The sequence below is a fragment of the Phalangium opilio genome, unplaced genomic scaffold (genome assembly GCF_054372755.1).
Source record: "Phalangium opilio isolate 3A_F unplaced genomic scaffold, DU_Popi_V2 ptg000054l_1, whole genome shotgun sequence".
Classification (NCBI taxonomy): Eukaryota; Metazoa; Arthropoda; class Arachnida; order Opiliones; family Phalangiidae; genus Phalangium; species Phalangium opilio.
Window position 1 is genome coordinate 2,636,141 of NW_028324173.1, and position 70,951 is coordinate 2,707,091.

Sequence of the window (70,951 nt, forward strand, 5' to 3'; positions counted from 1 at the left end):
ACTGTTTGTCGTAGCCCTAATTCTTAGTATGGCTAGATGGGGGACAAATTGGTCTATAACATACTCAAAGGACATCCCCGTATCTCCAGTAGAAACAGAGTTACGAGCCTGCAAAGTTTTTTTTCAAAAATCAAAAGTAACCTTCTAACAATAAGTGAGACAAAAATATGTTGGCGACGATATTGAGGTAGCCTCAAGTTTAAAGTATCCTTGTATGGGGAGCAAAGAGTACTATAACATATCCAAAGGAGATCCCAGTATCTCTTGTAGAACAAGAGTTATGAGCCTTCAAAGTTTTGTGCAAAAATCATAAGTAACATAATAAAATAAGTGAGACGATACCAAATTTGACGAACACTTTGCTTAATATCTCGGCCCCTGTTTGTCGTAGCTCAATGTTTTTAGAATGGTTAGATGGGGGACAATTTGGACTTTAACATATCCTAAGGACATCTCCGTATCTCTAGTAGACACAGAGTTATGGGCCTGCAAATTATAGTCTAATGCATTTCCTATGGACGGGTTGTTTGTTTACTTTTAGCTTAATTACTCGGCCCCTGTTTGTCGTAGCTCAATGTTTTAGTATGGTTTGATGGGGGACAAATTGGACTATAAAATATCCTAAGGACATACAGACAAATTGGACTAAAACATACTCAAAGGACATCCCCGTATCTCCAGTAGAAACAGAGTTACGAGCCTGCAAAGTATAGTCTAATGCATTTCCTATGGAGGGGTTGTTTCTTTACGTATAACTTAATTACTCGGCCCCTGTTTGTCGTAGCCCAAAGTTTTTAGTATGGTTAGATGGGGGACAATTTGGGCTATAACATATCCGAAGGACATCCTCGTATCTCCAGTAGAAACAGAGTAACGAGCCTGCAAAGTATAGTCTAACTCATTTCCTATGGAGGGGGCTTGTTTCTTTACGTTTTGCTTAAGTACTCGGCTCCTGTTTGTCGTAACCCAAATATTTTAATATGGTTTGATGGGGGACAAGTTGGACAATACCATACTCAAAGGACATCCCCGTATCTCGAGTAGAAACAGAGTTACGAGCCTGCAAAAAATAGTCTAATGCATTTCCTATGGAGGGGTTGTTTGTTTACGTTTAGCTTAATTACTCGGCCCCTGTTTGTCGTAGCTCAATGTTTTTAGTATGGTTTGATGGGGGACAAATTGGACTATAACATACTCAAAGGACATCCCCGTATCTCCAGTAGAAACAGAGTTACGAGCCTGCAAATTATAGTCTAACTCATTTCCTATGGAGGGGGTTTGTTTCTTTACGTTTTGCTTAAGTACTCGGCCCCTGTTTGTCGTAGCCCAAAGTTTTTAGTATGGTTAGATGAAGGACAAGTTGGACTATAACATATCCTAAGAACCTCCCGGTATCTCTAGTAGACACAGAGTTATGGGCCTGCAAAATATAGTCTAATGCATTTTCTATGGAGGGGTTTGTTTGTTCACGTATTGCTTAATTACTTGACCCTGTTCTTTCGATTAAAAATAATAACATATCTTTAGTGTAGCGGTTATCGCATCCGCCTCACTCCCGGAAGGCCACAGGTTCGAAACCGCGAAGTTTTTTTTTTTTTTTGCTTGGAACCAGCAAAGATCTTTATAATTATCCGAACATTTGTGTCAAGGTCACATTATTTACATCCCCGTATGTCTGGTAGAACCAGAGTTACGAGCCTCCAGAATTTAGTCTAATGTATTTCCTATGGAGGGGTTTGTTTGTTTACGATTAACTTAATTACTCGACTACTGTTTGTCGTAGCCCTAATTCTTAGTATGGCTAGATGGGGGACAAATTGGTCTATAACATACTCAAAGGACATCCCCGTATCTCCAGTAGAAACAGAGTTAGGAGCCTGCAAAGTTTTTTTTCAAAAATCAAAAGTAACCTTCTAACAATAAGTGAGACAAAAAATAAGTTGACGACGATATTGAGGTAGCCTCAAGTTTAAAGTATCCTTGTATGGGGAGCAAAGAGTACTATAACATATCCAAAGGAGATCCCAGTATCTCTTGTAGAACAAGAGTTATGAGCCTTCAAAGTTTTGTGCAAAAATCATAAGTAACATAATAAAATAAGTGAGACGATACCAAAGTTGACGAACACTTTGCTTAATATCTCGGCCCCTGTTTGTCGTAGCTCAATGTTTTTAGAATGGTTAGATGGGGGACAATTTGGACTATAACATATCCTAAGGACATACAGACAAATTGGACTAAAACATACTCAAAGGACATCCCCGTATCTCCAGTAGAAACAGAGTTACGAGCCTGCAAAGTATAGTCTAATGCATTTCCTATGGAGGGGTTGTTTCTTTACGTTTAACTTAATTACTCGGCCCCTGTTTGTCGTAGCCCAAAGTTTTTAGTATGGTTAGATGGGGGACAATTTGGACTATAACATATCCGAAGGACATCCTCGTATCTCCAGTAGAAACAGAGTAACGAGCCTGCAAAGTATAGTCTAACTCATTTCCTATGGAGGGGGTTTGTTTCTTTACGTTTTGCTTAAGTACTCGGCCCCTGTTTGTCGTAGCCCAAAGTTTTTAGTATGGTTAGATGAAGGACAAGTTGGACTATAACATATCCTAAGAACCTCCCGGTATCTCTAGTAGACACAGAGTTATGGGCCTGCAAAATATAGTCTAATGCATTTTCTATGGAGGGGTTTGTTTGTTCACGTATTGCTTAATTACTTGACCCTGTTCTTTCGATTAAAAATAATAACATATCTTTAGTGTAGCGGTTATCGCATCCGCCTCACTCCCGGAAGGCCACAGGTTCGAAACCGCGAAGTTTTTTTTTTTTTGCTTGGAACCAGCAAAGATCTTTATAATTATCCGAACATTTGTGTCAAGGTCACATTATTTACATCCCCGTATGTCTGGTAGAACCAGAGTTACGAGCCTCCAGAATTTAGTCTAATGTATTTCCTATGGAGGGGTTTGTTTGTTTACGATTAACTTAATTACTCGACTACTGTTTGTCGTAGCCCTAATTCTTAGTATGGCTAGATGGGGGACAAATTGGTCTATAACATACTCAAAGGACATCCCCGTATCTCCAGTAGAAACAGAGTTAGGAGCCTGCAAAGTTTTTTTTCAAAAATCAAAAGTAACCTTCTAACAATAAGTGAGACAAAAAATAAGTTGACGACGATATTGAGGTAGCCTCAAGTTTAAAGTATCCTTGTATGGGGAGCAAAGAGTACTATAACATATCCAAAGGAGATCCCAGTATCTCTTGTAGAACAAGAGTTATGAGCCTTCAAAGTTTTGTGCAAAAATCATAAGTAACATAATAAAATAAGTGAGACGATACCAAAGTTGACGAACACTTTGCTTAATATCTCGGCCCCTGTTTGTCGTAGCTCAATGTTTTTAGAATGGTTAGATGGGGGACAATTTGGACTATAACATATCCTAAGGACATACAGACAAATTGGACTAAAACATACTCAAAGGACATCCCCGTATCTCGAGTAGAAACAGAGTTACGAGCCTGCAAATTATAGTCTAACTCATTTCCTATGGAGGGGGTTTGTTTCTTTACGTTTTGCTTAAGTACTCGGCCCCTGTTTGTCGTAGCCCAAAGTTTTTAGTATGGTTAGATGAAGGACAAGTTGGACTATAACATATCCTAAGAACCTCCCGGTATCTCTAGTAGACACAGAGTTATGGGCCTGCAAAATATAGTCTAATGCATTTTCTATGGAGGGGTTTGTTTGTTCACGTATTGCTTAATTACTTGACCCTGTTCTTTCAATTAAAAATAATAACATATCTTTAGTGTAGCGGTTATCGCATCCGCCTCACTCCCGGAAGGCCACAGATTCGAAACCGCGAAGTTTTTTTTTTTGCTTGGAACCAGCAAAGATCTTTATAATTATCCGAACATTTGTGTCAAGGTCACATTATTTACATCCCCGTATCTCTGGTAGAACCAGAGTTACGAGCCTCCAGAATTTAGTCTAATGTATTTCCTATGGAGGGGTTTGTTTGTTTACGATTAACTTAATTACTCGACTACTGTTTGTCGTAGCCCTAATTCTTAGTATGGCTAGATGGGGGACAAATTGGTCTATAACATACTCAAAGGACATCCCCGTATCTCCAGTAGAAACAGAGTTACGAGCCTGCAAAGTTTTTTTTCAAAAATCAAAAGTAACCTTCTAACAATAAGTGAGACAAAAATATGTTGGCGACGATATTGAGGTAGCCTCAAGTTTAAAGTATCCTTGTATGGGGAGCAAAGAGTACTATAACATATCCAAAGGAGATCCCAGTATCTCTTGTAGAACAAGAGTTATGAGCCTTCAAAGTTTTGTGCAAAAATCATAAGTAACATAATAAAATAAGTGAGACGATACCAAATTTGACGAACACTTTGCTTAATATCTCGGCCCCTGTTTGTCGTAGCTCAATGTTTTTAGAATGGTTAGATGGGGGACAATTTGGACTTTAACATATCCTAAGGACATCTCCGTATCTCTAGTAGACACAGAGTTATGGGCCTGCAAATTATAGTCTAATGCATTTCCTATGGACGGGTTGTTTGTTTACTTTTAGCTTAATTACTCGGCCCCTGTTTGTCGTAGCTCAATGTTTTAGTATGGTTTGATGGGGGACAAATTGGACTATAAAATATCCTAAGGACATACAGACAAATTGGACTAAAACATACTCAAAGGACATCCCCGTATCTCCAGTAGAAACAGAGTTACGAGCCTGCAAAGTATAGTCTAATGCATTTCCTATGGAGGGGTTGTTTCTTTACGTATAACTTAATTACTCGGCCCCTGTTTGTCGTAGCCCAAAGTTTTTAGTATGGTTAGATGGGGGACAATTTGGGCTATAACATATCCGAAGGACATCCTCGTATCTCCAGTAGAAACAGAGTAACGAGCCTGCAAAGTATAGTCTAACTCATTTCCTATGGAGGGGGCTTGTTTCTTTACGTTTTGCTTAAGTACTCGGCTCCTGTTTGTCGTAACCCAAATATTTTAATATGGTTTGATGGGGGACAAGTTGGACAATACCATACTCAAAGGACATCCCCGTATCTCGAGTAGAAACAGAGTTACGAGCCTGCAAATTATAGTCTAACTCATTTCCTATGGAGGGGGTTTGTTTCTTTACGTTTTGCTTAAGTACTCGGCCCCTGTTTGTCGTAGCCCAAAGTTTTTAGTATGGTTAGATGAAGGACAAGTTGGACTATAACATATCCTAAGAACCTCCCGGTATCTCTAGTAGACACAGAGTTATGGGCCTGCAAAATATAGTCTAATGCATTTTCTATGGAGGGGTTTGTTTGTTCACGTATTGCTTAATTACTTGACCCTGTTCTTTCGATTAAAAATAATAACATATCTTTAGTGTAGCGGTTATCGCATCCGCCTCACTCCCGGAAGGCCACAGATTCGAAACCGCGAAGTTTTTTTTTTTTGCTTGGAACCAGCAAAGATCTTTATAATTATCCGAACATTTGTGTCAAGGTCACATTATTTACATCCCCGTATCTCTGGTAGAACCAGAGTTACGAGCCTCCAGAATTTAGTCTAATGTATTTCCTATGGAGGGGTTTGTTTGTTTACGATTAACTTAATTACTCGACTACTGTTTGTCGTAGCCCTAATTCTTAGTATGGCTAGATGGGGGACAAATTGGTCTATAACATACTCAAAGGACATCCCCGTATCTCCAGTAGAAACAGAGTTACGAGCCTGCAAAGTTTTTTTTCAAAAATCAAAAGTAACCTTCTAACAATAAGTGAGACAAAAATATGTTGGCGACGATATTGAGGTAGCCTCAAGTTTAAAGTATCCTTGTATGGGGAGCAAAGAGTAATATAACATATCCAAAGGAGATCCCAGTATCTCTTGTAGAACAAGAGTTATGAGCCTTCAAAGTTTTGTGCAAAAATCATAAGTAACATAATAAAATAAGTGAGACGATACCAAATTTGACGAACACTTTGCTTAATATCTCGGCCCCTGTTTGTCGTAGCTCAATGTTTTTAGAATGGTTAGATGGGGGACAATTTGGACTTTAACATATCCTAAGGACATCTCCGTATCTCTAGTAGACACAGAGTTATGGGCCTGCAAATTATAGTCTAATGCATTTCCTATGGACGGGTTGTTTGTTTACTTTTAGCTTAATTACTCGGCCCCTGTTTGTCGTAGCTCAATGTTTTAGTATGGTTTGATGGGGGACAAATTGGACTATAAAATATCCTAAGGACATACAGACAAATTGGACTAAAACATACTCAAAGGACATCCCCGTATCTCCAGTAGAAACAGAGTTACGAGCCTGCAAAGTATAGTCTAATGCATTTCCTATGGAGGGGTTGTTTCTTTACGTATAACTTAATTACTCGGCCCCTGTTTGTCGTAGCCCAAAGTTTTTAGTATGGTTAGATGGGGGACAATTTGGGCTATAACATATCCGAAGGACATCCTCGTATCTCCAGTAGAAACAGAGTAACGAGCCTGCAAAGTATAGTCTAACTCATTTCCTATGGAGGGGGCTTGTTTCTTTACGTTTTGCTTAAGTACTCGGCTCCTGTTTGTCGTAACCCAAATATTTTAATATGGTTAGATGGGGGACAAGTTGGACAATACCATACTCAAAGGACATCCCCGTATCTCGAGTAGAAACAGAGTTACGAGCCTGCAAAAAATAGTCTAATGCATTTCCTAAGGAGGGGTTGTTTGTTTACGTTTAGCTTAATTACTCGGCCCCTGTTTGTCGTAGCTCAATGTTTTTAGTATGGTTTGATGGGGGACAAATTGGACTATAACATACTCAAAGGACATCCCCGTATCTCCAGTAGAAACAGAGTTACGAGCCTGCAAATTATAGTCTAACTCATTTCCTATGGAGGGGGTTTGTTTCTTTACGTTTTGCTTAAGTACTCGGCCCCTGTTTGTCGTAGCCCAAAGTTTTTAGTATGGTTAGATGAAGGACAAGTTGGACTATAACATATCCTAAGAACCTCCCGGTATCTCTAGTAGACACAGAGTTATGGGCCTGCAAAATATAGTCTAATGCATTTTCTATGGAGGGGTTTGTTTGTTCACGTATTGCTTAATTACTTGACCCTGTTCTTTCGATTAAAAATAATAACATATCTTTAGTGTAGCGGTTATCGCATCCGCCTCACTCCCGGAAGGCCACAGGTTCGAAACCGCGAAGTTTTTTTTTTTTTGCTTGGAACCAGCAAAGATCTTTATAATTATCCGAACATTTGTGTCAAGGTCACATTATTTACATCCCCGTATGTCTGGTAGAACCAGAGTTACGAGCCTCCAGAATTTAGTCTAATGTATTTCCTATGGAGGGGTTTGTTTGTTTACGATTAACTTAATTACTCGACTACTGTTTGTCGTAGCCCTAATTCTTAGTATGGCTAGATGGGGGACAAATTGGTCTATAACATACTCAAAGGACATCCCCGTATCTCCAGTAGAAACAGAGTTAGGAGCCTGCAAAGTTTTTTTTCAAAAATCAAAAGTAACCTTCTAACAATAAGTGAGACAAAAAATAAGTTGACGACGATATTGAGGTAGCCTCAAGTTTAAAGTATCCTTGTATGGGGAGCAAAGAGTACTATAACATATCCAAAGGAGATCCCAGTATATCTTGTAGAACAAGAGTTATGAGCCTTCAAAGTTTTGTGCAAAAATCATAAGTAACATAATAAAATAAGTGAGACGATACCAAAGTTGACGAACACTTTGCTTAATATCTCGGCCCCTGTTTGTCGTAGCTCAATGTTTTTAGAATGGTTAGATGGGGGACAATTTGGACTATAACATATCCTAAGGACATACAGACAAATTGGACTAAAACATACTCAAAGGACATCCCCGTATCTCCAGTAGAAACAGAGTTACGAGCCTGCAAAGTATAGTCTAATGCATTTCCTATGGAGGGGTTGTTTCTTTACGTTTAACTTAATTACTCGGCCCCTGTTTGTCGTAGCCCAAAGTTTTTAGTATGGTTAGATGGGGGACAATTTGGACTATAACATATCCGAAGGACATCCTCGTATCTCCAGTAGAAACAGAGTAACGAGCCTGCAAAGTATAGTCTAACTCATTTCCTATGGAGGGGGCTTGTTTCTTTACGTTTTGCTTAAGTACTCGGCTCCTGTTTGTCGTAACCCAAATATTTTAATATGGTTAGATGGGGGACAAGTTGGACAATACCATACTCAAAGGACATCCCCGTATCTCGAGTAGAAACAGAGTTACGAGCCTGCAAAAAATAGTCTAATGCATTTCCTATGGAGGGGTTGTTTGTTTACGTTTAGCTTAATTACTCGGCCCCTGTTTGTCGTAGCTCAATGTTTTTAGTATGGTTTGATGGGGGACAAATTGGACTATAACATACTCAAAGGACATCCCCGTATCTCCAGTAGAAACAGAGTTACGAGCCTGCAAATTATAGTCTAACTCATTTCCTATGGAGGGGGTTTGTTTCTTTACGTTTTGCTTAAGTACTCGGCCCCTGTTTGTCGTAGCCCAAAGTTTTTAGTATGGTTAGATGAAGGACAAGTTGGACTATAACATATCCTAAGAACCTCCCGGTATCTCTAGTAGACACAGAGTTATGGGCCTGCAAAATATAGTCTAATGCATTTTCTATGGAGGGGTTTGTTTGTTCACGTATTGCTTAATTACTTGACCCTGTTCTTTCGATTAAAAATAATAACATATCTTTAGTGTAGCGGTTATCGCATCCGCCTCACTCCCGGAAGGCCACAGGTTCGAAACCGCGAAGTTTTTTTTTTTTTTTGCTTGGAACCAGCAAAGATCTTTATAATTATCCGAACATTTGTGTCAAGGTCACATTATTTACATCCCCGTATGTCTGGTAGAACCAGAGTTACGAGCCTCCAGAATTTAGTCTAATGTATTTCCTATGGAGGGGTTTGTTTGTTTACGATTAACTTAATTACTCGACTACTGTTTGTCGTAGCCCTAATTCTTAGTATGGCTAGATGGGGGACAAATTGGTCTATAACATACTCAAAGGACATCCCCGTATCTCCAGTAGAAACAGAGTTAGGAGCCTGCAAAGTTTTTTTTCAAAAATCAAAAGTAACCTTCTAACAATAAGTGAGACAAAAAATAAGTTGACGACGATATTGAGGTAGCCTCAAGTTTAAAGTATCCTTGTATGGGGAGCAAAGAGTACTATAACATATCCAAAGGAGATCCCAGTATCTCTTGTAGAACAAGAGTTATGAGCCTTCAAAGTTTTGTGCAAAAATCATAAGTAACATAATAAAATAAGTGAGACGATACCAAAGTTGACGAACACTTTGCTTAATATCTCGGCCCCTGTTTGTCGTAGCTCAATGTTTTTAGAATGGTTAGATGGGGGACAATTTGGACTATAACATATCCTAAGGACATACAGACAAATTGGACTAAAACATACTCAAAGGACATCCCCGTATCTCCAGTAGAAACAGAGTTACGAGCCTGCAAAGTATAGTCTAATGCATTTCCTATGGAGGGGTTGTTTCTTTACGTTTAACTTAATTACTCGGCCCCTGTTTGTCGTAGCCCAAAGTTTTTAGTATGGTTAGATGGGGGACAATTTGGACTATAACATATCCGAAGGACATCCTCGTATCTCCAGTAGAAACAGAGTAACGAGCCTGCAAAGTATAGTCTAACTCATTTCCTATGGAGGGGGTTTGTTTCTTTACGTTTTGCTTAAGTACTCGGCCCCTGTTTGTCGTAGCCCAAAGTTTTTAGTATGGTTAGATGAAGGACAAGTTGGACTATAACATATCCTAAGAACCTCCCGGTATCTCTAGTAGACACAGAGTTATGGGCCTGCAAAATATAGTCTAATGCATTTTCTATGGAGGGGTTTGTTTGTTCACGTATTGCTTAATTACTTGACCCTGTTCTTTCGATTAAAAATAATAACATATCTTTAGTGTAGCGGTTATCGCATCCGCCTCACTCCCGGAAGGCCACAGGTTCGAAACCGCGAAGTTTTTTTTTTTTTGCTTGGAACCAGCAAAGATCTTTATAATTATCCGAACATTTGTGTCAAGGTCACATTATTTACATCCCCGTATGTCTGGTAGAACCAGAGTTACGAGCCTCCAGAATTTAGTCTAATGTATTTCCTATGGAGGGGTTTGTTTGTTTACGATTAACTTAATTACTCGACTACTGTTTGTCGTAGCCCTAATTCTTAGTATGGCTAGATGGGGGACAAATTGGTCTATAACATACTCAAAGGACATCCCCGTATCTCCAGTAGAAACAGAGTTAGGAGCCTGCAAAGTTTTTTTTCAAAAATCAAAAGTAACCTTCTAACAATAAGTGAGACAAAAAATAAGTTGACGACGATATTGAGGTAGCCTCAAGTTTAAAGTATCCTTGTATGGGGAGCAAAGAGTACTATAACATATCCAAAGGAGATCCCAGTATCTCTTGTAGAACAAGAGTTATGAGCCTTCAAAGTTTTGTGCAAAAATCATAAGTAACATAATAAAATAAGTGAGACGATACCAAAGTTGACGAACACTTTGCTTAATATCTCGGCCCCTGTTTGTCGTAGCTCAATGTTTTTAGAATGGTTAGATGGGGGACAATTTGGACTATAACATATCCTAAGGACATACAGACAAATTGGACTAAAACATACTCAAAGGACATCCCCGTATCTCCAGTAGAAACAGAGTTACGAGCCTGCAAAGTATAGTCTAATGCATTTCCTATGGAGGGGCTGTTTCTTTACGTTTAACTTAATTACTCGGCCCCTGTTTGTCGTAGCCCAAAGTTTTTAGTATGGTTAGATGGGGGACAATTTGGACTATAACATATCCGAAGGACATCCTCGTATCTCCAGTAGAAACAGAGTAACGAGCCTGCAAAGTATAGTCTAACTCATTTCCTATGGAGGGGGTTTGTTTCTTTACGTTTTGCTTAAGTACTCGGCCCCTGTTTGTCGTAGCCCAAAGTTTTTAGTATGGTTAGATGAAGGACAAGTTGGACTATAACATATCCTAAGAACCTCCCGGTATCTCTAGTAGACACAGAGTTATGGGCCTGCAAAATATAGTCTAATGCATTTTCTATGGAGGGGTTTGTTTGTTCACGTATTGCTTAATTACTTGACCCTGTTCTTTCGATTAAAAATAATAACATATCTTTAGTGTAGCGGTTATCGCATCCGCCTCACTCCCGGAAGGCCACAGGTTCGAAACCGCGAAGTTTTTTTTTTTTTGCTTGGAACCAGCAAAGATCTTTATAATTATCCGAACATTTGTGTCAAGGTCACATTATTTACATCCCCGTATGTCTGGTAGAACCAGAGTTACGAGCCTCCAGAATTTAGTCTAATGTATTTCCTATGGAGGGGTTTGTTTGTTTACGATTAACTTAATTACTCGACTACTGTTTGTCGTAGCCCTAATTCTTAGTATGGCTAGATGGGGGACAAATTGGTCTATAACATACTCAAAGGACATCCCCGTATCTCCAGTAGAAACAGAGTTAGGAGCCTGCAAAGTTTTTTTTCAAAAATCAAAAGTAACCTTCTAACAATAAGTGAGACAAAAAATAAGTTGACGACGATATTGAGGTAGCCTCAAGTTTAAAGTATCCTTGTATGGGGAGCAAAGAGTACTATAACATATCCAAAGGAGATCCCAGTATCTCTTGTAGAACAAGAGTTATGAGCCTTCAAAGTTTTGTGCAAAAATCATAAGTAACATAATAAAATAAGTGAGACGATACCAAAGTTGACGAACACTTTGCTTAATATCTCGGCCCCTGTTTGTCGTAGCTCAATGTTTTTAGAATGGTTAGATGGGGGACAATTTGGACTATAACATATCCTAAGGACATACAGACAAATTGGACTAAAACATACTCAAAGGACATCCCCGTATCTCCAGTAGAAACAGAGTTACGAGCCTGCAAAGTATAGTCTAATGCATTTCCTATGGAGGGGTTGTTTCTTTACGTTTAACTTAATTACTCGGCCCCTGTTTGTCGTAGCCCAAAGTTTTTAGTATGGTTAGATGGGGGACAATTTGGACTATAACATATCCGAAGGACATCCTCGTATCTCCAGTAGAAACAGAGTAACGAGCCTGCAAAGTATAGTCTAACTCATTTCCTATGGAGGGGGTTTGTTTCTTTACGTTTTGCTTAAGTACTCGGCCCCTGTTTGTCGTAGCCCAAAGTTTTTAGTATGGTTAGATGAAGGACAAGTTGGACTATAACATATCCTAAGAACCTCCCGGTATCTCTAGTAGACACAGAGTTATGGGCCTGCAAAATATAGTCTAATGCATTTTCTATGGAGGGGTTTGTTTGTTCACGTATTGCTTAATTACTTGACCCTGTTCTTTCGATTAAAAATAATAACATATCTTTAGTGTAGCGGTTATCGCATCCGCCTCACTCCCGGAAGGCCACAGGTTCGAAACCGCGAAGTTTTTTTTTTTTTGCTTGGAACCAGCAAAGATCTTTATAATTATCCGAACATTTGTGTCAAGGTCACATTATTTACATCCCCGTATGTCTGGTAGAACCAGAGTTACGAGCCTCCAGAATTTAGTCTAATGTATTTCCTATGGAGGGGTTTGTTTGTTTACGATTAACTTAATTACTCGACTACTGTTTGTCGTAGCCCTAATTCTTAGTATGGCTAGATGGGGGACAAATTGGTCTATAACATACTCAAAGGACATCCCCGTATCTCCAGTAGAAACAGAGTTAGGAGCCTGCAAAGTTTTTTTTCAAAAATCAAAAGTAACCTTCTAACAATAAGTGAGACAAAAAATAAGTTGACGACGATATTGAGGTAGCCTCAAGTTTAAAGTATCCTTGTATGGGGAGCAAAGAGTACTATAACATATCCAAAGGAGATCCCAGTATCTCTTGTAGAACAAGAGTTATGAGCCTTCAAAGTTTTGTGCAAAAATCATAAGTAACATAATAAAATAAGTGAGACGATACCAAAGTTGACGAACACTTTGCTTAATATCTCGGCCCCTGTTTGTCGTAGCTCAATGTTTTTAGAATGGTTAGATGGGGGACAATTTGGACTATAACATATCCTAAGGACATACAGACAAATTGGACTAAAACATACTCAAAGGACATCCCCGTATCTCCAGTAGAAACAGAGTTACGAGCCTGCAAAGTATAGTCTAATGCATTTCCTATGGAGGGGTTGTTTCTTTACGTTTAACTTAATTACTCGGCCCCTGTTTGTCGTAGCCCAAAGTTTTTAGTATGGTTAGATGGGGGACAATTTGGACTATAACATATCCGAAGGACATCCTCGTATCTCCAGTAGAAACAGAGTAACGAGCCTGCAAAGTATAGTCTAACTAATTTCCTATGGAGGGGGCTTGTTTCTTTACGTTTTGCTTAAGTACTCGGCTCCTGTTTGTCGTAACCCAAATATTTTAATATGGTTAGATGGAGGACAAGTTGGACAATACCATACTCAAAGGACATCCCCGTATCTCGAGTAGAAACAGAGTTACGAGCCTGCAAAAAATAGTCTAATGCATTTCCTATGGAGGGGTTGTTTGTTTACGTTTAGCTTAATTACTCGGCCCCTGTTTGTCGTAGCTCAATGTTTTTAGTATGGTTTGATGGCGGACAAATTGGACTATAACATACTCAAAGGACATCCCCGTATCTCCAGTAGAAACAGAGTTACGAGCCTGCAAATTATAGTCTAACTCATTTCCTATGGAGGGGGTTTGTTTCTTTACGTTTTGCTTAAGTACTCGGCCCCTGTTTGTCGTAGCCCAAAGTTTTTAGTATGGTTAGATGAAGGACAAGTTGGACTATAACATATCCTAAGAACCTCCCGGTATCTCTAGTAGACACAGAGTTATGGGCCTGCAAAATATAGTCTAATGCATTTTCTATGGAGGGGTTTGTTTGTTCACGTATTGCTTAATTACTTGACCCTGTTCTTTCGATTAAAAATAATAACATATCTTTAGTGTAGCGGTTATCGCATCCGCCTCACTCCCGGAAGGCCACAGGTTCGAAACCGCGAAGTTTTTTTTTTTTTTTGCTTGGAACCAGCAAAGATCTTTATAATTATCCGAACATTTGTGTCAAGGTCACATTATTTACATCCCCGTATGTCTGGTAGAACCAGAGTTACGAGCCTCCAGAATTTAGTCTAATGTATTTCCTATGGAGGGGTTTGTTTGTTTACGATTAACTTAATTACTCGACTACTGTTTGTCGTAGCCCTAATTCTTAGTATGGCTAGATGGGGGACAAATTGGTCTATAACATACTCAAAGGACATCCCCGTATCTCCAGTAGAAACAGAGTTAGGAGCCTGCAAAGTTTTTTTTCAAAAATCAAAAGTAACCTTCTAACAATAAGTGAGACAAAAAATAAGTTGACGACGATATTGAGGTAGCCTCAAGTTTAAAGTATCCTTGTATGGGGAGCAAAGAGTACTATAACATATCCAAAGGAGATCCCAGTATCTCTTGTAGAACAAGAGTTATGAGCCTTCAAAGTTTTGTGCAAAAATCATAAGTAACATAATAAAATAAGTGAGACGATACCAAAGTTGACGAACACTTTGCTTAATATCTCGGCCCCTGTTTGTCGTAGCTCAATGTTTTTAGAATGGTTAGATGGGGGACAATTTGGACTATAACATATCCTAAGGACATACAGACAAATTGGACTAAAACATACTCAAAGGACATCCCCGTATCTCCAGTAGAAACAGAGTTACGAGCCTGCAAAGTATAGTCTAATGCATTTCCTATGGAGGGGTTGTTTCTTTACGTTTAACTTAATTACTCGGCCCCTGTTTGTCGTAGCCCAAAGTTTTTAGTATGGTTAGATGGGGGACAATTTGGACTATAACATATCCGAAGGACATCCTCGTATCTCCAGTAGAAACAGAGTAACGAGCCTGCAAAGTATAGTCTAACTCATTTCCTATGGAGGGGGCTTGTTTCTTTACGTTTTGCTTAAGTACTCGGCTCCTGTTTGTCGTAACCCAAATATTTTAATATGGTTAGATGGGGGACAAGTTGGACAATACCATACTCAAAGGACATCCTCGTATCTCGAGTAGAAACAGAGTTACGAGCCTGCAAAAAATAGTCTAATGCATTTCCTATGGAGGGGTTGTTTGTTTACGTTTAGCTTAATTACTCGGCCCCTGTTTGTCGTAGCTCAATGTTTTTAGTATGGTTTGATGGGGGACAAATTGTACTATAACATACTCAAAGGACATCCTCGTATCTCCAGTAGAAACAGAGTAACGAGCCTGCAAATTATAGTCTAACTCATGTCCTATGGAGGGGGCTTGTTTCTTTACGTTTTGCTTAAGTACTCGGCTCCTGTTTGTCGTAACCCAAATATTTTAATATGGTTAGATGGGGGACAAGTTGGACAATACCATACTCAAAGGACATCCTCGTATATCGAGTAGAAACAGAGTTACGAGCCTGCAAAAAATAGTCTAATGCATTTCCTATGGAGGGGGTTTGTTTCTTTACGTTTTGCTTAAGTACTCGGCCCCTGTTTGTCGTAGCCCAAAGTTTTTAGTATGGTTAGATGAAGGACAAGTTGGACTATAACATTTCCTAAGAACCTCCCGGTATCTCTAGTAGACACAGAGTTATGGGCCTGCAAAATATAGTCTAATGCATTTTCTATGGAGGGGTTTGTTTGTTCACGTATTGCTTAATTACTTGACCCTGTGAGAACATTAAGATCGGTGGGATCCGATGAAAGCGGAGTTAACGGTCTTGAATTTAGGCAACCCTCTATCTGTGTGACTACGGTTGAGAACTCTTCGTAGGTCAGTCTGGTGTTACCAATGACTCGATGTAGGTGGTATTTTACCGACTTGACGCCGGCCTCCCATAGTCCGTCAAAATGTGGGGCTCCGGCAGGGTTAAAATGCCATGTTATGCCCTGTGCGGAAAGATGATCTGCGACAGCTGCATTGTGTGGATTTGACTGAATCAGTTTCATAAATTCCTTTAGTTCCTTGGCGGCCCCAACGAAGGTCGTTCCACAGTCGCTATATATATCGCTAGGCTTCCCACGTCTTGAAGTGAATCGGCGCAATGCTGCCAGAAAGGCTTCGGTGGTTTGTGATGAGACAATTTCAAGATGTAGTGCCTTCGTCACGAAGCATACAAAAAGGGATAAGTAAGCCTTGTAGGATGTCTTGCTTCTCGGAGTGATTGGACGAAGATAAAAGGGTCCTGCGTAGTCAACGCCAGTTCTCGCAAATGCTCGGCAGTATTGAACTCGAGCCCTTGGTAGATCACCCATCATCTGGTTAGCGGTGGCGGCACGATATCTGGTGCAGACTGCACATTTCCGAATTTGGTGTCTTACTGCATCTTTTCCTCGAATGATCCAATACTTTAATGATAGGATGCTCTGAACCATCTGAGTACCAGCATGCAGATTTTGGGTATGGGCCTCTTGAATGACCATCTCCGTAAATTTGTGATGTCTCGGTAGCAGAATTGGACGCTTTGTGGCTGTATCGAGATCTGCGTGTTTAAGTCTTCCTCCTACACGGAGGACCCCGATGGAATCCAAGACAGGATGTAGACATAGTAGTTTGCTTCGCTTCGGCAACGGATTACTCTGGCGTAAGGACTCTATCTCTTCCGGAAACATTTAGGCTTGGACTATCTTTGCTAATGTGAGCAACGCGTTCTCTAATTCCATGCTTGTCAAGGGACCAGAAAGTATTACGGCTTTGAAGTTGGGGTCTTGTCTCTTCCGGTAACTGTTCAGGCCATTATGTTTGAAACGAAGTATCCATGCTGTTATGCGTCGTAGTCGCAGAAGCGTAGAGAACCGTGTAAAGATGTCGTTATCAACAATTATTCTTGTGGTCATAATGACGATTTTTTCTTCTTCTTCGATGGCTGTGGCATTCGTCTTGGAATCCGAAATGGATGGAGTTGGCCACGGCTCCCGACTGGATAGCCATAGAGGTCCCTTCCACCAGAGTTTATGGTTTAGTAGCTCGGGCACTGATACTCCTCTGGAGGCTGCATCAGCTGGATTCTCAAGTCCGGGAACATGATGCCAGTGTGATACCGGAATTATCTCTTGAATTCTTGAAACCCGGTTTGCGACAAACGTCTTCCATCGACGTGGACAAGAGGACAGCCAACATAATACGATGGTCGAATCTGTCCAAGCTTTAACTTGATTGAAGTTCAGATTTAAGGACTCTTGAACTGTTTCCATGAGATCCGCAAGGAGCAATGCACCACAGAGCTCCATCCTCGGGATTGATATCGCTTTATTTGCCGGAGCCACTCTTGTCTTTGCTGTGAGTAATGAAATGTGGACATTTCCAGCTTGATCGACCGATCTCAGATATACCACTCCAGCGTATGCTTTCTCGGATGCATCCGAAAATCCGTGAAGTTCGAGAACGGATATCTCAGGTAAAGAATGCATCCATCGGTCTATTCGAAGATCTTGAATGTTTATAATGGAATTCTTGAAATCCGCCCATAATGTTTGAACTCCTACGGAAGTTTCGGCATCCCAATCGATTTTCTCCTTCCATACATCCTGCATCAAGATTTTCGTGCGAATAATGATGGGGGCAAGCCAACCCATGGGATCGAAGATCTTCGATATTTCGGAAAGTAGAGTCCTCTTCGTAAGAGGTAACTGACAGGGCGCAGGTTGTACTTTGAACAGGAACTGATCTTTCCTCGTATCCCAGTAAAGTCCGAGTGTCTTGACAAGAGCATCGTCATCCATCGCTAGTATGTTCTTGGAATCTTGTAACTCAGGCGGTACTTCTGTTAAACAATCAGGGTCGTTTGAGGCAAATTTACTGAGTCGGAAACCGGCACCATCGCACAGTGAGCGAATCTGGTATATAGCGATCTTGGTTTGTGTTGCGGTTTGTCCTCCGCTCATTACATCGTCCATGTAAAAATCCCTTTTGATAATCGCAGCTCCCAACGGATGTTCATGTAACCCCGTGTCGCCCAGCTCCTGCAATACTCGAGTTGCCAAGAAGGGTGCCGAGGCTGTTCCATAGGTTACAGTGTTCAATTGGAATTCTTGAACAGGAGCCTTGGGTGTCGACCGCCACAGTATGCATTGCAGATTTCGTTGTTCTGGGACTACTAGTATCTGGCGGTACATTTTCATGATGTCAGCGACAAAGGCAATACGATGTATTCTGAACCGCATGACAATGGCATATAGCGAATCTTGGACCACTGGACCCACGAGTTGCGCGTCGTTGAAGGAGAATCCAGAGGTGGTCTTAGAAGATGCATCAAAGACCACTCGGAATTTACAGGTTTGGTTCCAATCTTTCATTACATAGTGATGAGGAATATAGACTCTTGCAGACTTCTTTTGGTTCTCTGGCAAGATCTTCGACATATGTCCCAACTCTTCGTACTGTTCCATGAATCCTTCGTATAAGGCTTTCAACTCCGGGCGTGCGTCGATCTTCCTTTCAATTTGGTAGAATCTTCTCAGGGCTATCTCGCGCGAAGATCCAAGAGGAATCGTTGGCTCTTTCATTGGTATGCGTACCACGAATCTTCCGGCTGGATCTCGGCAATGGAACTTTAGAAAATCCTCCTCGCAAGCTTTTTCTTCCGGCGTCATGACTTGTGTCTTTGGCACTTGTTCAATCGCCCAAAATTGATTCAGGGTTTCTTCGAGTGTGAGAGTATGATGAAGGTGTACTCTAGGTTGGTCAATGCTCGTCGGCCCGGAAACCAGCCATCCTAGCTTGGAATTGATCGCATCCGGAGAAAAGGCATCCTTGGTTCGTTTCCCATTTAAAAGGAGTTTGAAAAATACGTCAGCACCCAACAGTACATCAATGTCGCCAGGGATGTTAAACTCGGGATCCGCCAGTCGCAGCTTCCTGAGATGAGGCCAATTGCTTGTATCATATTTTCGTAAAGGTAGCTGACATGTGATTTTCTTCAATACATAAGCGTTGACACAAAACCTTTCTGACGTTGTGTCCTCGAAGAATGGTTTGAAATGAACCTGAGTAAGTCCTCTAGCTCGACCGAGTTGCGTCGCACCTAGGCCTACTACTTCCGTCTGGACTTTCTTTCGTGCGAGGCCCAGTCTCGCCATGCACGCTTCGGAGATGCACGATACAGTCGATCCGCCATCCAATAGAGCTCGAACTTGAAGGGCTGTCTCTTGCGCAGTTTTTACTTTGATTACAGCGGTAGCTAGTATGGAATCATCCCTTGCACAGGCGGCGTCCTGGACATGAAAATTCTGCGCCTGGCTTGGTTGTTGTCTATCGGACTCTTTTGTATTGGATGGTTGACTACTTGACTCTTTGTCTGGTTTCTCAACTTCCACGTGAAGAAGGGAGTGATGCTTTTTATCGCAGGTCTTGCAGTATTTTTCCAGTGGACATTCTTTCACTCTATGTCCCGTCCGAAGGCAGTTGAAACAAAGGTTCGATTGCTGTACTAATGATCGTCTTTCGTGGACCTTCATAGCGGACAGTCTTGGGCATCGGAAATTGAAATGATTGGCGGAACAGAACGAACATTTACCATCTGAGGACGATGCTCCAGTTCTGGTGTGCAAGGTCACTGGGTTCCTTGTGACGTGAGGATTGCGACCGGATGATGATGCCGCCAAGGAGCGCGCTCTTTGTTCAATAAATTCCAGCAGATCGCTTGATTTTGGTATCTCTGTGTTCTTGAGACTAAGTTCCCATTGCTCCTTAGAGGACGGATCTAACTTCTGGGTTAGAAGGAACAACAGAACGGCATCCCATTTATTCGCTATCGGAAGAGTGTCGAGAGCTCTGGTACATTCCATCGCCGCATCCACGATCGATCGTAAGGCATTTGAGTTGCTGGTTGGTATCATGGGCAGCGAGCAGAATCGTCTCATAATGGCAAAGTAGAGTTCTCTGTTGTTTTCGAACCTCTTGGTGACCGTATCCCAAGCAATGGTGTAATTGGCATCAGAAATGGTGAGTGATTTGATTAGATTTACGGCGTTTCCGGTTAAACTTGACTTGAGATAGGTAAATTTCTGGGCATCTGATAATTCTTGATTGTTGTGGATGGCAGTGAGGTACATGTCCCGGAATGATATCCAATTATGTATTTCTCCCGCGAACGTTGGGAGGTTGATTTTAGGTAATTTGATCTCCGAATGTGACCCTACAGACAACTGACGTGTCGAGATTGGAACCATAGTGGCTAGCATAGATTTAAGTGCGCATTTCGAATTCGTATACAACGTGAATAAGTCATCCCATTTCCGTTCATGCAGGCCAGCATTTTCAGCGTCCAACGAGACCACCTTGACATGCGCATCATCGATGACTTGCCACGACTTGTCCACTTCTTCCAGAAAAAATTCCAATTGCTGTTGATTAAGAGGAGTCTTGGCATGTGTTTGAACTCTGTTGCTGATGTTGTTCAGACCCAATTCGCCTTTATTCCGTTCCGCAGTGGCTTTCTCCAGAGCGGTTACTGGCATTGTGAACGTCCGCAGTGGTGATCAACCCAACGACCAGCTTTCCACGTAATTAAGCCGACTCTGACGATCCGGCTCGACGGACCATAAATGTTCGTGAACTAGTCGAATAGGCCTACCGGACAACTTGCGCGGACGACTTGACACGGTAAAAGGTTATAATTAGCCTGGACGCGGTTGTGGTGTCTGACGACAAGAAAGCGAACTTGGTTAACTAAACATAAACAATTTATTTAACTAATGGTAAAAACTAAGCGAAGTGCCCGGACGGCGACTACAAAACCAAATCCAATTTTGATATTAAGTTATCTAATTATATAGTACGAACAAAAAATTAATTCTAAAAATGTACACTAACAAACAAACGATAAAAAATAGGTTTACAAAATTAGTATCTTTTTTATGTAATATCATTTTTTCCGATCGGAACAGCCAGGGTTACGAGAAACGTCCGTCCTCCCAATGGTGGGGCTTCCACCAAAGGTTCACGCAATTGCGCTGTTCTTATCCATAGCTGCGATTCGACACCCTTATATACTACCTATTTGATGAAGGCGAAGCAACCGGCGTATGCTTCATTTCAAACGCCAATATTAGTCAAGTCTCTCAAGAATGTTTAATTGTTCTTTTTCAAAACGATGTAACGCTCAATAAGGCGAACAACTATCGAAGAAAATATTTAATATTAATTATATTTATTTTATTATTTAAGATAATCATGTCTCTCAACTCAAAATTAATACGGAAAGGGTAAAACAGCAGTCTATGTGTTTGTCTATATGTGTCCGTCCGTTGTAACACTAGTGCGCTGCGTTAGAAGTTCGTTTTGTTTTGATGTGTAAAGAAATCCTTCAGAACCTTAATATTCCCGTTTTCCATAATATAAAATGAATATGTGGAAATATTTTTCGTAATTTTGATGCATTTAGTACTTTTGTAGCTTTATAGCTCCGTTTCATTTTGATATTCCAAAGATTTTTTTTAATATTATTATTTAAAATGGATGTTTATATATTACTTAAGCTATACTACATCTGTTTATAGCATAATCCTTTCTAAAGTCACAGTGAATACAAGCTCAACGCTGTTATGTTGGCCAAATGAACTTTTGTTTGTCAATAGGCCTAGTGAACCAAACAGTAAACGTTAGGGTTTTGTTTTCGTTTCTGTATGCAGAGACATTAACGGTTCAGAATGAGCCGAAAGTTAAATACACTCTTAAATAATTAGGCTTAGATTTTATAATCATGGTGGAAATCTGGGCCGCGTTCAGCAGAGCCCAGCGATGTTAGCAGTGTCCTACATAACGGGATTTTGTTTTTGAATTTTGACGTCACGGTCCTTAGCGCTGAGCTACTAGCGCGGTCTTCAAAAAAAATAGTCGGCTTTTTGGATAACGTGACGTAAGACGCGTAGTTCTCAGCTTGGCGAAAAAACCATGGAGGAATTAATACAAATAGCTTTATGGGACTATAGCTATTTAATTGGCGTGAAACCAGTTGATCACGCGAGAATTTTAAGAGATATGTTATTTTCTAATTTTAATTATAAAAGTTGTTATCTATCTCTATAAATATGTTATCCTACAATTTTTGTTAAGCCTTGGTACCTTGCACGCTTTATTGCGCTAGCGTCATTTATAAAACGCCGATGACCGGAGAAAAGCTATGACGACAGAGCTCACCGGTAAACATTTCCAAAATCCGCTGTCTTTTTTGGTGAGCTCTGCTGAACGCAGCCCAGACCAGTGAAAGGTCTGATCGTAATCGGATAATAGCTTCGTGTTTTCATGCTTTTTATGGTACGCATTTACTTTCAGTGTGTGTAGCCACAAATAAGCTTTGGTGTTATGTAACGTTAAGTCATGTTGTTAAACTAAGAAAATCGTTGAGGTGAAACGAGAGGATAGTGTTTACATGCCAACCCTGTTGTGAATATGGATTTGAACATAGAGGGCATACAGTTGAGGAGTAGAAAATTGGGCCTTTACAAACACGTAAAGGTAATATCCCTCCAAAGTTTTATCTCTTCATTTCCCGTTTTTCCCCATCGGATGATTTAAATGTGTACAAGTATATCATTATTGGATGTAAAATGTCGTCTGATTTACAGTAAATTTGCTATGCTTTGTATACTGCTTTAATATTTCATAAATTTTAACTTAAGCAACATTTCCATATCTGGGTAAATAAGTTTGTAAGTAGTCGTCTTGACTCGGAGAGGTAATATTTTGGTTTTCCCAACTTGTTTCCTCTTAAATTCCACCAGATATGAAAAAACAAACATATCTTCTTATTGTTATTTTTTATAAAGATGAAGGTTAATTAAGTTCAAATTATTAACTAGCACTCTCGGCAACGGCCATATCACGCTGAATACACCGGTTCTCGTCCGATCACCGAAGTTAAGCAGCGTCGAGCGCAGTCAGTACTTGGGAGGGCGACCACTTAGGAACACTGCGTGCCTATCTTCTTTTTGTTATTGTTTTATAAAGATGAAGGTTAATTTGTCTCACTTAATTTAAATTCGAATTTTTAACTAGCACTCTCGGCAACGGCCATAACACGCTGAATACACCGGTTCTCGTACGATAACCGAAGTTAAGCAGCGTCGAGCGCAGTCACTACTTGGGAACACTGCATGCCGATGGCTTTTTCACTTTTGTTTCCTCTTAAATTCCACCAGATATGAAAAAACAAACATATCTTCTTATTGTTATTGTTTTATAAAGATGAAGGTTAATTTGTCTCACTTAATTTAAGTTCGAATTTTTAACTAGCACTCTCGGCAACGGCCATATCACGCTGAATACACCGGTTCACGTCCGATAACTGAAGTTAAGTAGCGTCGAGCGCAGTCACTACTTGGGAGGGAGACCACTTAGGAACACTGCGTGCCGTTGGCTTTTTCACTTTTTTTTCCTCTTTTAATTTTTAATAGATATGAAAAAAGCAAACATGTTTTCATTTTGTTATTGTTTTAAAATGATGAAGGTTTATTTGTCTCACTTAATTTAAATTCGAATTATTAACTAGCACTCTCGGCAACGGCCATATCACGCTGAAAACACCGGTTCACGTCCGATCACCGAAGTTAAGCAGCGTCGAGCGCATACAGTACTTGCGAATACTGCGTGCCGTTTGTTTTTTCACTTTTGTTTCCTCTTTTAAATTCCACCAGATATGAAAAAAGCAAACATATCTTCTTTTTGTTATTGTTTTATAAAGATGAAGGTTAATTAAATTCAAATTATTAACTAGCACTCTCGGCAACGGCCATATCACGCTGAATACACCGGTTCTCGTCCGATAACCGAAGTTAAGCAGCGTCGAGCGCAGTCAGTACTTGGGAGGGCGACCACTTAGGAACACTGCGTGCCGTTAGCTTTTTCACTTTTTTTCCTCTTTTAAATTCCAATAGATATGAAAAAAGCATACATATTTTCTTTTTGTTATTGTTTGAAAAAGATGAAGGTTAATTTGTCTCACTTAATTTAAATTCGAATTATTATCTATCACTCTCGGCAACGGCCATATCACGCTGAGAAAACCGGTTCTCGTCCGATTGCCGACGTTAGCAGCGTCGAGCGCAGTCAGTACTTGGTAATACTGCGTGCCGTTTGCTTTTTCACTTTTGTTTCCTCTTTCAAATTCCACCAGATATGAAAAAAGCAAACATATCTTCTTTTTGTTATTGTTTTATAAAGATGAAAGTTAATTAAATTCAAATTATTAACTAGCACTCTCGGCAACGGCCATATCACGCTGAATACACCGATTCTCGTCCGATAACCGAAGTTAAGCAGCGTCGAACGCAGTCATTACTTGGGAGGGAGACCGCTTAGGAACACTGCGTGCCGTTGGCTTTTTCACTTTTTTTTCCTCTTTTAAATTTTAATAGATATGTAAAAAGCAAACAGGTTTTCTTTTTGTTATAGTTTTAAAATGATGAAGGTTAATTTGTCTCACTTAACTTAAATTCGAATTATTAACTAGCACTCTCGGCAACGGTCATATCACGCTGAAAACACCGGTTCACGTCCGATCACCGAAGTTAAGCAGCGTCGAGCGCATACAGTACTTGGGAATACTGCGTGCCGTTGGCTTTTTCACTTTTGTTTCCTCCTTTAAATTCCACCAGATATGAAAAAAACAAACATATCTTCTTTTTGTTATTGTTTTATAAAGATGAAGGTTAATTAAATTCAAATTATTAACTAGGACAATCGGCAACGGCCATATCACGCTGAATACACCGGTTCTCGTCCGATAACCGAAGTTAAGCAGCGTCGAGCGCAGTCAGTACTTGGGAGGGCGACCACTTAGGAATACTGCGTGCCGTTAGCATTTTCACTTTTTTTCCTCTTTTAAATTCCAATACATATGAAAAAAGCAAACATATTTTCTTTTTGTTATTGTTTGAAAAAGATGAAGGTTAATTTGTCTCACTTAATTTAAATTCGAATTATTATCTGGCACTCTCGGCAACGGCCATATCACGCTGAGAACACCGGTTCTCGTCCGATCGCCGACGTTGATTCAACAATACCTGACGACCATTTAATTTTTGGGCTTCCGTGACGCAATGGCTAGCGCGTTCAGCTGCTTTTCAAAAGACCGGTGTTTTGAACCCTCCCGGGAGCGGTGTTGTGACGTCTCAGATGTAACGTAAAATGTCAGTGTTTTTCCACAATACCTGACGAACATTTAATTTTTGGGCTTCAGTGGCGCAATGGTTAGCACGTTCAGCTGTTAATCGAAAGGTTGTTGGTTCGAACCCACCCGGGAGAGGTGTTGTGGCGTCTCCGATGTAGCGTAAAAAGTCATAACTTTTCCACAATACCTGACAACCATTTAATTTCTGAGCTTCCGTGGCTCAATGGTTAGCGCGTTCGGTTGTTAACGAATTGGTTGGTGGTTCGAGCCCATCCGGGAGCGGTGTTGTGACGTCTCAGATGTGAAGTAAAAAGTCAAGGTTTTTCCACAATACCTGACGACCATTTAATTTTTGGGCTTCCGTGGCGCAATGGTTAGCGCGTTCAGCTGCTATTCAAAAGACTGGTGTTTTGAGCCCTCCCGGGAGCGGTGTTGTGACGTCTCAGATGTGAAGTAAAAAGTCAAGGTTTTTCCACAATACCTGACGACCATTTAATTTTTGGGCTTCCGTGGCGCAATGGTTAGCACGTTCAGCTGCTTTTCAAAAGACTGGTGTTTTGAACCCTCCCGGGAGCGGTGTTGTGACGTCTCAGATGTAACGTAAAATGTCAGAGTTTTTCCACAATACCTGACGAACATTTAATTTTTGGGCTTCAGTGGCGCAATGGTTAGCACGTTCAGCTGTTAATCGAAAGGTTGGTGGTTCGAACCCACCCGGGAGAGGTGTTGTGGGGTCTCAGATGTAGCGTAAAAAGTCATAACTTTTCCACAATACCTGACAACCATTTAATTTCTGAGCTTCCGTGGCTCAATGGTTAGCGCGTTCGGCTGTTAACGAATAGGTTGGTGGTTCGAGCCCATCCGGGAGCGGTGCTGTGACGCCTCAGATGTGAAGTAAAAAGTCAAGGTTTTTCCACAATACCTGACGACCATTTAATTTTTGGGCTTCCGTGGCGCAATGGTTAGCGCGTTCAGCTGCTTTTCAAAAGACTGTTGTTTTGAACCCTCCCGGGAGCGGTGTTGTGACGTCTCAGATGTAACGTAAAATGTCAGAGTTTTTCCACAATACCTGACGAACATTTAATTTTTGGGCTTCCGTGGCGCAATGGTTAGCACGTTCAGCTTTTAATCGAAAGGTTGGTGGTTCAAGCACACCCGGGAGAGGTGTTGTGGGGTCTCAGATGTAGCGTAAAAAGTCATAACTTTTCCACAATACCTGACAACCATTTAATTTCTGAGCTTCCGTGGCTCAATGGTTAGCGCGTTCGGCTGTTAACGAATAGGTTGGTGGTTCGAGCCCATCCGGGAGCGGTGTTGTGACGTCTCAGATGTGAAGTAAATAGTCAAGGTTTTTCCACAATACCTGACGACCATTTAATTTTTGGGCTTCCGTGGCGCAATGGTTAGCGCGTTCAGCTGGTTTTCAAAAGACTGGTGTTTTGAACCCTCCCGAGAGCGGTGTTGTGACGTCTCAGATGTAACGTAAAATGTCAGAGTTTTTCCACAATACCTGACGAACATTTAATTTTTGGGCTTCAGTGGCGCAATGGTTAGCACGTTCAGCTGTTAATCGAAAGGTTGGTGGTTCGAACCCACCCGGGAGAGGTGTTGTGGGGTCTCAGATGTAGCGTAAAAAGTCATAACTTTTCCACAATACCTGACAACCATTTAATTTCTGAGCTTCCGTGGCTCAATGGTTAGCGCGTTCGGCTGTTAACGAATAGGTTGGTGGTTCGAGCCCATCCGGGAGCGGTGTTGTGACGTCTCAGATGTGAAGTAAATAGTCAAGGTTTTTCCACAATACCTGACGACCATTTAATTTTTGGGCTTCCGTGGCGCAATGGTTAGCGCGTTCAGCTGGTTTTCAAAAGACTGGTGTTTTGAACCCTCCCGAGAGCGGTGTTGTGACGTCTCAGATGTAACGTAAAATGTCAGAGTTTTTCCACAATACCTGACGAACATTTAATTTTTGGGCTTCAGTGGCGCAATGGTTAGCACGTTCAGCTGTTAATCGAAAGGTTGGTGGTTCGAACCCACCCGGGAGAGGTGTTGTGGGGTCTCAGATGTAGCGTAAAAAGTCATAACTTTTCCACAATACCTGACAACCATTTAATTTCTGAGCTTCCGTGGCTCAATGGTTAGCGCGTTCGGCTGTTAACGAATAGGTTGGTGGTTCGAGCCCATCCGGGAGCGGTGTTGTGACGTCTCAGATGTGAAGTAAAAAGTCAAGGTTTTTCCACAATACCTGACGACCATTTAATTTTTGGGCTTCCGTGGCGCAATGGTTAGCGCGTTCAGCTGCTTTTCAAAAGACTGTTGTTTTGAACCCTCCCGGGAGCGGTGTTGTGACGTCTCAGATGTAACGTAAAATGTCAGAGTTTTTCCACAATACCTGACGAACATTTAATTTTTGGGCTTCCGTGGCGCAATGGTTAGCACGTTCAGCTTTTAATCGAAAGGTTCGTGGTTCAAGCACACCCGGGAGAGGTGTTGTGGGGTCTCAGATGTAGCGTAAAAAGTCATAACTTTTCCACAATACCTGACAACCATTTAATTTCTGAGCTTCCGTGGCTCAATGGTTAGCGCGTTCGGCTGTTAACGAATAGGTTGGTGGTTCGAGCCCATCCGGGAGCGGTGTTGTGACGTCTCAGATGTGAAGTAAATAGTCAAGGTTTTTCCACAATACCTGACGACCATTTAATTTTTGGGCTTCCGTGGCGCAATGGTTAGCGCGTTCAGCTGCTATTCAAAAGACTGGTGGTTTGAGCCCTCCCGGGAGCGGTGTCGTGACGTCTCAGATGTAACGTAAAATGTCAGAGTTTTTCCACAATACCTGACGAACATTTAATTTTTGGGCTTCCGTGGCGCAATGGTTAGCGCTTTCAGCTGTTAACCGAAAGGTTGGTGGTTCGAGCCCACCCGGGAGAGGTGTTGTGGGGTCTCAGATGTAACGTAAAATGTCAGAGTTTTCCCACAATACCTGACGACCATTTAATTTTTGGGCTTCCGTGGCGCAATGGTTAGCGCGTTCAGCTGCTATTCAAAAGACTGGTGTTTTGAGCCCTCCCGGGAGCGGTGTTGTGACGTCTCAGATGTGAAGTAAAAAGTCAAGGTTTTTCCACAATACCTGACGACCATTTAATTTTTGGGCTTCCGTGGCGCAATGGTTAGCGCGTTCAGCTGCTTTTCAAAAGACTGGTGTTTTGAACCCTCCCGGGAGCGGTGTTGTGACGTCTCAGATGTAACGTAAAATGTCAGAGTTTTTCCACAATACCTGACGACCATTTAATTTTTGGGCTTCCGTGGCGCAATGGTTAGCGCGTTCAGCTGCTTTTCAAAAGACTGGTGTTTTGAACCCTCCCGGGAGCGGTGTTGTGACGTCTCAGATGTAACGTAAAATGTCAGAGTTTTTCCACAATACCTGACGAACATTTAATTTTTGGGCTTCAGTGTCGCAATGGTTAGCACGTTCAGCTGTTAATCGAAAGGTTGGTGGTTCGAACCCACCCGGGAGAGGTGTTGTGGGGTCTCAGATGTAGCGTAAAAAGTAATAACTTTTCCACAATACCTGACAACCATTTAATTTCTGAGCTTCCGTGGCTCAATGGTTAGCGCGTTCGGCTGTTAACGAATAGGTTGGTGGTTCGAGCCCATCCAGGAGCGGTGTTGTGACGTCTCAGATGTGAAGTAAAAAGTCAAGGTTTTTCCACAATACCTGACGACCATTTAATTTTTGGGCTTCCGTGGCGCAATGGTTAGCGCGTTCAGCTGCTTTTCAAAAGACTGGTGTTTTGAACCCTCCCGGGAGCGGTGTTGTGACGTCTCAGATGTAACGTAAAATGTCAGAGTTTTTCCACAATACCTGACGACCATTTAATTTTTGGGCTTCCGTGGCGCAATGGTTAGCGCGTTCAGCTGCTTTTCAAAAGACTGGTGTTTTGAACCCTCCCGGGAGCGGTGTTGTGACGTCTCAGATGTAACGTAAAATGTCAGAGTTTTTCCACAATACCTGACGAACATTTAATTTTTGGGCTTCAGTGTCGCAATGGTTAGCACGTTCAGCTGTTAATCGAAAGGTTGGTGGTTCGAACCCACCCGGGAGAGGTGTTGTGGGGTCTCAGATGTAGCGTAAAAAGTAATAACTTTTCCACAATACCTGACAACCATTTAATTTCTGAGCTTCCGTGGCTCAATGGTTAGCGCGTTCGGCTGTTAACGAATAGGTTGGTGGTTCGAGCCCATCCAGGAGCGGTGTTGTGACGTCTCAGATGTGAAGTAAAAAGTCAAGGTTTTTCCACAATACCTGACGACCATTTAATTTTTGGGCTTCCGTGGCGCAATGGTTAGCGCGTTCAGCTGCTATTCAAAAGACTGGTGTTTTGAACCCTCCCGGGAGCGGTGTTGTGACGTCTCAGATGTAACGTAAAATGTCAGAGTTTTTCCACAATACCTGACGAACATTTAATTTTTGGGCTTCCCAGGCGCAATGGTTAGCGCGTTCAGCTGCTATTCAAAAGACTGGTGGTTTGAGCTCTCCCGGGAGCGGAGTTGTGACGTCTTAGATGTAACGTAAAATGTCAGAGTTTTTCCACAATATGTGACGACCATTTAATTTTTGGGCTTCCGTGGCGCAATGGTTAGCGCGTTCAGCTGCTATTCAAAAGACTGGTGTTTTGAGCCCTCCCGGGAGCGGTGTTGTGACGTCTCAGATGTAACGTAAAATGTCAGAGTTTTTCCACAATACCTGACGACCATTTAATTTTTGGGCTTCCGTGGCGCAATGGTTAGCGCGTTCAGCTGCTTTTCAAAAGACTGGTGTTTTGAACCCTCCCGGGAGCGGTGTTGTGACGTCTCAGATGTAACGTAAAATGTCAGAGTTTTTCCACAATACCTGACGAACATTTAATTTTTGGGCTTCAGTGTCGCAATGGTTAGCACGTTCAGCTGTTAATCGAAAGGTTGGTGGTTCGAACCCACCCGGGAGAGGTGTTGTGGGGTCTAAGATGGAGCGTAAAAAGTCATAACTTTTCCACAATACCTGACAACCATTTAATTTCTGAGCTTCCGTGGCTCAATGGTTAGCGTGTTCGGCTGTTAACGAATAGGTTGGTGGTTCAAGCCCACCCTGGAGAGGTGTCGTAGGGTCTCAGATGTGAAGTAAAAAGTCAAGGTTTTTCCACAATACCTGACGACCATTTAATTTTTGGGCTTCCGTGGCGCAAAGGTTAGCGCGTTCAGCTGCTATTCAAAAGACTGGTGGTTTGAGCCCTCCCGGGAGCGGTGTCGTGACGTCTCAGATGTAACGTAAAATGTCAGAGTTTTTCCACAATACCTGACGAACATTTAATTTTTGGGCTTCCGTGGCGCAATGGTTAGCACGGTAAGCTGTTAATCGAAAGGTTGGTGGTTCGAACCCACCCGGGAGAGGTGTGTTGGGGTCTCAGATGTAGCGTAAAAAGTAATAACCTTTCCACAATACCTGACAACCATTTAATTTCTGAGCTTCCGTGGCTCAATGGTTAGCGCGTTCGGCTGTTAACGAATAGGTTGGTGGTTCGAGCCCATCCAGGAGCGGTGTTGTGACGTCTCAGATGTGAAGTAAAAAGTCAAGGTTTTTCCACAATACCTGACGACCATTTAATTTTTGGGCTTCCGTGGCGCAATGGTTAGCGCGTTCAGCTGCTATTCAAAAGACTGGTGTTTTGAACCCTCCCGGGAGCGGTGTTGTGACGTCTCAGATGCAACGTAAAATGTCAGAGTTTTTCCACAATACCTGACGACCATTTAATTTTTGGGCTTCCGTGGCGCAATGGTTAGCGCGTTCAGCTGCTATTCAAAAGACTGGTGTTTTGAGCCCTCCCGGGAGCGGTGTTGTGACGTCTCAGATGTGAAGTAAAAAGTCAAGGTTTTTCCACAATACCTGACGACCATTTAATTTTTGGGCTTCCGTGGCGCAATGGTTAGCGCGTTCAGCTGCTTTTCAAAAGACTGGTGTTTTGAACCCTCCCGGGAGCGGTGTTGTGACGTCTCAGATGTAACGTAAAATGTCAGAGTTTTTCCACAATACCTGACGACCATTTAATTTTTGGGCTTCCGTGGCGCAATGGTTAGCGCGTTCAGCTGCTTTTCAAAAGACTGGTGTTTTGAACCCTCCCGGGAGCGGTGTTGTGACGTCTCAGATGTTACGTAAAATGTCAGAGTTTTTCCACAATACCTGACGAACATTTAATTTTTGGGCTTCAGTGTCGCAATGGTTAGCACGTTCAGCTGTTAATCGAAAGGTTGGTGGTTCGAACCCACCCGGGAGAGGTGTTGTGGGGTCTAAGATGGAGCGTAAAAAGTCATAACTTTTCCACAATACCTGACAACCATTTAATTTCTGAGCTTCCGTGGCTCAATGGTTAGCGTGTTCGGCTGTTAACGAATAGGTTGGTGGTTCAAGCCCACCCTGGAGAGGTGTCGTAGGGTCTCAGATGTGAAGTAAAAAGTCAAGGTTTTTCCACAATACCTGACGACCATTTAATTTTTGGGCTTCCGTGGCGCAAAGGTTAGCGCGTTCAGCTGCTATTCAAAAGACTGGTGGTTTGAGCCCTCCCGGGAGCGGTGTCGTGACGTCTCAGATGTAACGTAAAATGTCAGAGTTTTTCCACAATACCTGACGAACATTTAATTTTTGGGCTTCCGTGGCGCAATGGTTAGCACGTTCAGCTGTTAATCGAAAGGTTGGTGGTTCGAGCCCACCCGGGAGAGGTGTTGTGGGGTCTCAGATGTAGCGTAAAAAGTCTTAACTTTTCCACAATACCTGACAACCATTTAATTTCTGAGCTTCCGTGGCTCAATGGTTAGCGCGTTCGGCTGTTAACGAATAGGTTGGTGGTTCGAGCCCATCCGGGAGCGGTGTTGTGACGTCTCAGATGTGAAGTAAATAGTCAAGGTTTTTCCACAATACCTGACGACCATTTAATTTTTGGGCTTCCGTGGCGCAATGGTTAGCGCGTTCAGCTGCTATTCAAAAGACTGGTGGTTTGAGCCCTCCCGGGAGCGGTGTCGTGACGTCTCAGATGTAACGTAAAATGTCAGAGTTTTTCCACAATACCTGACGAACATTTAATTTTTGGGCTTCCGTGGCGCAATGGTTAGCGCTTTCAGCTGTTAACCGAAAGGTTGGTGGTTCGAGCCCACCCGGGAGAGGTGTTGTGGGGTCTCAGATGTAACGTAAAATGTCAGAGTTTTTCCACAATACCTGACGACCATTTAATTTTTGGGCTTCCGTGGCGCAATGGTTAGCGCGTTCAGCTGCTATTCAAAAGACTGGTGTTTTGAGCCCTCCCGGGAGCGGTGTTCTGACGTCTCAGATGTGAAGTAAAAAGTCAAGGTTTTTCCACAATACCTGACGACCATTTAATTTTTGGGCTTCCGTGGCGCAATGGTTAGCGCGTTCAGCTGCTTTTCAAAAGACTGGTGTTTTGAACCCTCCCGGGAGCGGTGTTGTGACGTCTCAGATGTAACGTAAAATGTCAGAGTTTTTCCACAATACCTGACGACCATTTAATTTTTGGGCTTCCGTGGCGCAATGGTTAGCGCGTTCAGCTGCTTTTCAAAAGACTGGTGTTTTGAACCCTCCCGGGAGCGGTGTTGTGACGTCTCAGATGTAACGTAAAATGTCAGAGTTTTTCCACAATACCTGACGAACATTTAATTTTTGGGCTTCAGTGTCGCAATGGTTAGCACGTTCAGCTGTTAATCGAAAGGTTGGTGGTTCGAACCCACCCGGGAGAGGTGTTGTGGGGTCTCAGATGTAGCGTAAAAAGTAATAACTTTTCCACAATACCTGACAACCATTTAATTTCTGAGCTTCCGTGGCTCAATGGTTAGCGCGTTCGGCTGTTAACGAATAGGTTGGTGGTTCGAGCCCATCCAGGAGCGGTGTTGTGACGTCTCAGATGTGAAGTAAAAAGTCAAGGTTTTTCCACAATACCTGACGACCATTTAATTTTTGGGCTTCCGTGGCGCAATGGTTAGCGCGTTCAGCTGCTTTTCAAAAGACTGGTGTTTTGAACCCTCCCGGGAGCGGTGTTGTGACGTCTCAGATGTAACGTAAAATGTCAGAGTTTTTCCACAATACCTGACGACCATTTAATTTTTGGGCTTCCGTGGCGCAATGGTTAGCGCGTTCAGCTGCTTTTCAAAAGACTGGTGTTTTGAACCCTCCCGGGAGCGGTGTTGTGACGTCTCAGATGTAACGTAAAATGTCAGAGTTTTTCCACAATACCTGACGAACATTTAATTTTTGGGCTTCAGTGTCGCAATGGTTAGCACGTTCAGCTGTTAATCGAAAGGTTGGTGGTTCGAACCCACCCGGGAGAGGTGTTGTGGGGTCTCAGATGTAGCGTAAAAAGTAATAACTTTTCCACAATACCTGACAACCATTTAATTTCTGAGCTTCCGTGGCTCAATGGTTAGCGCGTTCGGCTGTTAACGAATAGGTTGGTGGTTCGAGCCCATCCAGGAGCGGTGTTGTGACGTCTCAGATGTGAAGTAAAAAGTCAAGGTTTTTCCACAATACCTGACGACCATTTAATTTTTGGGCTTCCGTGGCGCAATGGTTAGCGCGTTCAGCTGCTATTCAAAAGACTGGTGTTTTGAACCCTCCCGGGAGCGGTGTTGTGACGTCTCAGATGTAACGTAAAATGTCAGAGTTTTTCCACAATACCTGACGAACATTTAATTTTTGGGCTTCCCAGGCGCAATGGTTAGCGCGTTCAGCTGCTATTCAAAAGACTGGTGGTTTGAGCTCTCCCGGGAGCGGAGTTGTGACGTCTTAGATGTAACGTAAAATGTCAGAGTTTTTCCACAATACCTGACGACCATTTAATTTTTGGGCTTCCGTGGTGCAATGGTTAGCGCGTTCAGCTGCTATTCAAAAGACTGGTGTTTTGAGCCCTCCCGGGAGCGGTGTTGTGACGTCTCAGATGTGAAGTAAAAAGTCAAGGTTTTTCCACAATACCTGACGACCATTTAATTTTTGGGCTTCCGTGGCGCAATGGTTAGCGCGTTCAGCTGCTTTTCAAAAGACTGGTGTTTTGAACCCTCCCGGGAGCGGTGTTGTGACGTCTCAGATGTAACGTAAAATGTCAGAGTTTTTCCACAATACCTGACGAACATTTAATTTTTGGGCTTCAGTGTCGCAATGGTTAGCACGTTCAGCTGTTAATCGAAAGGTTGGTGGTTCGAACCCACCCGGGAGAGGTGTGTTGGGGTCTCAGATGTAGCGTAAAAAGTAATAACTTTTCCACAATACCTGACAACCATTTAATTTCTGAGCTTCCGTGGCTCAATGGTTAGCGCGTTCGGCTGTTAACGAATAGGTTGGTGGTTCGAGCCCATCCAGGAGCGGTGTTGTGACGTCTCAGATGTGAAGTAAAAAGTCAAGGTTTTTCCACAATACCTGACGACCATTTAATTTTTGGGCTTCCGTGGCGCAATGGTTAGCGCGTTCAGCTGCTATTCAAAAGACTGGTGTTTTGAACCCTCCCGGGAGCGGTGTTGTGACGTCTCAGATGTAACGTAAAATGTCAGAGTTTTTCCACAATACCTGACGACCATTTAATTTTTGGGCTTCCGTGGCGCAATGGTTAGCGCGTTCAGCTGCTATTCAAAAGACTGGTGTTTTGAGCCCTCCCGGGAGCGGTGTCGTGACGTCTCAGATGTAACGTAAAATGTCAGAGTTTTTCCACAATACCTGACGAACATTTAATTTTTGGGCTTCCGTGGCGCAATGGTTAGCACGTTCAGCTGTTAATCGAAAGGTTGGTGGTTCGAGCCCACCCGGGAGAGGTGTTGTGGGGTCTCAGATGTAGCGTAAAAAGTCTTAACTTTTCCACAATACCTGACAACCATTTAATTTCTGAGCTTCCGTGGCTCAATGGTTAGCGCGTTCGGCTGTTAACGAATAGGTTGGTGGTTCGAGCCTATCCAGGAGCGGTGTTGTGACGTCTCAGATGTGAAGTAAAAAGTCAAGGTTTTGCCACAATACCTGACGACCATTTAATTTTTGGGCTTCCGTGGCGCAATGGTTGGCGCGTTCAGCTGCTATTCAAAAGACTGGTGTTTTGAACCCTCCCGGGAGCGGTGTTGTGACGTCTCAGATGTAACGTAAAATGTCAGAGTTTTTCCACAATACCTGACGAACATTTAATTTTTGGGCTTCCCAGGCGCAATGGTTAGCGCGTTCAGCTGCTATTCAAAAGACTGGTGGTTTGAGCTCTCCCGGGAGCGGAGTTGTGACGTCTTAGATGTAACGTAAAATGTCAGAGTTTTTCCACAATACCTGACGACCATTTAATTTTTGGGCTTCCGTGGCGCAATGGTTAGCGCGTTCAGCTGCTATTCAAAAGACTGGTGTTTTGAGCCCTCCCGGGAGCGGTGTTGTGACGTCTCAGATGTGAAGTAAAAAGTCAAGGTTTTTCCACAATACCTGACGACCATTTAATTTTTGGGCTTCCGTGGCGCAATGGTTAGCGCGTTCAGCTGCTATTCAAAAGACTGGTGGTTTGAGCCCTCCCGGGAGCGGTGTCGTGATGTCTCAGATGTAACGTAAAATGTCAGAGTTTTTCCACAATACCTGACGAACATTTAATTTTTGGGCTTCCGTGGCGCAATGGTTAGCGCTTTCAGCTGTTAACCGAAAGGTTGATGGTTCGAGCCCACCCGGGAGAGGTGTTGTGGGGTCTAAGATGGAGCGTAAAAAGTCATAACTTTTCCACAATACCTGACAACCATTTAATTTCTGAGCTTCCGTGGCTCAATGGTTAGCGTGTTCGGCTGTTAACGAATAGGTTGGTGGTTCAAGCCCACCCTGCAGAGGTGTCGTAGGGTCTCAGATGTGAAGTAAAAAGTCAAGGTTTTTCCACAATACCTGACGACCATTTAATTTTTGGGCTTCCGTGGCGCAAAGGTTAGCGCGTTCAGCTGCTATTCAAAAGACTGGTGGTTTGAGCCCTCCCGGGAGCGGTGTCGTGACGTCTCAGATGTAACGTAAAATGTCAGAGTTTTTCCACAATACCTGACGAACATTTAATTTTTGGGCTTCCGTGGCGCAATGGTTAGCGCTTTCAGCTGTTAACCGAAAGGTTGGTGGTTCGAGCCCACCCGGGAGAGGTGTTGTGGGGTCTCAGATGTAACGTAAAATGTCAGAGTTTTTCCACAATACCTGACGACCATTTAATTTTTGGGCTTCCGTGGCGCAATGGTTAGCGCGTTCAGCTGCTTTTCAAAAGACTGGTGTTTTGAACCCTCCCGGGAGCGGTGTTGTGACGTCTCAGATGTAACGTAAAATGTCAGAGTTTTTCCACAATACCTGACGAACATTTAATTTTTGGGCTTCAGTGTCGCAATGGTTAGCACGTTCAGCTGTTAATCGAAAGGTTGGTGGTTCGAACCCACCCGGGAGAGGTGTTGTGGGGTCTCAGATGTAGCGTAAAAAGTAATAACTTTTCCACAATACCTGACAACCATTTAATTTCTGAGCTTCCGTGGCTCAATGGTTAGCGCGTTCGGCTGTTAACGAATAGGTTGGTGGTTCGAGCCCATCCAGGAGCGGTGTTGTGACGTCTCAGATGTGAAGTAAAAAGTCAAGGTTTTTCCACAATACCTGACGACCATTTAATTTTTGGGCTTCCGTGGCGCAATGGTTAGCGCGTTCAGCTGCTTTTCAAAAGACTGGTGTTTTGAACCCTCCCGGGAGCGGTGTTGTGACGTCTCAGATGTAACGTAAAATGTCAGAGTTTTTCCACAATACCTGACGACCATTTAATTTTTGGGCTTCCGTGGCGCAATGGTTAGCGCGTTCAGCTGCTTTTCAAAAGACTGGTGTTTTGAACCCTCCCGGGAGCGGTGTTGTGACGTCTCAGATGTAACGTAAAATGTCAGAGTTTTTCCACAATACCTGACGAACATTTAATTTTTGGGCTTCAGTGTCGCAATGGTTAGCACGTTCAGCTGTTAATCGAAAGGTTGGTGGTTCGAACCCACCCGGGAGAGGTGTTGTGGGGTCTCAGATGTAGCGTAAAAAGTAATAACTTTTCCACAATACCTGACAACCATTTAATTTCTGAGCTTCCGTGGCTCAATGGTTAGCGCGTTCGGCTGTTAACGAATAGGTTGGTGGTTCGAGCCCATCCAGGAGCGGTGTTGTGACGTCTCAGATGTGAAGTAAAAAGTCAAGGTTTTTCCACAATACCTGACGACCATTTAATTTTTGGGCTTCCGTGGCGCAATGGTTAGCGCGTTCAGCTGCTATTCAAAAGACTGGTGTTTTGAACCCTCCCGGGAGCGGTGTTGTGACGTCTCAGATGTAACGTAAAATGTCAGAGTTTTTCCACAATACCTGACGAACATTTAATTTTTGGGCTTCCCAGGCGCAATGGTTAGCGCGTTCAGCTGCTATTCAAAAGACTGGTGGTTTGAGCTCTCCCGGGAGCGGAGTTGTGACGTCTTAGATGTAACGTAAAATGTCAGAGTTTTTCCACAATACCTGACGACCATTTAATTTTTGGGCTTCCGTGGCGCAATGGTTAGCGCGTTCAGCTGCTATTCAAAAGACTGGTGTTTTGAGCCCTCCCGGGAGCGGTGTTGTGACGTCTCAGATGTGAAGTAAAAAGTCAAGGTTTTTCCACAATACCTGACGACCATTTAATTTTTGGGCTTCCGTGGCGCAATGGTTAGCGCGTTCAGCTGCTTTTCAAAAGACTGGTGTTTTGAACCCTCCCGGGAGCGGTGTTGTGACGTCTCAGATGTAACGTAAAATGTCAGAGTTTTTCCACAATACCTGACGAACATTTAATTTTTGGGCTTCAGTGTCGCAATGGTTAGCACGTTCAGCTGTTAATCGAAAGGTTGGTGGTTCGAACCCACCCGGGAGAGGTGTGTTGGGGTCTCAGATGTAGCGTAAAAAGTAATAACTTTTCCACAATACCTGACAACCATTTAATTTCTGAGCTTCCGTGGCTCAATGGTTAGCGCGTTCGGCTGTTAACGAATAGGTTGGTGGTTCGAGCCCATCCAGGAGCGGTGTTGTGACGTCTCAGATGTGAAGTAAAAAGTCAAGGTTTTTCCACAATACCTGACGACCATTTAATTTTTGGGCTTCCGTGGCGCAATGGTTAGCGCGTTCAGCTGCTATTCAAAAGACTGGTGTTTTGAACCCTCCCGGGAGCGGTGTTGTGACGTCTCAGATGTAACGTAAAATGTCAGAGTTTTTCCACAATACCTGACGGACATTTAATTTTTGGGCTTCCGTGGCGCAATGGTTAGCGCGTTCAGCTGCTATTCAAAAGACTGGTGTTTTGAGCCCTCCCGGGAGCGGTGTTGTGACGTCTTAGATGTGAAGTAAAAAGTCAAGGTTTTTCCACAATACCTGACGACCATTTAATTTTTGGGCTTCCGTGGCGCTATGGTTAGCGCGTTCAGCTGCTTTTCAAAAGACTGGTGTTTTGAACCCTCCCGGGAGCGGTGTTGTGACGTCTCAGATGTATCGTAAAATGTCAGAGTTTTTCCACAATACCTGACGACCATTTAATTTTTGGGCTTCCGTGGCGCAATGGTTAGCGCGTTCAGCTGCTTTTCAAAAGACTGGTGTTTTGAACCCTCCCGGGAGCGGTGTTGTGACGTCTCAGATGTAACGTAAAATGTCAGAGTTTTTCCACAATACCTGACGAACATTTAATTTTTGGGCTTCAGTGTCGCAATGGTTAGCACGTTCAGCTGTTAATCGAAAGGTTGGTGGTTCTAGCCCACCCGGGAGAGGTGTTGTGGGGTCTCAGATGTAGCGTAAAAAGTCTTAACTTTTCCACAATACCTGACAACCATTTAATTTCTGAGCTTCCGTGGCTCAATGGTTAGCGCGTTCGGCTGTTAACGAATAGGTTGGTGGTTCGAGCCTATCCAGGAGCGGTGTTGTGACGTCTCAGATGTGAAGTAAAAAGTCAAGGTTTTTCCACAATACCTGACGACCATTTAATTTTTGGGCTTCCGTGGCGCAATGGTTGGCGCGTTCAGCTGCTATTCAAAAGACTGGTGTTTTGAACCCTCCCGGGAGCGGTGTTGTGACGTCTCAGATGTAACGTAAAATGTCAGAGTTTTTCCACAATACCTGGCGAACATTTAATTTTTGGGCTTCCCAGGCGCAATGGTTAGCGCGTTCAGCTGCTATTCAAAAGACTGGTGGTTTGAGCTCTCCCGGGAGCGGAGTTGTGACGTCTTAGATGTAACGTAAAATGTCAGAGTTTTTCCACAATACCTGACGACCATTTAATTTTTGGGCTTCCGTGGCGCAATGGTTAGCGCGTTCAGCTGCTATTCAAAAGACTGGTGTTTTGAGCCCTCCCGGGAGCGGTGTTGTGAGGTCTCAGATGTGAAGTAAAAAGTCAAGGTTTTTCCACAATACCTGACGACCATTTAATTTTTGGGCTTCCGTGGCGCAATGGTTAGCGCGTTCAGCTGCTATTCAAAAGACTGGTGGTTTGAGCCCTCCCGGGAGCGGTGTCGTGATGTCTCAGATGTAACGTAAAATGTCAGAGTTTTTCCACAATACCTGACGAACATTTAATTTTTGGGCTTCCGTGGCGCAATGGTTAGCGCTTTCAGCTGTTAACCGAAAGGTTGATGGTTCGAGCCCACCCGGGAGAGGTGTTGTGGGGTCTAAGATGGAGCGTAAAAAGTCATAACTTTTCCACAATACCTGACAACCATTTAATTTCTGAGCTTCCGTGGCTCAATGGTTAGCGTGTTCGGCTGTTAACGAATAGGTTGGTGGTTCAAGCCCACCCTGGAGAGGTGTCGTAGGGTCTCAGATGTGAAGTAAAAAGTCAAGGTTTTTCCACAATACCTGACGACCATTTAATTTTTGGGCTTCCGTGGCGCAAAGGTTAGCGCGTTCAGCTGCTATTCAAAAGACTGGTGGTTTGAGCCCTCCCGGGAGCGGTGTCGTGACGTCTCAGATGTAACGTAAAATGTCAGAGTTTTTCCACAATACCTGACGAACATTTAATTTTTGGGCTTCCGTGGCGCAATGGTTAGCACGTTCAGCTGTTAATCGAAAGGTTGGTGGTTCGAGCCCACCCGGGAGAGGTGTTGTGGGGTCTCAGATGTAGCGTAAAAAGTCTTAACTTTTCCACAATACCTGACAACCATTTAATTTCTGAGCTTCCGTGGCTCAATGGTTAGCGCGTTCGGCTGTTAACGAATAGGTTGGTGGTTCGAGCCTATCCAGGAGCGGTGTTGTGACGTCTCAGATGTGAAGTAAAAAGTCAAGGTTTTTCCACAATACCTGACGACCATTTAATTTTTGGGCTTCCGTGGCGCAATGGTTGGCGCGTTCAGCTGCTATTCAAAAGACTGGTGTTTTGAACCCTCCCGGGAGCGGTGTTGTGACGTCTCAGATGTAACGTAAAATGTCAGAGTTTTTCCACAATACCTGACGAACATTTAATTTTTGGGCTTCCCAGGCGCAATGGTTAGCGCGTTCAGCTGCTATTCAAAAGACTGGTGGTTTGAGCTCTCCCGGGAGCGGAGTTGTGACGTCTTAGATGTAACGTAAAATGTCAGAGTTTTTCCACAATACCTGACGACCATTTAATTTTTGGGCTTCCGTGGCGCAATGGTTAGCGCGTTCAGCTGCTATTCAAAAGACTGGTGTTTTGAGCCCTCCCGGGAGCGGTGTTGTGACGTCTCAGATGTGAAGTAAAAAGTCAAGGTTTTTCCACAATACCTGACGACCATTTAATTTTTGGGCTTCCGTGGCGCAATGGTTAGCGCGTTCAGCTGCTATTCAAAAGACTGGTGGTTTGAGCCCTCCCGGGAGCGGTGTCGTGATGTCTCAGATGTAACGTAAAATGTCAGAGTTTTTCCACAATACCTGACGAACATTTAATTTTTGGGCTTCCGTGGCGCAATGGTTAGCGCTTTCAGCTGTTAACCGAAAGGTTGATGGTTCGAGCCCACCCGGGAGAGGTGTTGTGGGGTCTAAGATGGAGCGTAAAAAGTCATAACTTTTCCACAATACCTGACAACCATTTAATTTCTGAGCTTCCGTGGCTCAATGGTTAGCGTGTTCGGCTGTTAACGAATAGGTTGGTGGTTCAAGCCCACCCTGGAGAGGTGTCGTAGGGTCTCAGATGTGAAGTAAAAAGTCAAGGTTTTTCCACAATACCTGACGACCATTTAATTTTTGGGCTTCCGTGGCGCAAAGGTTAGCGCGTTCAGCTGCTATTCAAAAGACTGGTGGTTTGAGCCCTCCCGGGAGCGGTGTCGTGACGTCTCAGATGTAACGTAAAATGTCAGAGTTTTTCCACAATACCTGACGAACATTTAATTTTTGGGCTTCCGTGGCGCAATGGTTAGCACGTTCAGCTGTTAATCGAAAGGTTGGTGGTTCGAGCCCACCCGGGAGAGGTGTTGTGGGGTCTCAGATGTAGCGTAAAAAGTCTTAACTTTTCCACAATACCTGACAACCATTTAATTTCTGAGCTTCCGTGGCTCAATGGTTAGCGCGTTCGGCTGTTAACGAATAGGTTGGTGGTTCGAGCCTATCCAGGAGCGGTGTTGTGACGTCTCAGATGTGAAGTAAAAAGTCAAGGTTTTTCCACAATACCTGACGACCATTTAATTTTTGGGCTTCCGTGGCGCAATGGTTGGCGCGTTCAGCTGCTATTCAAAAGACTGGTGTTTTGAACCCTCCCGGGAGCGGTGTTGTGACGTCTCAGATGTAACGTAAAATGTCAGAGTTTTTCCACAATACCTGACGAACATTTAATTTTTGGGCTTCTCAGGCGCAATGGTTAGCGCGTTCAGCTGCTATTCAAAAGACTGGTGGTTTGAGCTCTCCCGGGAGCGGAGTTGTGACGTCTTAGATGTAACGTAAAATGTCAGAGTTTTTCCACAATACCTGACGACCATTTAATTTTTGGGCTTCCGTGGCGCAATGGTTAGCGCGTTCAGCTGCTTTTCAAAAGACTGGTGTTTTGAACCCTCCCGGGAGCGGTGTTGTGACGTCTCAGATGTAACGTAAAATGTCAGAGTTTTTCTACAATACCTGACGAACATTTAATTTTTGGGCTTCCGTGGCGCAATGGTTAGCACGTTCAGCTTTTAATCGAAAGGTTGGTGGTTCGAGCACACCCGGGAGAGGTGTTGTGGGGTCTCAGATGTAGCGTAAAAAGTAATAACTTTTCCACAATACCTGACAACCATTTAATTTCTGAGCTTCCGTGGCTCAATGGTTAGCGCGTTCGGCTGTTAACGAATAGGTTGGTGGTTCGAGCCCATCCAGGAGCGGTGTTGTGACGTCTCAGATGTGAAGTAAAAAGTCAAGGTTTTTCCACAATACCTGACGACCATTTAATTTTTGGGCTTCCGTGGCGCAATGGTTAGCGCGTTCAGCTGCTATTCAAAAGACTGGTGTTTTGAACCCTCCCGGGAGCGGTGTTGTGACGTCTCAGATGTAACGTAAAATGTCAGAGTTTTTCCACAATACCTGACGACCATTTAATTTTTGGGCTTCCGTGGCGCAATGGTTGGCGCGTTCAGCTGCTATTCAAAAGACTGGTGTTTTGAACCCTCCCGGGAGCGGTGTTGTGACGTCTCAGATGTAACGTAAAATGTCAGAGTTTTTCCACAATACCTGACGAACATTTAATTTTTGGGCTTCCCAGGCGCAATGGTTAGCGCGTTCAGCTGCTATTCAAAAGACTGGTGGTTTGAGCTCTCCCGGGAGCGGAGTTGTGACGTCTTAGATGTAACGTAAAATGTCAGAGTTTTTCCACAATACCTGACGACCATTTAATTTTTGGGCTTCCGTGGCGCAATGGTTAGCGCGTTCAGCTGCTATTCAAAAGACTGGTGTTTTGAGCCCTCCCGGGAGCGGTGTTGTGACGTCTCAGATGTGAAGTAAAAAGTCAAGGTTTTTCCACAATACCTGACGACCATTTAATTTTTGGGCTTCCGTGGCGCAATGGTTAGCGCGTTCAGCTGCTATTCAAAAGACTGGTGTTTTGAACCCTCCCGGGAGCGGTGTTGTGACGTCTCAGATGTAACGTAAAATGTCAGAGTTTTTCCACAATACCTGACGACCATTTAATTTTTGGGCTTCCGTGGCGCAATGGTTGGCGCGTTCAGCTGCTATTCAAAAGACTGGTGTTTTGAACCCTCCCGGGAGCGGTGTTGTGACGTCTCAGATGTAACGTAAAATGTCAGAGTTTTTCCACAATACCTGACGAACATTTAATTTTTGGGCTTCCCAGGCGCAATGGTTAGCGCGTTCAGCTGCTATTCAAAAGACTGGTGGTTTGAGCTCTCCCGGGAACGGAGTTGTGACGTCTTAGATGTAACGTAAAATGTCAGAGTTTTTCCACAATACCTGACGACCATTTAATTTTTGGGCTTCCGTGGCGCAATGGTTGGCGCGTTCAGCTGCTATTCAAAAGACTGGTGTTTTGAACCCTCCCGGGAGCGGTGTTGTGACGTCTCAGATGTAACGTAAAATGTCAGAGTTTTTCCACAATACCTGACGAACATTTAATTTTTGGGCTTCCCAGGCGCAATGGTTAGCGCGTTCAGCTGCTATTCAAAAGACTGGTGGTTTGAGCTCTCCCGGGAGCGGAGTTGTGACGTCTTAGATGTAACGTAAAATGTCAGAGTTTTTCCACAATACCTGACGACCATTTAATTTTTGGGCTTCCGTGGCGCAATGGTTAGCGCGTTCAGCTGCTATTCAAAAGACTGGTGTTTTGAACCCTCCCGGGAGCGGTGTTGTGACGTCTCAGATGTAACGTAAAATGTCAGAGTTTTTCCACAATACCTGACGAACATTTAATTTTTGGGCTTCCCAGGCGCAATGGTTAGCGCGTTCAGCTGCTATTCAAAAGACTGGTGGTTTGAGCTCTCCCGGGAGCGGAGTTGTGACGTCTTAGATGTAACGTAAAATGTCAGAGTTTTTCCACAATACCTGACGACCATTTAATTTTTGGGCTTCCGTGGCGCAATGGTTAGCGCGTTCAGCTGCTATTCAAAAGACTGGTGTTTTGAGCCCTCCCGGGAGCGGTGTTGTGACGTCTCAGATGTGAAGTAAAAAGTCAAGGTTTTTCCACAATACCTGACGACCATTTAATTTTTGGGCTTCCGTGGCGCAATGGTTAGCGCGTTCAGCTGCTTTTCAAAAGACTGGTGTTTTGAACCCTCCCGGGAGCGGTGTTGTGACGTCTCAGATGTAACGTAAAATGTCAGAGTTTTTCCACAATACCTGACGAACATTTAATTTTTGGGCTTCAGTGTCGCAATGGTTAGCACGTTCAGCTGTTAATCGAAAGGTTGGTGGTTCGAACCCACCCGGGAGAGGTGTTGTGGGGTCTCAGATGTAGCGTAAAAAGTAATAACTTTTCCACAATACCTGACAACCATTTAATTTCTGAGCTTCCGTGGCTCAATGGTTAGCGCGTTCGGCTGTTAACGAATAGGTTGGTGGTTCGAGCCCATCCAGGAGCGGTGTTGTGACGTCTCAGATGTGAAGTAAAAAGTCAAGGTTTTTCCACAATACCTGACGACCATTTAATTTTTGGGCTTCCGTGGCGCAATGGTTAGCGCGTTCAGCTGCTATTCAAAAGACTGGTGTTTTGAACCCTCCCGGGAGCGGTGTTGTGACGTCTCAGATGTAACGTAAAATGTCAGAGTTTTTCCACAATACCTGACGAACATTTAATTTTTGGGCTTCCCAGGCGCAATGGTTAGCGCGTTCAGCTGCTATTCAAAAGACTGGTGGTTTGAGCTCTCCCGGGAGCGGCGTTGTGACGTCTTAGATGTAACGTAAAATGTCAGAGTTTTTCCACAATACCTGACGACCATTTAATTTTTGGGCTTCCGTGGCGCAATGGTTAGCGCGTTCAGCTGCTATTCAAAAGACTGGTGTTTTGAGCCCTCCCGGGAGCGGTGTTGTGACGTCTCAGATGTAACGTAAAATGTCAGAGTTTTTCCACAATACCTGACGAACATTTAATTTTTGGGCTTCCCAGGCGCAATGGTTAGCGCGTTCAGCTGCTATTCAAAAGACTGGTGGTTTGAGCTCTCCCGGGAGCGGAGTTGTGACGTCTTAGATGTAACGTAAAATGTCAGAGTTTTTCCACAATACCTGACGACCATTTAATTTTTGGGCTTCCGTGGCGCAATGGTTAGCGCGTTCAGCTGCTATTCAAAAGACTGGTGTTTTGAGCCCTCCCGGGAGCGGTGTTGTGACGTCTCAGATGTGAAGTAAAAAGTCAAGGTTTTTCCACAATACCTGACGACCATTTAATTTTTGGGCTTCCGTGGCGCAATGGTTAGCGCGTTTAGCTGCTTTTCAAAAGACTGGTGTTTTGAACCCTCCCGGGAGCGGTGTTGTGACGTCTCAGATGTAACGTAAAATGTCAGAGTTTTTCCACAATACCTGACGAACATTTAATTTTTGGGCTTCAGTGTCGCAATGGTTAGCACGTTCAGCTGTTAATCGAAAGGTTGGTGGTTCGAACCCACCCGGGAGAGGTGTTGTGGGGTCTCAGATGTAGCGTAAAAAGTAATAACTTTTCCACAATACCTGACAACCATTTAATTTCTGAGCTTCCGTGGCTCAATGGTTAGCGCGTTCGGCTGTTAACGAATAGGTTGGTGGTTCGAGCCCATCCAGGAGCGGTGTTGTGACGTCTCAGATGTGAAGTAAAAAGTCAAGGTTTTTCCACAATACCTGACGACCATTTAATTTTTGGGCTTCCGTGGCGCAATGGTTAGCGCGTTCAGCTGCTATTCAAAAGACTGGTGTTTTGAACCCTCCCGGGAGCGGTGTTGTGACGTCTCAGATGTAACGTAAAATGTCAGAGTTTTTCCACAATACCTGACGAACATTTAATTTTTGGGCTTCCCAGGCGCAATGGTTAGCGCGTTCAGCTGCTATTCAAAAGACTGGTGGTTTGAGCTCTCCCGGGAGCGGCGTTGTGACGTCTTAGATGTAACGTAAAATGTCAGAGTTTTTCCACAATACCTGACGACCATTTAATTTTTGGGCTTCCGTGGCGCAATGGTTAGCGCGTTCAGCTGCTTTTCAAAAGACTGGTGTTTTGAACCCTCCCGGGAGCGGTGTTGTGACGTCTCAGATGTAACGTAAAATGTCAGAGTTTTTCCACAATACCTGACGAACATTTAATTTTTGGGCTTCAGTGTCGCAATGGTTAGCACGTTCAGCTGTTAATCGAAAGGTTGGTGGTTCGAACCCACCCGGGAGAGGTGTTGTGGGGTCTCAGATGTAGCGTAAAAAGTAATAACTTTTCCACAATACCTGACAACCATTTAATTTCTGAGCTTCCGTGGCTCAATGGTTAGCGCGTTCGGCTGTTAACGAATAGGTTGGTGGTTCGAGCCCATCCAGGAGCGGTGTTGTGACGTCTCAGATGTGAAGTAAAAAGTCAAGGTTTTTCCACAATACCTGACGACCATTTAATTTTTGGGCTTCCGTGGCGCAATGGTTAGCGCGTTCAGCTGCTATTCAAAAGACTGGTGTTTTGAACCCTCCCGGGAGCGGTGTTGTGACGTCTCAGATGTAACGTAAAATGTCAGAGTTTTTCCACAATACCTGACGAACATTTAATTTTTGGGCTTCCCAGGCGCAATGGTTAGCGCGTTCAGCTGCTATTCAAAAGACTGGTGGTTTGAGCTCTCCCGGGAGCGGCGTTGTGACGTCTTAGATGTAACGTAAAATGTCAGAGTTTTTCCACAATACCTGACGACCATTTAATTTTTGGGCTTCCGTGGCGCAATGGTTAGCGCGTTCAGCTGCTTTTCAAAAGACTGGTGTTTTGAACCCTCCCGGGAGCGGTGTTGTGACGTCTCAGATGTAACGTAAAATGTCAGAGTTTTTCCACAATACCTGACGAACATTTAATTTTTGGGCTTCAGTGTCGCAATGGTTAGCACGTTCAGCTGTTAATCGAAAGGTTGGTGGTTCGAACCCACCCGGGAGAGGTGTTGTGGGGTCTCAGATGTAGCGTAAAAAGTCATAACTTTTCCACAATACCTGACAACCATTTAATTTCTGAGCTTCCGTGGCTCAATGGTTAGCGCGTTCGGCTGTTAACGAATAGGTTGGTGGTTCGAGCCCATCCGGGAGCGGTGTTGTGACGTCTCAGATGTGAAGTAAAAAGTCAAGGTTTTTCCACAATACCTGACGACCATTTAATTTTTGGGCTTCCGTGGCGCAATGGTTAGCGCGTTCAGCTGCTATTCAAAAGACTGGTGTTTTGAACCCTCCCGGGAGCGGTGTTGTGACGTCTCAGATGTAACGTAAAATGTCAGAGTTTTTCCACAATACCTGACGACCATTTAATTTTTGGGCTTCCGTGGCGCAATGGTTAGCGCGTTCAGCTGCTATTCAAAAGACTGGTGTTTTGAGCCCTCCCGGGAGCGGTGTTGTGACGTCTCAGATGTGAAGTAAAAAGTCAAGGTTTTTCCACAATACCTGACGAACATTTAATTTTTGGGCTTCCCAGGCGCAATGGTTAGCGCGTTCAGCTGCTATTCAAAAGACTGGTGGTTTGAGCTCTCCCGGGAGCGGAGTTGTGACGTCTTAGATGTAACGTAAAATGTCAGAGTTTTTCCACAATACCTGACGACCATTTAATTTTTGGGCTTCCGTGGCGCAATGGTTAGCGCGTTCAGCTGCTATTCAAAAGACTGGTGTTTTGAGCCCTCCCGGGAGCGGTGTTGTGACGTCTCAGATGTGAAGTAAAAAGTCAAGGTTTTTCCACAATACCTGACGACCATTTAATTTTTGGGCTTCCGTGGCGCAATGGTTACCGCGTTCAGCTGCTTTTCAAAAGACTGGTGTTTTGAACCCTCCCGGGAGCGGTGTTGTGACGTCTCAGATGTAACGTAAAATGTCAGAGTTTTTCCACAATACCTGACGAACATTTAATTTTTGGGCTTCAGTGTCGCAATGGTTAGCACGTTCAGCTGTTAATCGAAAGGTTGGTGGTTCGAACCCACCCGGGAGAGGTGTTGTGGGGTCTCAGATGTAGCGTAAAAAGTCATAACTTTTCCACAATACCTGACAACCATATAATTTCTGAGCTTCCGTGGCTCAATGGTTAGCGCGTTCGGCTGTTAACGAATAGGTTGGTGGTTCGAGCCCATCCGGGAGCGGTGTTGTGACGTCTCAGATGTGAAGTAAAAAGTCAAGGTTTTTCCACAATACCTGACGACCATTTAATTTTTGGGCTTCCGTGGCGCAATGGTTAGCGCGTTCAGCTGCTATTCAAAAGACTGGTGGTTTGAGCCCTCCCGGGAGCGGTGTCGTGACGTCTTAGATGTAACGTAAAATGTCAGAGTTTTTCCACAATACCTGACGAACATTTAATTTTTGGGCTTCCGTGGCGCAATGGTTAGCGCTTTCAGCTGTTAACCGAAAGGTTGATGGTTCGAGCCCACCCGGGAGAGGTGTTGTGGGGTCTAAGATGGAGCGTAAAAAGTCATAACTTTTCCACAATACCTGACAACCATTTAATTTCTGAGCTTCCGTGGCTCAATGGTTAGCGCGCTCGGCTGTTAACGAATAGGTTGGTGGTTCGAGCCCATCCGGGAGCGGTGTTGTGACGTCTCAGATGAGAAGTAAATAGGGCTTCCGTGGCGCAATGGTTAGCGCGTTCAGCTGCTATTCAAAAGACTGGTGGTTTGAGCCCTTCCGGGAGCGGTGTCGTGACGTCTCAGATGTAACGTAAAATGTCAGAGTTTTTCCACAATACCTGACGAACATTTAATTTTTGTGCTTCCGTGGCGCAATGGTTAGCGCGTTCAGCTGCTATTCAAAAGACTGGTGTTTTGAACCCTCCCGGGAGCGGTGTTGTGACGTCTCAGATGTAACGTAAAATGTCAGAGTTTTTCTAAAATAGCTGACGACCATTTAATTTTTGGGCTTCCGTGGCGCAATGGTTAGCGCGTTCAGCTGCTATTCAAAAGACTGGTGTTTTGAACCCTCCCGGGAGCGGTGTTGTGACGTCTCAGATGTAACGTAAAATGTCAGAGTTTTTCCACAATACCTGACGAACATTTAATTTTTGGGCTTCCCAGGCGCAATGGTTAGCGCGTTCAGCTGCTATTCAAAAGACTGGTGGTTTGAGCTCTCCCGGGAGCGGAGTTGTGACGTCTTAGATGTAACGTAAAATGTCAGAGTTTTTCCACAGTACCTGACGACCATTTAATTTTTGGGCTTCCGTGGCGCAATGGTTAGCGCGTTCAGCTGCTATTCAAAAGACTGGTCTTTTGAGCCCTCCCGGGAGCGGTGTTGTGACGTCTCAGATGTGAAGTAAAAAGTCAAGGTTTTTCCACAATACCTGACGACCATTTAATTTTTGGGCTTCCGTGGCGCAATGGTTAGCGCGTTCAGCTGCTTTTCAAAAGACTGGTGTTTTGAACCCTCCCGGGAGCGGTGTTGTGACGTCTCAGATGTAACGTAAAATGTCAGAGTTTTTCCACAATACCTGACGAACACTTAATTTTTGGGCTTCAGTGTCGCAATGGTTAGCACGTTCAGCTGTTAATCGAAAGGTTGGTGGTTCGAACCCACCCGGGAGAGGTGTTGTGGGGTCTCAGATGTAGCGTAAAAAGTCATAACTTTTCCACAATACCTGACAACCATTTAATTTCTGAGCTTCCGTGGCTCAATGGTTAGCGCGTTCGGCTGTTAACGAATAGGTTGGTGGTTCGAGCCCATCCGGGAGCGGTGTTGTGACGTCTCAGATGTGAAGTAAAAAGTCAAGGTTTTTCCACAATACCTGACGACCATTTATTTTTGGGCTTCCGTGGCGCAATGGTTAGCGCGTTCAGCTGCTATTCAAAAGACTGGTGTTTTGAGCCCTCCCGGGAGCGGTGTTGTGACGTCTCAGATGTGAAGTAAAAAGTCAAGGTTTTTCCACAATACCTGACGACCATTTAATTTTTGGGCTTCCGTGGCGCAATGGTTAGCGCGTTCAGCTGCTTTTCAAAAGACTGGTGTTTTGAACCCTCCCGGGAGCGGTGTTGTGACGTCTCAGATGTAACGTAAAATGTCAGAGTTTTTCCACAATACCTGACGAACATTTAATTTTTGGGCTTCAGTGGCGCAATGGTTAGCACGTTCAGCTGTTAATCGAAAGGTTGGTGGTTCGAACCCACCCGGGAGAGGTGTTGTGGGGTCTCCGATGTAGCGTAAAAAGTCATAACTTTTCCACAATACCTGACAACCATTTAATTTCTGAGCTTCCGTGGCTCAATGGTTAGCGCGTTCGGCTGTTAACGAATAGGTTGGTGGTTCGAGCCCATCCGGGAGCGGTGTTGTGACGTCTCAGATGTGAAGTAAAAAGTCAAGGTTTTTTCCACAATACCTGACGACCATTTAATTTTTGGGCTTCCGTGGCGCAATGGTTAGCGCGTTCAGCTGCTATTCAAAAGACTGGTGTTTTGAGCCCTCCCGGGAGCGGTGTGGTGACGTCTCAGATGTGAAGTAAAAAGTCAAGGTTTTTCCACAATACCTGACGACCATTTAATTTTTGGGCTTCCGTGGCGCAATGGTTATCGCGTTCAGCTGCTTTTCAAAAGACTGGTGTTTTGAGCCCTCCCGGGAGCGGTGTTGTGACGTCTCAGATGTGAAGTAAAAAGTCAGGGTTTTTCCACAATACCTGACGACCATTTAATTTTTGGGCTTCCGTGGCGCAATGGTTAGCGCGTTCAGCTGCTTTTCAAAAGACTGGTGTTTTGAACCCTCCCGGGAGCGGTGTTGTGACGTCTCAGATGTAACGTAAAATGTCAGAGTTTTTCTACAATACCTGACGAACATTTAATTTTTGGGCTTCCGTGGCGCAATGGTTAGCACGTTCAGCTTTTAATCGAAAGGTTGGTGGTTCGAGCACACCCGGGAGAGGTGTTGTGGGGTCTCAGATGTAGCGTAAAAAGTAATAACTTTTCCACAATACCTGACAACCATTTAATTTCTGAGCTTCCGTGGCTCAATGGTTAGCGCGTTCGGCTGTTAACGAATAGGTTGGTGGTTCGAGCCCATCCAGGAGCGGTGTTGTGACGTCTCAGATGTGAAGTAAAAAGTCAAGGTTTTTCCACAATACCTGACGACCATTTAATTTTTGGGCTTCCGTGGCGCAATGGTTAGCGCGTTCAGCTGCTATTCAAAAGACTGGTGTTTTGAACCCTCCCGGGAGCGGTGTTGTGACGTCTCAGATGTAACGTAAAATGTCAGAGTTTTTCCACAATACCTGACGACCATTTAATTTTTGGGCTTCCGTGGCGCAATGGTTGGCGCGTTCAGCTGCTATTCAAAAGACTGGTGTTTTGAACCCTCCCGGGAGCGGTGTTGTGACGTCTCAGATGTAACGTAAAATGTCAGAGTTTTTCCACAATACCTGACGAACATTTAATTTTTGGGCTTCCCAGGCGCAATGGTTAGCGCGTTCAGCTGCTATTCAAAAGACTGGTGGTTTGAGCTCTCCCGGGAGCGGAGTTGTGACGTCTTAGATGTAACGTAAAATGTCAGAGTTTTTCCACAATACCTGACGACCATTTAATTTTTGGGCTTCCGTGGCGCAATGGTTAGCGCGTTCAGCTGCTATTCAAAAGACTGGTGTTTTGAGCCCTCCCGGGAGCGGTGTTGTGACGTCTCAGATGTGAAGTAAAAAGTCAAGGTTTTTCCACAATACCTGACGACCATTTAATTTTTGGGCTTCCGTGGCGCAATGGTTAGCGCGTTCAGCTGCTATTCAAAAGACTGGTGTTTTGAACCCTCCCGGGAGCGGTGTTGTGACGTCTCAGATGTAACGTAAAATGTCAGAGTTTTTCCACAATACCTGACGACCATTTAATTTTTGGGCTTCCGTGGCGCAATGGTTGGCGCGTTCAGCTGCTATTCAAAAGACTGGTGTTTTGAACCCTCCCGGGAGCGGTGTTGTGACGTCTCAGATGTAACGTAAAATGTCAGAGTTTTTCCACAATACCTGACGAACATTTAATTTTTGGGCTTCCCAGGCGCAATGGTTAGCGCGTTCAGCTGCTATTCAAAAGACTGGTGGTTTGAGCTCTCCCGGGAACGGAGTTGTGACGTCTTAGATGTAACGTAAAATGTCAGAGTTTTTCCACAATACCTGACGACCATTTAATTTTTGGGCTTCCGTGGCGCAATGGTTGGCGCGTTCAGCTGCTATTCAAAAGACTGGTGTTTTGAACCCTCCCGGGAGCGGTGTTGTGACGTCTCAGATGTAACGTAAAATGTCAGAGTTTTTCCACAATACCTGACGAACATTTAATTTTTGGGCTTCCCAGGCGCAATGGTTAGCGCGTTCAGCTGCTATTCAAAAGACTGGTGGTTTGAGCTCTCCCGGGAGCGGAGTTGTGACGTCTTAGATGTAACGTAAAATGTCAGAGTTTTTCCACAATACCTGACGACCATTTAATTTTTGGGCTTCCGTGGCGCAATGGTTAGCGCGTTCAGCTGCTATTCAAAAGACTGGTGTTTTGAACCCTCCCGGGAGCGGTGTTGTGACGTCTCAGATGTAACGTAAAATGTCAGAGTTTTTCCACAATACCTGACGACCATTTAATTTTTGGGCTTCCGTGGCGCAATGGTTAGCGCGTTCAGCTGCTATTCAAAAGACTGGTGTTTTGAGCCCTCCCGGGAGCGGTGTTGTGACGTCTCAGATGTGAAGTAAAAAGTCAAGGTTTTTCCACAATACCTGACGAACATTTAATTTTTGGGCTTCCCAGGCGCAATGGTTAGCGCGTTCAGCTGCTATTCAAAAGACTGGTGGTTTGAGCTCTCCCGGGAGCGGAGTTGTGACGTCTTAGATGTAACGTAAAATGTCAGAGTTTTTCCACAATACCTGACGACCATTTAATTTTTGGGCTTCCGTGGCGCAATGGTTAGCGCGTTCAGCTGCTATTCAAAAGACTGGTGTTTTGAGCCCTCCCGGGAGCGGTGTTGTGACGTCTCAGATGTGAAGTAAAAAGTCAAGGTTTTTCCACAATACCTGACGACCATTTAATTTTTGGGCTTCCGTGGCGCAATGGTTACCGCGTTCAGCTGCTTTTCAAAAGACTGGTGTTTTGAACCCTCCCGGGAGCGGTGTTGTGACGTCTCAGATGTAACGTAAAATGTCAGAGTTTTTCCACAATACCTGACGAACATTTAATTTTTGGGCTTCAGTGTCGCAATGGTTAGCACGTTCAGCTGTTAATCGAAAGGTTGGTGGTTCGAACCCACCCGGGAGAGGTGTGTTGGGGTCTCAGATGTAGCGTAAAAAGTAATAACTTTTCCACAATACCTGACAACCATTTAATTTCTGAGCTTCCGTGGCTCAATGGTTAGCGCGTTCGGCTGTTAACGAATAGGTTGGTGGTTCGAGCCCATCCAGGAGCGGTGTTGTGACGTCTCAGATGTGAAGTAAAAAGTCAAGGTTTTTCCACAATACCTGACGACCATTTAATTTTTGGGCTTCCGTGGCGCAATGGTTAGCGCGTTCAGCTGCTATTCAAAAGACTGGTGTTTTGAACCCTCCCGGGAGCGGTGTTGTGACGTCTCAGATGTAACGTAAAATGTCAGAGTTTTTCCACAATACCTGACGACCATTTAATTTTTGGGCTTCCGTGGCGCAATGGTTAGCGCGTTCAGCTGCTATTCAAAAGACTGGTGTTTTGAGCCCTCCCGGGAGCGGTGTCGTGACGTCTCAGATGTAACGTAAAATGTCAGAGTTTTTCCACAATACCTGACGAACATTTAATTTTTGGGCTTCCGTGGCGCAATGGTTAGCACGTTCAGCTGTTAATCGAAAGGTTGGTGGTTCGAGCCCACCCGGGAGAGGTGTTGTGGGGTCTCAGATGTAGCGTAAAAAGTCTTAACTTTTCCACAATACCTGACAACCATTTAATTTCTGAGCTTCCGTGGCTCAATGGTTAGCGCGTTCGGCTGTTAACGAATAGGTTGGTGGTTCGAGCCTATCCAGGAGCGGTGTTGTGACGTCTCAGATGTGAAGTAAAAAGTCAAGGTTTTTCCACAATACCTGACGACCATTTAATTTTTGGGCTTCCGTGGCGCAATGGTTGGCGCGTTCAGCTGCTATTCAAAAGACTGGTGTTTTGAACCCTCCCGGGAGCGGTGTTGTGACGTCTCAGATGTAACGTAAAATGTCAGAGTTTTTCCACAATACCTGACGAACATTTAATTTTTGGGCTTCCCAGGCGCAATGGTTAGCGCGTTCAGCTGCTATTCAAAAGACTGGTGGTTTGAGCTCTCCCGGGAGCGGAGTTGTGACGTCTTAGATGTAACGTAAAATGTCAGAGTTTTTCCACAATACCTGACGACCATTTAATTTTTGGGCTTCCGTGGCGCAATGGTTAGCGCGTTCAGCTGCTATTCAAAAGACTGGTGTTTTGAGCCCTCCCGGGAGCGGTGTTGTGACGTCTCAGATGTGAAGTAAAAAGTCAAGGTTTTTCCACAATACCTGACGACCATTTAATTTTTGGGCTTCCGTGGCGCAATGGTTAGCGCGTTCAGCTGCTATTCAAAAGACTGGTGGTTTGAGCCCTCCCGGGAGCGGTGTCGTGATGTCTCAGATGTAACGTAAAATGTCAGAGTTTTTCCACAATACCTGACGAACATTTAATTTTTGGGCTTCCGTGGCGCAATGGTTAGCGCTTTCAGCTGTTAACCGAAAGGTTGATGGTTCGAGCCCACCCGGGAGAGGTGTTGTGGGGTCTAAGATGGAGCGTAAAAAGTCATAACTTTTCCACAATACCTGACAACCATTTAATTTCTGAGCTTCCGTGGCTCAATGGTTAGCGTGTTCGGCTGTTAACGAATAGGTTGGTGGTTCAAGCCCACCCTGGAGAGGTGTCGTAGGGTCTCAGATGTGAAGTAAAAAGTCAAGGTTTTTCCACAATACCTGACGACCATTTAATTTTTGGGCTTCCGTGGCGCAAAGGTTAGCGCGTTCAGCTGCTATTCAAAAGACTGGTGGTTTGAGCCCTCCCGGGAGCGGTGTCGTGACGTCTCAGATGTAACGTAAAATGTCAGAGTTTTTCCACAATACCTGACGAACATTTAATTTTTGGGCTTCCGTGGCGCAATGGTTAGCGCTTTCAGCTGTTAACCGAAAGGTTGGTGGTTCGAGCCCACCCGGGAGAGGTGTTGTGGGGTCTCAGATGTAACGTAAAATGTCAGAGTTTTTCCACAATACCTGACGACCATTTAATTTTTGGGCTTCCGTGGCGCAATGGTTAGCGCGTTCAGCTGCTTTTCAAAAGACTGGTGTTTTGAACCCTCCCGGGAGCGGTGTTGTGACGTCTCAGATGTAACGTAAAATGTCAGAGTTTTTCCACAATACCTGACGAACATTTAATTTTTGGGCTTCAGTGTCGCAATGGTTAGCACGTTCAGCTGTTAATCGAAAGGTTGGTGGTTCGAACCCACCCGGGAGAGGTGTTGTGGGGTCTCAGATGTAGCGTAAAAAGTAATAACTTTTCCACAATACCTGACAACCATTTAATTTCTGAGCTTCCGTGGCTCAATGGTTAGCGCGTTCGGCTGTTAACGAATAGGTTGGTGGTTCGAGCCCATCCAGGAGCGGTGTTGTGACGTCTCAGATGTGAAGTAAAAAGTCAAGGTTTTTCCACAATACCTGACGACCATTTAATTTTTGGGCTTCCGTGGCGCAATGGTTAGCGCGTTCAGCTGCTTTTCAAAAGACTGGTGTTTTGAACCCTCCCGGGAGCGGTGTTGTGACGTCTCAGATGTAACGTAAAATGTCAGAGTTTTTCCACAATACCTGACGACCATTTAATTTTTGGGCTTCCGTGGCGCAATGGTTAGCGCGTTCAGCTGCTTTTCAAAAGACTGGTGTTTTGAACCCTCCCGGGAGCGGTGTTGTGACGTCTCAGATGTAACGTAAAATGTCAGAGTTTTTCCACAATACCTGACGAACATTTAATTTTTGGGCTTCAGTGTCGCAATGGTTAGCACGTTCAGCTGTTAATCGAAAGGTTGGTGGTTCGAACCCACCCGGGAGAGGTGTTGTGGGGTCTCAGATGTAGCGTAAAAAGTAATAACTTTTCCACAATACCTGACAACCATTTAATTTCTGAGCTTCCGTGGCTCAATGGTTAGCGCGTTCGGCTGTTAACGAATAGGTTGGTGGTTCGAGCCCATCCAGGAGCGGTGTTGTGACGTCTCAGATGTGAAGTAAAAAGTCAAGGTTTTTCCACAATACCTGACGACCATTTAATTTTTGGGCTTCCGTGGCGCAATGGTTAGCGCGTTCAGCTGCTATTCAAAAGACTGGTGTTTTGAACCCTCCCGGGAGCGGTGTTGTGACGTCTCAGATGTAACGTAAAATGTCAGAGTTTTTCCACAATACCTGACGGACATTTAATTTTTGGGCTTCCGTGGCGCAATGGTTAGCGCGTTCAGCTGCTATTCAAAAGACTGGTGGTTTGAGCCCTCCCGGGAGCGGTGTTGTGACGTCTTAGATGTGAAGTAAAAAGTCAAGGTTTTTCCACAATACCTGACGACCATTTAATTTTTGGGCTTCCGTGGCGCAATGGTTAGCGCGTTCAGCTGCTTTTCAAAAGACTGGTGTTTTGAGCCCTCCCGGGAGCGGTGTTGTGACGTCTCAGATGTGAAGTAAAAAGTCAAGGTTTTTCCACAATACCTGACGACCATTTAATTTTTGGGCTTCCGTGGCGCAATGGTTAGCGCGTTCAGCTGCTTTTCAAAAGACTGGTGTTTTGAACCCTCCCGGGAGCGGTGTTGTGACGTCTCAGATGTAACGTAAAATGTCAGAGTTTTTCCACAATACCTGACGAACATTTAATTTTTGGGCTTCAGTGTCGCAATGGTTAGCACGTTCAGCTGTTAATCGAAAGGTTGGTGGTTCGAACCCACCCGGGAGAGGTGTGTTGGGGTCTCAGATGTAGCGTAAAAAGTAATAACTTTTCCACAATACCTGACAACCATTTAATTTCTGAGCTTCCGTGGCTCAATGGTTAGCGCGTTCGGCTGTTAACGAATAGGTTGGTGGTTCGAGCCCATCCAGGAGCGGTGTTGTGACGTCTCAGATGTGAAGTAAAAAGTCAAGGTTTTTCCACAATACCTGACGACCATTTAATTTTTGGGCTTCCGTGGCGCAATGGTTAGCGCGTTCAGCTGCTGTTCAAAAGACTGGTGTTTTGAACCCTCCCGGGAGCGGTGTTGTGACGTCTCAGATGTAACGTAAAATGTCAGAGTTTTTCCACAATACCTGACGGACATTTAATTTTTGGGCTTCCGTGGCGCAATGGTTAGCGCGTTCAGCTGCTATTCAAAAGACTGGTGTTTTGAGCCCTCCCGGGAGCGGTGTTGTGACGTCTTAGATGTGAAGTAAAAAGTCAAGGTTTTTCCACAATACCTGACGACCATTTAATTTTTGGGCTTCCGTGGCGCAATGGTTAGCGCGTTCAGCTGCTTTTCAAAAGACTGGTGTTTTGAACCCTCCCGGGAGCGGTGTTGTGACGTCTCAGATGTAACGTAAAATGTCAGAGTTTTTCCACAATACCTGACGACCATTTAATTTTTGGGCTTCCGTGGCGCAATGGTTAGCGCGTTCAGCTGCTTTTCAAAAGACTGGTGTTTTGAACCCTCCCGGGAGCGGTGTTGTGACGTCTCAGATGTAACGTAAAATGTCAGAGTTTTTCCACAATACCTGACGAACATTTAATTTTTGGGCTTCAGTGTCGCAATGGTTAGCACGTTCAGCTGTTAATCGAAAGGTTGGTGGTTCGAACCCACCCGGGAGAGGTGTTGTGGGGTCTAAGATGGAGCGTAAAAAGTCATAACTTTTCCACAATACCTGACAACCATTTAATTTCTGAGCTTCCGTGGCTCAATGGTTAGCGTGTTCGGCTGTTAACGAATAGGTTGGTGGTTCAAGCCCACCCTGGAGAGGTGTCGTAGGGTCTCAGATGTGAAGTAAAAAGTCAAGGTTTTTCCACAATACCTGACGACCATTTAATTTTTGGGCTTCCGTGGCGCAAAGGTTAGCGCGTTCAGCTGCTATTCAAAAGACTGGTGGTTTGAGCCCTCCCGGGAGCGGTGTCGTGACGTCTCAGATGTAACGTAAAATGTCAGAGTTTTTCCACAATACCTGACGAACATTTAATTTTTGGGCTTCCGTGGCGCAATGGTTAGCACGTTCAGCTGTTAATCGAAAGGTTGGTGGTTCGAGCCCACCCGGGAGAGGTGTTGTGGGGTCTCAGATGTAGCGTAAAAAGTCTTAACTTTTCCACAATACCTGACAACCATTTAATTTCTGAGCTTCCGTGGCTCAATGGTTAGCGCGTTCGGCTGTTAACGAATAGGTTGGTGGTTCGAGCCTATCCAGGAGCGGTGTTGTGACGTCTCAGATGTGAAGTAAAAAGTCAAGGTTTTTCCACAATACCTGACGACCATTTAATTTTTGGGCTTCCGTGGCGCAATGGTTGGCGCGTTCAGCTGCTATTCAAAAGACTGGTGTTTTGAACCCTCCCGGGAGCGGTGTTGTGACGTCTCAGATGTAACGTAAAATGTCAGAGTTTTTCCACAATACCTGACGAACATTTAATTTTTGGGCTTCCCAGGCGCAATGGTTAGCGCGTTCAGCTGCTATTCAAAAGACTGGTGGTTTGAGCTCTCCCGGGAGCGGAGTTGTGACGTCTTAGATGTAACGTAAAATGTCAGAGTTTTTCCACAATACCTGACGACCATTTAATTTTTGGGCTTCCGTGGCGCAATGGTTAGCGCGTTCAGCTGCTATTCAAAAGACTGGTGTTTTGAGCCCTCCCGGGAGCGGTGTTGTGACGTCTCAGATGTGAAGTAAAAAGTCAAGGTTTTTCCACAATACCTGACGACCATTTAATTTTTGGGCTTCCGTGGCGCAATGGTTAGCGCGTTCAGCTGCTATTCAAAAGACTGGTGGTTTGAGCCCTCCCGGGAGCGGTGTCGTGATGTCTCAGATGTAACGTAAAATGTCAGAGTTTTTCCACAATACCTGACGAACATTTAATTTTTGGGCTTCCGTGGCGCAATGGTTAGCGCTTTCAGCTGTTAACCGAAAGGTTGATGGTTCGAGCCCACCCGGGAGAGGTGTTGTGGGGTCTAAGATGGAGCGTAAAAAGTCATAACTTTTCCACAATACCTGACAACCATTTAATTTCTGAGCTTCCGTGGCTCAATGGTTAGCGTGTTCGGCTGTTAACGAATAGGTTGGTGGTTCAAGCCCACCCTGGAGAGGTGTCGTAGGGTCTCAGATGTGAAGTAAAAAGTCAAGGTTTTTCCACAATACCTGACGACCATTTAATTTTTGGGCTTCCGTGGCGCAAAGGTTAGCGCGTTCAGCTGCTATTCAAAAGACTGGTGGTTTGAGCCCTCCCGGGAGCGGTGTCGTGACGTCTCAGATGTAACGTAAAATGTCAGAGTTTTTCCACAATACCTGACGAACATTTAATTTTTGGGCTTCCGTGGCGCAATGGTTAGCACGTTCAGCTGTTAATCGAAAGGTTGGTGGTTCGAGCCCACCCGGGAGAGGTGTTGTGGGGTCTCAGATGTAGCGTAAAAAGTCTTAACTTTTCCACAATACCTGACAACCATTTAATTTCTGAGCTTCCGTGGCTCAATGGTTAGCGCGTTCGGCTGTTAACGAATAGGTTGGTGGTTCGAGCCTATCCAGGAGCGGTGTTGTGACGTCTCAGATGTGAAGTAAAAAGTCAAGGTTTTTCCACAATACCTGACGACCATTTAATTTTTGGGCTTCCGTGGCGCAATGGTTGGCGCGTTCAGCTGCTATTCAAAAGACTGGTGTTTTGAACCCTCCCGGGAGCGGTGTTGTGACGTCTCAGATGTAACGTAAAATGTCAGAGTTTTTCCACAATACCTGACGAACATTTAATTTTTGGGCTTCTCAGGCGCAATGGTTAGCGCGTTCAGCTGCTATTCAAAAGACTGGTGGTTTGAGCTCTCCCGGGAGCGGAGTTGTGACGTCTTAGATGTAACGTAAAATGTCAGAGTTTTTCCACAATACCTGACGACCATTTAATTTTTGGGCTTCCGTGGCGCAATGGTTAGCGCGTTCAGCTGCTATTCAAAAGACTGGTGTTTTGAGCCCTCCCGGGAGCGGTGTTGTGACGTCTCAGATGTGAAGTAAAAAGTCAGGGTTTTTCCACAATACCTGACGACCATTTAATTTTTGGGCTTCCGTGGCGCAATGGTTAGCGCGTTCAGCTGCTTTTCAAAAGACTGGTGTTTTGAACCCTCCCGGGAGCGGTGTTGTGACGTCTCAGATGTAACGTAAAATGTCAGAGTTTTTCTACAATACCTGACGAACATTTAATTTTTGGGCTTCCGTGGCGCAATGGTTAGCACGTTCAGCTTTTAATCGAAAGGTTGGTGGTTCGAGCACACCCGGGAGAGGTGTTGTGGGGTCTCAGATGTAGCGTAAAAAGTAATAACTTTTCCACAATACCTGACAACCATTTAATTTCTGAGCTTCCGTGGCTCAATGGTTAGCGCGTTCGGCTGTTAACGAATAGGTTGGTGGTTCGAGCCCATCCAGGAGCGGTGTTGTGACGTCTCAGATGTGAAGTAAAAAGTCAAGGTTTTTCCACAATACCTGACGACCATTTAATTTTTGGGCTTCCGTGGCGCAATGGTTAGCGCGTTCAGCTGCTATTCAAAAGACTGGTGTTTTGAACCCTCCCGGGAGCGGTGTTGTGACGTCTCAGATGTAACGTAAAATGTCAGAGTTTTTCCACAATACCTGACGACCATTTAATTTTTGGGCTTCCGTGGCGCAATGGTTGGCGCGTTCAGCTGCTATTCAAAAGACTGGTGTTTTGAACCCTCCCGGGAGCGGTGTTGTGACGTCTCAGATGTAACGTAAAATGTCAGAGTTTTTCCACAATACCTGACGAACATTTAATTTTTGGGCTTCCCAGGCGCAATGGTTAGCGCGTTCAGCTGCTATTCAAAAGACTGGTGGTTTGAGCTCTCCCGGGAGCGGAGTTGTGACGTCTTAGATGTAACGTAAAATGTCAGAGTTTTTCCACAATACCTGACGACCATTTAATTTTTGGGCTTCCGTGGCGCAATGGTTAGCGCGTTCAGCTGCTATTCAAAAGACTGGTGTTTTGAGCCCTCCCGGGAGCGGTGTTGTGACGTCTCAGATGTGAAGTAAAAAGTCAAGGTTTTTCCACAATACCTGACGACCATTTAATTTTTGGGCTTCCGTGGCGCAATGGTTAGCGCGTTCAGCTGCTATTCAAAAGACTGGTGTTTTGAACCCTCCCGGGAGCGGTGTTGTGACGTCTCAGATGTAACGTAAAATGTCAGAGTTTTTCCACAATACCTGACGACCATTTAATTTTTGGGCTTCCGTGGCGCAATGGTTGGCGCGTTCAGCTGCTATTCAAAAGACTGGTGTTTTGAACCCTCCCGGGAGCGGTGTTGTGACGTCTCAGATGTAACGTAAAATGTCAGAGTTTTTCCACAATACCTGACGAACATTTAATTTTTGGGCTTCCCAGGCGCAATGGTTAGCGCGTTCAGCTGCTATTCAAAAGACTGGTGGTTTGAGCTCTCCCGGGAACGGAGTTGTGACGTCTTAGATGTAACGTAAAATGTCAGAGTTTTTCCACAATACCTGACGACCATTTAATTTTTGGGCTTCCGTGGCGCAATGGTTGGCGCGTTCAGCTGCTATTCAAAAGACTGGTGTTTTGAACCCTCCCGGGAGCGGTGTTGTGACGTCTCAGATGTAACGTAAAATGTCAGAGTTTTTCCACAATACCTGACGAACATTTAATTTTTGGGCTTCCCAGGCGCAATGGTTAGCGCGTTCAGCTGCTATTCAAAAGACTGGTGGTTTGAGCTCTCCCGGGAGCGGAGTTGTGACGTCTTAGATGTAACGTAAAATGTCAGAGTTTTTCCACAATACCTGACGACCATTTAATTTTTGGGCTTCCGTGGCGCAATGGTTAGCGCGTTCAGCTGCTATTCAAAAGACTGGTGTTTTGAACCCTCCCGGGAGCGGTGTTGTGACGTCTCAGATGTAACGTAAAATGTCAGAGTTTTTCCACAATACCTGACGAACATTTAATTTTTGGGCTTCCCAGGCGCAATGGTTAGCGCGTTCAGCTGCTATTCAAAAGACTGGTGGTTTGAGCTCTCCCGGGAGCGGAGTTGTGACGTCTTAGATGTAACGTAAAATGTCAGAGTTTTTCCACAATACCTGACGACCATTTAATTTTTGGGCTTCCGTGGCGCAATGGTTAGCGCGTTCAGCTGCTATTCAAAAGACTGGTGTTTTGAGCCCTCCCGGGAGCGGTGTTGTGACGTCTCAGATGTGAAGTAAAAAGTCAAGGTTTTTCCACAATACCTGACGACCATTTAATTTTTGGGCTTCCGTGGCGCAATGGTTAGCGCGTTCAGCTGCTTTTCAAAAGACTGGTGTTTTGAACCCTCCCGGGAGCGGTGTTGTGACGTCTCAGATGTAACGTAAAATGTCAGAGTTTTTCCACAATACCTGACGAACATTTAATTTTTGGGCTTCAGTGTCGCAATGGTTAGCACGTTCAGCTGTTAATCGAAAGGTTGGTGGTTCGAACCCACCCGGGAGAGGTGTTGTGGGGTCTCAGATGTAGCGTAAAAAGTAATAACTTTTCCACAATACCTGACAACCATTTAATTTCTGAGCTTCCGTGGCTCAATGGTTAGCGCGTTCGGCTGTTAACGAATAGGTTGGTGGTTCGAGCCCATCCAGGAGCAGTGTTGTGACGTCTCAGATGTGAAGTAAAAAGTCAAGGTTTTTCCACAATACCTGACGACCATTTAATTTTTGGGCTTCCGTGGCGCAATGGTTAGCGCGTTCAGCTGCTATTCAAAAGACTGGTGTTTTGAACCCTCCCGGGAGCGGTGTTGTGACGTCTCAGATGTAACGTAAAATGTCAGAGTTTTTCCACAATACCTGACGAACATTTAATTTTTGGGCTTCCCAGGCGCAATGGTTAGCGCGTTCAGCTGCTATTCAAAAGACTGGTGGTTTGAGCTCTCCCGGGAGCGGCGTTGTGACGTCTTAGATGTAACGTAAAATGTCAGAGTTTTTCCACAATACCTGACGACCATTTAATTTTTGGGCTTCCGTGGCGCAATGGTTAGCGCGTTCAGCTGCTTTTCAAAAGACTGGTGTTTTGAACCCTCCCGGGAGCGGTGTTGTGACGTCTCAGATGTAACGTAAAATGTCAGAGTTTTTCCACAATACCTGACGAACATTTAATTTTTGGGCTTCAGTGTCGCAATGGTTAGCACGTTCAGCTGTTAATCGAAAGGTTGGTGGTTCGAACCCACCCGGGAGAGGTGTTGTGGGGTCTCAGATGTAGCGTAAAAAGTAATAACTTTTCCACAATACCTGACAACCATTTAATTTCTGAGCTTCCGTGGCTCAATGGTTAGCGCGTTCGGCTGTTAACGAATAGGTTGGTGGTTCGAGCCCATCCAGGAGCGGTGTTGTGACGTCTCAGATGTGAAGTAAAAAGTCAAGGTTTTTCCACAATACCTGACGACCATTTAATTTTTGGGCTTCCGTGGCGCAATGGTTAGCGCGTTCAGCTGCTATTCAAAAGACTGGTGTTTTGAACCCTCCCGGGAGCGGTGTTGTGACGTCTCAGATGTAACGTAAAATGTCAGAGTTTTTCCACAATACCTGACGAACATTTAATTTTTGGGCTTCCCAGGCGCAATGGTTAGCGCGTTCAGCTGCTATTCAAAAGACTGGTGGTTTGAGCTCTCCCGGGAGCGGAGTTGTGACGTCTTAGATGTAACGTAAAATGTCAGAGTTTTTCCACAATACCTGACGACCATTTAATTTTTGGGCTTCCGTGGCGCAATGGTTAGCGCGTTCAGCTGCTATTCAAAAGACTGGTGTTTTGAGCCCTCCCGGGAGCGGTGTTGTGACGTCTCAGATGTGAAGTAAAAAGTCAAGGTTTTTCCACAATACCTGACGACCATTTAATTTTTGGGCTTCCGTGGCGCAATGGTTAGCGCGTTCAGCTGCTTTTCAAAAGACTGGTGTTTTGAACCCTCCCGGGAGCGGTGTTGTGACGTCTCAGATGTAACGTAAAATGTCAGAGTTTTTCCACAATACCTGACGAACATTTAATTTTTGGGCTTCAGTGTCGCAATGGTTAGCACGTTCAGCTGTTAATCGAAAGGTTGGTGGTTCGAACCCACCCGGGAGAGGTGTTGTGGGGTCTCAGATGTAGCGTAAAAAGTAATAACTTTTCCACAATACCTGACAACCATTTAATTTCTGAGCTTCCGTGGCTCAATGGTTAGCGCGTTCGGCTGTTAACGAATAGGTTGGTGGTTCGAGCCCATCCAGGAGCGGTGTTGTGACGTCTCAGATGTGAAGTAAAAAGTCAAGGTTTTTCCACAATACCTGACGACCATTTAATTTTTGGGCTTCCGTGGCGCAATGGTTAGCGCGTTCAGCTGCTATTCAAAAGACTGGTGTTTTGAACCCTCCCGGGAGCGGTGTTGTGACGTCTCAGATGTAACGTAAAATGTCAGAGTTTTTCCACAATACCTGACGAACATTTAATTTTTGGGCTTCCCAGGCGCAATGGTTAGCGCGTTCAGCTGCTATTCAAAAGACTGGTGGTTTGAGCTCTCCCGGGAGCGGCGTTGTGACGTCTTAGATGTAACGTAAAATGTCAGAGTTTTTCCACAATACCTGACGACCATTTAATTTTTGGGCTTCCGTGGCGCAATGGTTAGCGCGTTCAGCTGCTTTTCAAAAGACTGGTGTTTTGAACCCTCCCGGGAGCGGTGTTGTGACGTCTCAGATGTAACGTAAAATGTCAGAGTTTTTCCACAATACCTGACGAACATTTAATTTTTGGGCTTCAGTGTCGCAATGGTTAGCACGTTCAGCTGTTAATCGAAAGGTTGGTGGTTCGAACCCACCCGGGAGAGGTGTTGTGGGGTCTCAGATGTAGCGTAAAAAGTAATAACTTTTCCACAATACCTGACAACCATTTAATTTCTGAGCTTCCGTGGCTCAATGGTTAGCGCGTTCGGCTGTTAACGAATAGGTTGGTGGTTCGAGCCCATCCAGGAGCGGTGTTGTGACGTCTCAGATGTGAAGTAAAAAGTCAAGGTTTTTCCACAATACCTGACGACCATTTAATTTTTGGGCTTCCGTGGCGCAATGGTTAGCGCGTTCAGCTGCTATTCAAAAGACTGGTGTTTTGAACCCTCCCGGGAGCGGTGTTGTGACGTCTCAGATGTAACGTAAAATGTCAGAGTTTTTCCACAATACCTGACGAACATTTAATTTTTGGGCTTCCCAGGCGCAATGGTTAGCGCGTTCAGCTGCTATTCAAAAGACTGGTGGTTTGAGCTCTCCCGGGAGCGGCGTTGTGACGTCTTAGATGTAACGTAAAATGTCAGAGTTTTTCCACAATACCTGACGACCATTTAATTTTTGGGCTTCCGTGGCGCAATGGTTAGCGCGTTCAGCTGCTTTTCAAAAGACTGGTGTTTTGAACCCTCCCGGGAGCGGTGTTGTGACGTCTCAGATGTAACGTAAAATGTCAGAGTTTTTCCACAATACCTGACGAACATTTAATTTTTGGGCTTCAGTGTCGCAATGGTTAGCACGTTCAGCTGTTAATCGAAAGGTTGGTGGTTCGAACCCACCCGGGAGAGGTGTTGTGGGGTCTCAGATGTAGCGTAAAAAGTCATAACTTTTCCACAATACCTGACAACCATATAATTTCTGAGCTTCCGTGGCTCAATGGTTAGCGCGTTCGGCTGTTAACGAATAGGTTGGTGGTTCGAGCCCATCCGGGAGCGGTGTTGTGACGTCTCAGATGTGAAGTAAAAAGTCAAGGTTTTTCCACAATACCTGACGACCATTTAATTTTTGGGCTTCCGTGGCGCAATGGTTAGCGCGTTCAGCTGCTATTCAAAAGACTGGTGGTTTGAGCCCTCCCGGGAGCGGTGTCGTGACGTCTCAGATGTAACGTAAAATGTCAGAGTTTTTCCACAATACCTGACGAACATTTAATTTTTGGGCTTCCGTGGCGCAATGGTTAGCGCTTTCAGCTGTTAACCGAAAGGTTGATGGTTCGAGCCCACCCGGGAGAGGTGTTGTGGGGTCTAAGATGGAGCGTAAAAAGTCATAACTTTTCCACAATACCTGACAACCATTTAATTTCTGAGCTTCCGTGGCTCAATGGTTAGCGCGCTCGGCTGTTAACGAATAGGTTGGTGGTTCGAGCCCATCCGGGAGCGGTGTTGTGACGTCTCAGATGAGAAGTAAATAGGGCTTCCGTGGCGCAATGGTTAGCGCGTTCAGCTGCTATTCAAAAGACTGGTGGTTTGAGCCCTTCCGGGAGCGGTGTCGTGACGTCTCAGATGTAACGTAAAATGTCAGAGTTTTTCCACAATACCTGACGAACATTTAATTTTTGTGCTTCCGTGGCGCAATGGTTAGCGCGTTCAGCTGCTATTCAAAAGACTGGTGTTTTGAACCCTCCCGGGAGCGGTGTTGTGACGTCTCAGATGTAACGTAAAATGTCAGAGTTTTTCTAAAATAGCTGACGACCATTTAATTTTTGGGCTTCCGTGGCGCAATGGTTAGCGCGTTCAGCTGCTATTCAAAAGACTGGTGTTTTGAACCCTCCCGGGAGCGGTGTTGTGACGTCTCAGATGTAACGTAAAATGTCAGAGTTTTTCCACAATACCTGACGAACATTTAATTTTTGGGCTTCCCAGGCGCAATGGTTAGCGCGTTCAGCTGCTATTCAAAAGACTGGTGGTTTGAGCTCTCCCGGGAGCGGAGTTGTGACGTCTTAGATGTAACGTAAAATGTCAGAGTTTTTCCACAGTACCTGACGACGATTTAATTTTTGGGCTTCCGTGGCGCAATGGTTAGCGCGTTCAGCTGCTATTCAAAAGACTGGTCTTTTGAGCCCTCCCGGGAGCGGTGTTGTGACGTCTCAGATGTGAAGTAAAAAGTCAAGGTTTTTCCACAATACCTGACGACCATTTAATTTTTGGGCTTCCGTGGCGCAATGGTTAGCGCGTTCAGCTGCTTTTCAAAAGACTGGTGTTTTGAACCCTCCCGGGAGCGGTGTTGTGACGTCTCAGATGTAACGTAAAATGTCAGAGTTTTTCCACAATACCTGACGAACACTTAATTTTTGGGCTTCAGTGTCGCAATGGTTAGCACGTTCAGCTGTTAATCGAAAGGTTGGTGGTTCGAACCCACCCGGGAGAGGTGTTGTGGGGTCTCAGATGTAGCGTAAAAAGTCATAACTTTTCCACAATACCTGACAACCATTTAATTTCTGAGCTTCCGTGGCTCAATGGTTAGCGCGTTCGGCTGTTAACGAATAGGTTGGTGGTTCGAGCCCATCCGGGAGCGGTGTTGTGACGTCTCAGTTGTGAAGTAAAAAGTCAAGGTTTTTCCACAATACCTGACGACCATTTATTTTTGGGCTTCCGTGGCGCAATGGTTAGCGCGTTCAGCTGCTATTCAAAAGACTGGTGTTTTGAGCCCTCCCGGGAGCGGTGTTGTGACGTCTCAGATGTGAAGTAAAAAGTCAAGGTTTTTCCACAATACCTGACGACCATTTAATTTTTGGGCTTCCGTGGCGCAATGGTTAGCGCGTTCAGCTGCTTTTCAAAAGACTGGTGTTTTGAACCCTCCCGGGAGCGGTGTTGTGACGTCTCAGATGTAACGTAAAATGTCAGAGTTTTTCCACAATACCTGACGAACATTTAATTTTTGGGCTTCAGTGGCGCAATGGTTAGCACGTTCAGCTGTTAATCGAAAGGTTGGTGGTTCGAACCCACCCGGGAGAGGTGTTGTGGGGTCTCCGATGTAGCGTAAAAAGTCATAACTTTTCCACAATACCTGACAACCATTTAATTTCTGAGCTTCCGTGGCTCAATGGTTAGCGCGTTCGGCTGTAACGAATAGGTTGGTGGTTCGAGCCCATCCGGGAGCGGTGTTGTGACGTCTCAGATGTGAAGTAAAAAGTCAAGGTTTTTTCCACAATACCTGACGACCATTTAATTTTTGGGCTTCCGTGGCGCAATGGTTAGCGCGTTCAGCTGCTATTCAAAAGACTGGTGTTTTGAGCCCTCCCGGGAGCGGTGTGGTGACGTCTCAGATGTGAAGTAAAAAGTCAAGGTTTTTCCACAATACCTGACGACCATTTAATTTTTGGGCTTCCGTGGCGCAATGGTTATCGCGTTCAGCTGCTTTTCAAAAGACTGGTGTTTTGAGCCCTCCCGGGAGCGGTGTTGTGACGTCTCAGATGTGAAGTAAAAAGTCAGGGTTTTTCCACAATACCTGACGACCATTTAATTTTTGGGCTTCCGTGGCGCAATGGTTAGCGCGTTCAGCTGCTTTTCAAAAGACTGGTGTTTTGAACCCTCCCGGGAGCGGTGTTGTGACGTCTCAGATGTAACGTAAAATGTCAGAGTTTTTCTACAATACCTGACGAACATTTAATTTTTGGGCTTCCGTGGCGCAATGGTTAGCACGTTCAGCTTTTAATCGAAAGGTTGGTGGTTCGAGCACACCCGGGAGAGGTGTTGTGGGGTCTCAGATGTAGCGTAAAAAGTAATAACTTTTCCACAATACCTGACAACCATTTAATTTCTGAGCTTCCGTGGCTCAATGGTTAGCGCGTTCGGCTGTTAACGAATAGGTTGGTGGTTCGAGCCCATCCAGGAGCGGTGTTGTGACGTCTCAGATGTGAAGTAAAAAGTCAAGGTTTTTCCACAATACCTGACGACCATTTAATTTTTGGGCTTCCGTGGCGCAATGGTTAGCGCGTTCAGCTGCTATTCAAAAGACTGGTGTTTTGAACCCTCCCGGGAGCGGTGTTGTGACGTCTCAGATGTAACGTAAAATGTCAGAGTTTTTCCACAATACCTGACGACCATTTAATTTTTGGGCTTCCGTGGCGCAATGGTTAGCGCGTTCAGCTGCTATTCAAAAGACTGGTGGTTTGAGCCCTTCCGGGAGCGGTGTCGTGACGTCTCAGATGTAACGTAAAATGTCAGAGTTTTTCCACAATACCTGACGAACATTTAATTTTTGTGCTTCCGTGGCGCAATGGTTAGCGCGTTCAGCTGCTATTCAAAAGACTGGTGTTTTGAACCCTCCCGGGAGCGGTGTTGTGACGTCTCAGATGTAACGTAAAATGTCAGAGTTTTTCTAAAATAGCTGACGACCATTTAATTTTTGGGCTTCCGTGGCGCAATGGTTAGCGCGTTCAGCTGCTATTCAAAAGACTGGTGTTTTGAACCCTCCCGGGAGCGGTGTTGTGACGTCTCAGATGTAACGTAAAATGTCAGAGTTTTTCCACAATACCTGACGAACATTTAATTTTTGGGCTTCCCAGGCGCAATGGTTAGCGCGTTCAGCTGCTATTCAAAAGACTGGTGGTTTGAGCTCTCCCGGGAGCGGAGTTGTGACGTCTTAGATGTAACGTAAAATGTCAGAGTTTTTCCACAGTACCTGACGACCATTTAATTTTTGGGCTTCCGTGGCGCAATGGTTAGCGCGTTCAGCTGCTATTCAAAAGACTGGTCTTTTGAGCCCTCCCGGGAGCGGTGTTGTGACGTCTCAGATGTGAAGTAAAAAGTCAAGGTTTTTCCACAATACCTGACGACCATTTAATTTTTGGGCTTCCGTGGCGCAATGGTTAGCGCGTTCAGCTGCTTTTCAAAAGACTGGTGTTTTGAACCCTCCCGGGAGCGGTGTTGTGACGTCTCAGATGTAACGTAAAATGTCAGAGTTTTTCCACAATACCTGACGAACACTTAATTTTTGGGCTTCAGTGTCGCAATGGTTAGCACGTTCAGCTGTTAATCGAAAGGTTGGTGGTTCGAACCCACCCGGGAGAGGTGTTGTGGGGTCTCAGATGTAGCGTAAAAAGTCATAACTTTTCCACAATACCTGACAACCATTTAATTTCTGAGCTTCCGTGGCTCAATGGTTAGCGCGTTCGGCTGTTAACGAATAGGTTGGTGGTTCGAGCCCATCCGGGAGCGGTGTTGTGACGTCTCAGATGTGAAGTAAAAAGTCAAGGTTTTTCCACAATACCTGACGACCATTTATTTTTGGGCTTCCGTGGCGCAATGGTTAGCGCGTTCAGCTGCTATTCAAAAGACTGGTGTTTTGAGCCCTCCCGGGAGCGGTGTTGTGACGTCTCAGATGTGAAGTAAAAAGTCAAGGTTTTTCCACAATACCTGACGACCATTTAATTTTTGGGCTTCCGTGGCGCAATGGTTAGCGCGTTCAGCTGCTTTTCAAAAGACTGGTGTTTTGAACCCTCCCGGGAGCGGTGTTGTGACGTCTCAGATGTAACGTAAAATGTCAGAGTTTTTCCACAATACCTGACGAACATTTAATTTTTGGGCTTCAGTGGCGCAATGGTTAGCACGTTCAGCTGTTAATCGAAAGGTTGGTGGTTCGAACCCACCCGGGAGAGGTGTTGTGGGGTCTCCGATGTAGCGTAAAAAGTCATAACTTTTCCACAATACCTGACAACCATTTAATTTCTGAGCTTCCGTGGCTCAATGGTTAGCGCGTTCGGCTGTAACGAATAG

The 70,951-nt window shown here is 44.6% G+C and overlaps 2 protein-coding genes and 6 pseudogenes across 2 annotated transcripts; 6 read left to right on the top strand and 2 right to left on the bottom strand.

Moving 5' to 3' along the window:
• Nucleotides 1–15,757: 15,757 nt before the first annotated feature.
• Nucleotides 15,758–16,714, bottom strand: LOC149670392 (uncharacterized). Its single transcript, XM_089840447.1, has one exon. The coding sequence runs from the start codon at nucleotides 16,712–16,714 to the stop codon at nucleotides 15,758–15,760; it is 957 nt and encodes a 318-aa protein (XP_089696573.1).
• Nucleotides 16,715–20,560, bottom strand: LOC149670393 (uncharacterized). The gene has a single exon (XM_089840449.1). It carries the CDS (start codon nucleotides 20,558–20,560, stop codon nucleotides 16,715–16,717), a length of 3,846 nt encoding a protein of 1,281 aa, XP_089696575.1.
• A 2,350-nt stretch (nucleotides 20,561–22,910) lies between these two features.
• LOC149670394 (5S ribosomal RNA) lies at nucleotides 22,911–23,029 on the top strand (annotated as a pseudogene).
• Nucleotides 23,030–23,343: 314 nt separating this feature from the next.
• LOC149670395 (5S ribosomal RNA) lies at nucleotides 23,344–23,462 on the top strand (annotated as a pseudogene).
• A 362-nt stretch (nucleotides 23,463–23,824) lies between these two features.
• On the top strand, nucleotides 23,825–23,943 carry LOC149670396 (5S ribosomal RNA; annotated as a pseudogene).
• Nucleotides 23,944–24,303: 360 nt separating this feature from the next.
• On the top strand, nucleotides 24,304–24,422 carry LOC149670397 (5S ribosomal RNA; annotated as a pseudogene).
• A 137-nt stretch (nucleotides 24,423–24,559) lies between these two features.
• LOC149670398 (5S ribosomal RNA) lies at nucleotides 24,560–24,662 on the top strand (annotated as a pseudogene).
• A 122-nt stretch (nucleotides 24,663–24,784) lies between these two features.
• LOC149670399 (5S ribosomal RNA) lies at nucleotides 24,785–24,903 on the top strand (annotated as a pseudogene).
• Nucleotides 24,904–70,951: the final 46,048 nt, after the last annotated feature.

What these genes read in the sequence shown, in the direction of transcription:
- LOC149670392 (XM_089840447.1), bottom strand. Translation starts at nt 16,714, where the DNA reads ATGTTTCCGGAAGAGATAGAGTCCTTACGCCAGAGTAATCCGTTGCCG.
- LOC149670393 (XM_089840449.1), bottom strand. Translation starts at nt 20,560, where the DNA reads ATGCCAGTAACCGCTCTGGAGAAAGCCACTGCGGAACGGAATAAAGGC.